Here is a 67,171-nt window from a genome sequence, read left to right as displayed (position 1 = left end):
TCCCCGGAGAATCTCCAGACCCCAGATTGCCACTGCATGAATTACTTGGCATTAGGCACTCCAGGGAGGACAGCTTACGGAATAAAGCGATCAAGGCAGCGTGGCTCACATCTGTATTCAAGCGCCTGGGAGGCAGAAACAGGAGGATCTTTGTGAGTCAGAGGCCAGCCTGGTCTACAGAGTTAAGTTCCAGGCCAGCCAGGGTGACATGGTGAGACCCTGTCAACCAAATCAGAACCAAGGTAAATACAAGCTGGAGGAGAAGAGCATGCAGTACATTTAATCTCTATCAGCTTCTTGGCTCCTATTAATATTACCTCTAAAAGTGTTTACAATAAACACATACCTATGATGTTATAAGCACAGGCACAAACGAACCCTGATTAGTAGAGGATATCAGAACTGTAGGTATCCCCTTTCTGGAAATATTGACTCTAAATAACAAAGCATATCTACTGTACTGACACAGACACGGGACAATACATAATGAGCAAACCATAAGCATGGGACCTCTTCATACTTATATGTGCAGGAATTCTTAAGTGTGTAAACACAAAATTTACTGTTGCTATGTCAATAAGGAGGTAGAGGCAGATGGATCTCTGAGTTCAAGGCCAGTCTGGGCTATAAATGGAGTTGAAGAACAGCGAGGGTAGCCCTCAAAACAAATCAACAAAATTTAAAAGTCCTCTGGCCTCGCATAATTAAAAGTTTCTCTGGCCTCGCATAAAAAGAAAAACAAATGAAACAAAAAGCGGAGAAAAACCAGGCAGGGTTTATTGGTATGCCCGTGCAGAACCACCGAGAGCACAACAGTAAGAGAAGAACAGGGCACTTCCCTCCTATCCCTCGGCAGTTAACAAAAGCACCTGGTGCTAAGGAGCTGAGGCTGTCCCCAGCCCGCCCTGTAGGGAAACTGCTGGAGCCTGAGCCACAAATAGAACAGGAAAGGAGACTGCGTTCCTCTATCTTTCCATCTTGCTTGTTTTAGGTTTTAATGTTTATTATTATTATTATTATTATTATTCTTTCGATACAGAGTCTCACTTTGTAATCAACAAGCCTGGAACTCAGCCTGTAGTCAGAGCTAGGCTCTAATTCCTGGTGACCTCCCGGCCCCAGGAATGACAGGCATGAGCCACCATGCCTGAAACTGAGGATGAGGCGCTCATGAACCTCTCTGCTTGGCTGGGTTCTGTGTAGGACGTAGCCTGAGGTGCCCGGAGGGAAGGTGCTGCCCAGTGGCAAGCCTGAGCAGTTGCTGGAATGTAAAGGAGTGGACGGCATACCAAAGGTCCCTACTAACTCCATAAACCCAGGCCCTAAACCTTGACCCAGGCTGGGTCCTAGGGTTATCCTCTCTTGTCCTCTCCCAGCCCGCGTTCCGGCCCCCATCACACAAGTGGGCCTCAAACCCGAGATACCCTAGGGCTACAGTCGAGCGCCCAAACCCACCCAGGCCACGCGGTGCCCTGCGGACAGGACCCGCGCCCGGCGGCTTCCCCAGAGTCCCCGCTCCCATCACCCCACGCGCACCGCGGGCTCTGGCCCCGCCCCCGGAGGCCCGCCCAGCCCGAAACCCCGCCCACACACGTGCGTGCGCGTGCTCCGTGGGCCTCCCGGGACTGTCGGGCCGCGCTAAGGCCCAAGCTTGGGGCTGGCGTGTGCCGGGCCGGGGAGCAGCGGGGGTCGGAGCGCTCGGGCCGGCGCTGGGCGGTCCTGGGAGCGGCTGTCGCGTGGCGTGGGCGACGTCACATCAGACGCCTGGAAGGGGGCCCGGGCCCTGGGGGAGAGTCCAGTTTCGGGCCCAGAGGCCCTCGGCGCGGCCATTGGCTCCCACGCACGCGCGGAGCCCAGCTCTGCGTCGCCCCCGTGTGGCCAGAGGAAGCAGCGCCCTCCTGACGCCCGAGGGCTCCTCCGGGCTGCACGCGACCCAGGCACGCGCGGCCACCTAGGCGACCCGCCGTTCAGGCACCGCCCCTTTTCCCGTGGATGGTCCTGAGGTTGCCATGGCGACGGATGAACAGATGCAGCGCTTTCCTCTGGCTGCCGCGAATCCTACTCTGGACAGAGAGCGGACTGGATTGTGGTTTCCCAGGCACTTGACGTCGTCCTCACTCTAACCTAAACGGATGAGGATTGGTCCCTTCCCAGAGCAGCAGGGCCTTGAACGAACGAGCCTTTCCTAAAAGCCTACATACTGTGTGGAGGCAGGGATCAATAATAATAGAAGCACTCTCGTTCCCAGTTCACGAAAATGGGTAAAATGAGTGGGCCAGCGAGATGGATGTGTGAGTAAAGCGTTTGCCGTGCAAACCTCCCTACCTGAGTTCAATCCCTAGAATCCATGGAGAGGTGGAAGGAGAAAGACAGGGGTCCACAAAATTGTCTTCTGACCCCCATATGCACGCAGCTGCACACCCCATCCTGCTAAAAATAAATAGAACAAAGAATTAAGTTGGTAAAATTCAAGGAAGGCTGATGGTGCGAGGTCCTTACTGAGTGCCTCTGTACACGGGAGTCATTCCTTACCATGATCGAGGGGTAGATACTTAGTCTCAGCTAAGAGAATAGGACAGTTAGAAATAACTTAATCCAGAGTCCTGTAATGTGCGAGAAACTGCCGTCAGCCCTTCGAACAGCAACGGCAAATCCAGTGGTAGGCTAAGTTTATTGTTTTCTTGAGACAGGGTCCTTTGTAGCCCAGGTTGGGCTTCCAGGCACAGCTGACCCTCAAGGCCCGATTCTTCTGTCTCTGTCCCTCCACCCAAGGGTTCGTTATGCTGTGTCACCATGCCCGGTTTAATTCACTGCAGGGGACGACAACCAGGGCTCCATGCATGCTGGGTAACACCCTACCAACTGCACTGCATCCCTGGTCTCCGTCCATGGCTTTTCATCCCTATGCCAGGGTCCTGAAGGGGTGAATGCTGAAGGGTGTGGACGTGGTTCAGAAAGAACATTCTAGACAAGAGAACTGCACCCATACTAAGATGTGTGAGCCACGCATGATGGCATGTATACCCGCAATCCCAGCTCTTGAGTGGCAGACACATGATGCTCGTGAGTTTGAGGCTAGCCTGGGCTACAAAAGGCAGCATTAACTACAGCATTAACTCAAAAAAAAAAAAAAAAAAATCCAAACTTAGGGAGGGGCCTGGGATCAGGCTGTCATGGCACGATCCTGAAGCCCCACTCCACTAGGATTGGCAGCAGCGAGTGGACACTTGGTTCAACTAACGGGCACGCAAGATCAGCATACCTAGAGCCTGGCAGGCGGAAGCGTGCTGCACTGTCCCCAGTCTGCGACCGGTCCCATCAGGCCCATAGTGAGGTGCCCTACAGTTAGATACCACACCAGGGGCTGAGCTGGCAGGAGCTTCAGCCTGGAAGAATTCCGGATGGTAGAGAACTTACCATGTCAATAACTACAGAAAGAAGGAAAATGGGGAGGAAGGAGAGAGAGGGGAAGGAAAAAGGAAAACATGTTTTTGAATTCAAGTTTGCTTTGAGCAGTAGATCTAAAGTTTAGTCAGTTGAGCATCGGCCTGATAAAGTTCTCCAGAAACAACCACCACCACAAAGTCATGGGTTTAACATAACAAGTTTTTACTTTTTTGATTTTGGTTTTTTTTCCAAGACGGTTTCTCTGTGTAGCCATGGCTGTCCTGGACTCGATTTGTAGACCAGGCTGGTCTCAAACTCACAGATCTGCCTGCCTCTGCCTCTCAGAGTGCTGGGATTATAAGCATGTGCCACTGCCACTGTCCCTGGCAGTGCCCAGTGCCTCCCAGGTGGCTTCTTGGGACTCCCAGCTCCCAAAATGAGGTGTAATCATTTGTCCCAACTGTCTTTACTCCCCCAGGATACTTTCCCGATAGCCTGCCAGTCATCTATCCTTATTTTTTATTAAAAGAAAATGCTATAATAAATTTTTAGTTATTTAGTTAGTTTTGGTGTTTTGTGTAGCCCTGTCTGTCCTGGACTCGCTTTGTAGAGCGGGCTGGCCTTGAACTCACAGAGATCTGCCTGTCTCTGTCTCCCATGTGCTGGGATTACAGTCATGTGCCACCGTGCCCAGCTGACCTGGCTTGTTGTTTTTATTTTTTTTGTTTGTTTGTTTTGTTTTGTTTTTTTAAAGATTTGTTTATTAAGTATATAGTGTTCTGTCTGCATGTATGCCTTCTGCCAGAAGAGGGCACCAGATCTCACTATAGATAGTTGTGAGCCACCATGTGGTTGCTGGGAATTGAACTCAGGACCTCTGGAACAGTGCTCTTAACCTCTGAGCCATCCCTCCAGCCCGACCTGGCTTGTGTTTTAAGATTTATCTTATTTTAAATTATGTGTATGGGAAGTGTACATGAGTGAAGGTACCCAAAGAGGCCAGAAACATTGGATCCCCGCCGCCTCCCTCCCCCCGCCCCAGCTGAAGTTCCAGGGACTTCTGAATTTTCCTGTGGTTGCTGGGAACAGAACTTGAGTCCTCTACAAGAATATTATTTGCTCTTAACCACTGAGCCATCTCTCCAGCCCCACATCTGGCTTTAATGTGTGTTCTGGGAAAAACAAGTACTTTACAGACGTGGCCATCTCCCTGGCCGGCCACAAGCACACAGCTGAAAGAGCTCACGCGTAGCGAGATTTCCTATGGAGAAAGGAGGCAGTTCCCATACTTTCCAAAAGGCAGTCATCTCAACTCTGGGAGCTGATTTTACACGTGTCTCCGTGTCCCTAAATAAATATGCTTGTTTTGCCAATTCTTGGTGTTTTGGTTTAGATGCCATCCTTTGAGTCTCTGCTATAAAAGAGAGTTTTAACTCTTCTCATCACCCCCCACACACACACACACAATGCCATCTCCCCAGACTGCCAAAATATTTTTGACCTACAAGTGTTAGGGTTATTTCTCTTTTCCTGTACAAGTCTCTCTCTTCCACAGAGTTCAGGGTTGTCACTTGCTTTTTGTCTGTGTGTGTGTGTGTGTGTGTGTGTGTGTGAATGTGTGTGGCTGTTGAGGAGGAACAGGTGGCCTGGGTGGGTCTCTCTGGAAGCCTGGGTGCTTGTTAAGGTTTAACCTCTGTGAAGGAAGGAGGAAACAGGATTGGACGAAACTCAAAAGGGCAACGCAGGCCTGGCAGAGCCCCTAACCATCAGACACTGTGCTCTGCCATTAGCTTTGGAAGCTGAGCTGAAGGGCCCACTCTGCACCCGTGCTGGGTGGCTCACCCTGAGTGGGTCCTCTTCTGCAAGGAGAACCTCAAGGATAAGCAAGTTGTTTAAATCTGAGGCCAACTGCGAAGGAGCTAACAGCTGAAGGCCTTTGCTTTCCGAGCCTCCCACAGCAGGGCTGCAAGCCCTTCCTTGGAAGGGAGGGTCTGGGAGGCGCATCTCCATGGCTACCACATATTTTGTCAGTTTCACCTTGAAGACACTTTTCTTGGAGTCCTCTGTTCCTATGCAGTCTGGAGCATCTGTCCTTTTTGTATATTGACCAAACAGCTATCATTCTAGGTAAGGTCCAGATTATAGAATATAGAGTCTATAACGTACATAATATTGTCTGTATAATAGACAATCTGAGGAACCTTAAAATAAACAAAACAAAAACAACCAAAAACAAACAAACATGAAATACAGCTGGGCAGTGTTCCTCGGCTCCCAGCACCTTCATCAAGCTTCTAACTGCAACTCCAGATTCAGGGATCTGCTGCCCTCTTCTGGCCCCTCAGGCTCTTGCACTCGTGTGTACATACCCTCCCCTAATCCCACATTCACATAGTGAAAGACAAGACAAAGCCTTCTTTTTAAAGTTATTATAATTTTAAAACTATGCACATGCATGTGTTTGCTTGTCTGTGTGTCTATTTTGTGGGCATGTGCATGTGTGTGCAGGTCCCTGTGGAGGCCAGAGGAGTTCTGAAGGGGTTCTAGCTGTCAAACACTGCTCTGGCAGGCCTTGCCCTACCCCCATTGCATCTGCTTGCTTAAAAACCCTTAGATTGCATTCCCAGAGCCAGCCACAAATGTCTTTTCCCTTTTTGGCCACTTCCTCCTCCTAAGGCTGACCACCAAGGTTTAGCTATCAAGGCATCGAAGTCCAGCAAACAAAATCCCCCTTTGGGCTCACCTAATTAACATGCCCAATTAAAATTAACCAACTCATCTTAATGTGGGATTTCCCCTTTTCCCTTTATAAACTGCCGTTTGCCTATGGGCCCTGTCTGTCTCCTCTCTATCCAGAGCAGGCCTCTGTCACCTCCAGGGCAAATTTCTTTCTGTCTCCTTATTCCTTTCTCCTTCCCCCTTGTCCTCTGTCTCTTGTCTTTGTGTCATTCCCTGTCCTCTGTCCCTTTGGGTCAAATAAATATTCTATGTGCTGAGAATGTGGGTTTGGAGGATCTTGTGCTGACTTTGAGGTCCCGTTATCTCCTAGAGTTGAAATTACAGGTGGTTGAGAGAGAGTGGGTGAGGATTGTGAGTTTAAGGAAAGCCTAGTCTACATAGCAAGACCTGACTAAACATTAAAGAAAAAAACATCAAGCAAATTAGAGGTCCAGGTTCAGTTCTTAGCATCACTACACCTGAAAACATCTATTTATCGATTTATTTACTTATTTTGTGAGGCAGGGTTTCTCTGTGTAGCCCTGGCTGTCCTGTAACTCACTCTGTAGACCAGGCTGGACTCTAACTCAGAGATCTGCCTGCCTCTGCCTCCCTAGGGCTGTTTGTGCCACCAGCGACAAACTCATCTTGGGCTTGAAAGCCATCTTATAATAAAGAGGAACTAGGTTTATTCCTGTTCATGGCTAAATCTCTGTCTTCAATGGTTGGGCTATGTCCCACCTATAACCTTAATTACAAATGGTCTGTACTGCCTGTTACAAGAAATGGCAACCATGCCTTTGTTTCAAAGAGTTGCTATAACCACCTTGTCATGATCACCTTATTACTTGTTACCACCACCTTGTTTTATGGCCACTTGTTACTACCTTGTTATGATCACCTTGCAATCATGTCTTTGTTTTAAGAGGTTGTTATGACCGCCTTGTTATGGCCACCTTGAAATCTGTTTGGCTGCCAAATCCCCCATTTGGAAACCCTCTGCACCTGAGATAAAGCCCTTGTCTTCCCCGTGTGCAATGCTGATCTCTCGAACCCCACCTTAGGGAGAGACATGAATAAAAAGGCTTGCTTTAATTACTTTGGCCATGGTTTGGGTCAGTGGGCTTTCTCATCCCATCTGCGGGATTAACAGGTGCCCTGTGATGGATCTATCGTCATCCATTGCACTAAGGGATGTCATCCTTCAATCTAGACACGTATGCTCTTAAGTTTGGGATATTTTCTTCTATTTATATCATGTTTATTGTTTTGAAGGGCTGGGATGGAACTAGGGTCCTTGCATAAGATGGGCAAGTACATTACCACTGAGATACACCACTATTCCATTAAGAAGCTTTTTCCTTTAAAAATTTATGTTTAACTAATAATTTATTACCTTTTGTTAACAAATGTTTTCCTCTCCAGTGCTGGAATTGTGGGAGAGTGTCACTATGACCAGCTTGTTATTTATTGTTGATGGTGTTTGGTTGTTTTTGTTTGTTGGTTGGTTTGGTTCGGTTTGGTTTTGGTTTTTTGAGACAGGTTTCTCTGTTGTAGCCTTGGCTGTCCTAGACTCACTTTGTAGATCAGGCTGGTTTTGAACTCACAAATATCTCCCTGCCTCTACCTCCCTGAGTGCTGGGATTACAGGCCGTGCTCTTTGACTGTTTTTTTGTTTGTTTTTTTTTAAAACCACTGACTGTTTTTTTTTGTTGTTGTTGTTTTGTTTTTGTTTTTTGTTTTTTTAAAATAACATCGTGTTTTGAATCACAAATGCAGCACCCTCTTTGTATTTCTGGAGCTGGTAATAGTTTGTCCTGCCGGGTCAGGTTTACTTGGAAATGTTTGCTGACCCCTTACCTCCCAGCAGTAAAGCTGTGACTCCAGGAGCTAAGCTAGGATGCAAGGTTGGTGTATCTCAGTCTTCAGTGAATTTGTTCACATTATCACCACCTGATTGGGGGAACCCTCGAACCTTCAGTTATGCCTGGGTCCCCATCCCAGAGATTCTGCTTCCTCCTTGCCAAAGAATAAAACTCCAGTTGTCTGCTGGGACCCAGAAATGGTTCAAGGACTCAATAATCTTGATTCTCAAAAGCCTCTAACTTCTCCTTGTTTTGTTTTATAAAAAAAATTTTTTTTTAGCCAGACAGGGTGATGGACCCTGTAATTACAGAGTACTGTAATCCCAGCACTCTGTGAGTTCGAGGTCAATCTGGTCTACAAATTGAGTCCAGGACAGCCAGGGCTACACAAAGAAACCCTGTCTTGAGAAAAAAAAAAAAGTTTTATTTTGAGACAAGGTCTCACAATGACTAGCCTGGAACTCACTGTGTAGAGAGGCTGACTTTGAAGTCATAGAGATCTGCTTGCCTCTGCCTTCCGAGTTCTGGGATCAAAGATATAAGATGTGTGCTATTATGCCTGGCCTTTTTTATTACTCTTGTTTATATTATTCTTTCTTTTTTCCTTCCTTCCTTCCTTCCTTCCTTCCTTCCTTCCTTCCTTCCTTCCTTTCTCTTTCTTTCTTTCTTTCTTTCTTTCTTTCTTTCTTTCTTTCTTTCATTCTTATTTCTTTCCTTCCTTCTTTTCTTTCTTTCCTTCTACCTTTCTTCTTTCCTTCCTTTCTTTCTGTTTTATTTTGTTTTTTCATAGCTGGCTGACCCGAAACTTGCTCTGTAGACCAACCTGGCCTTGAACTCAGAGATTTACCTGCCTTTGCCACCCAAGTGCTGGGATCAAAGGCATGTACCACCACCTCCCAGCTATTTTTATTATTTTTAGGGTATGCGTCTCTGTGTGGGTATGTGCATATAAGTACAGGGTCCCCGGGAGGCCATTTTCAGAGATGATTAGAAGCGCTCTGACACAGTGAATGCTTTATTCCATTGATGAATTCAAAACTTGGATGGCTCATTGGGAAGAGATGCAATAGTGCAAGGTTAGAGAAAGGTTGTAGTGGTCTGTCCCTGGGGACTTCATCTTCATTCACTCTGCTCTCCGGCTGTTGTGAGTTCAACTGTCCTCCCAACCCTGAAGGACTGAAATGTCGGATGCCATGAGCTGAAGAAGCCCTTCCCCCTTGTTCGTGTCGTTTGCCGTAGTCACTCACAAGGTGTGAATAGTACATGTTAAAATAAAAAGCTAGAAGAGTGGGGTGGGGGTGAGGGGCAGTACACACCTTTAATCCCAGCACGCAGGAGGCAGAGGCAGGTGTGTCTCTGCGAGGTTGAGTACAGCCTGGTCTACAGAGTGAGTTCCAGGACAGCCAGAGCTGCACAGAGAAGCCCTGTCTTGAAAAACAAAAAACCAACCAACCAAACAAACAAAAAGAAAAGCCAGCATGACAGCTAATGCCTAAAGGCTGTGGGATGCTGCTAGTATGGCCAGCCTGGGCTACATGAGTTCTAGGCCATCCTAGGCTAGAGAGAGACCCTACCTCAAAGCAAACAACAGAAAGAGCTGAAAATATTTTTTGCTTTGTTTGTTTTGAGGCCTGGTCTGACTGTGTAGCCTGGGCCAATCTAGAATGCACTGGCCTCTAACTCACAGCAACTTTCCTGCCTCTGCCTCCCAGGGGCTAAATCACAGGCGTGCACCACCACACCTGATTGTAACATTTTAATAATAAGCTGGGCATAGTGGAACCTTTAATCCTAGCACTGTTTAGGCAGGGCCAGACAGATCTTTGTGAACTCATGGCCAGTCTGGTCTACATGGTAAGACCCAAGTCAGCCAGGTCTATACAGTAAGATCCTGCCTCAAAAAAAATTTTTTGTCATTGTTGGTCTTTGTTGTTGTTGTTTTGTTTTGTTTTGTTCTTTTGGAGACAGGGTGTTGGTGGGTTAGTCTGGTGCTTTGTATTCTAAAGGCCCCCAAGATCTGGTTGCTGCCCAGATGAACACATTCTCACATATATCTGTCCTTGTTGTGTAAACCTTATTCCACCTAATTTAAAGCTGATTAGTTATAAAAATGCTGAAGCTTGGGATTTGGCTGAAGATAGGGAGGTGGAGTTTGAAGTTCCCAGGCTGGGGGTCAGGGGACCATGAGAGAGAGAGGGGAGGAAGAACAGGAGATAGAGAAAGAGAAGCTGGCCTCCATTGAGCAGGTCCAGAAAGGAGCACTTATTGCCAAGTAACTTGGGTTGTGTAGCTGAGAGATAGAAAAGAGTTTACAGGGTTGAAATCTGCCCAGCTCCAGTGCTTTAAACTTGTGAAATGAATCATAGTCTCCTCGTGTCAAATTTGTTGGAAGCTAGGGGGCAAAAAAAGAAACCTGTTGCCTTATTAATTAGCATCTTACATTTGTCTGTCTGTCTATCAGGGAATCTGTTTTAACTCAGTCCTTCACAAGGATACTGGGGGTCGGGGTAGGGGTGGAGACTCATACCTCCTCCTTCAAGCCTGGATGGTCTTGAACTCCTGGGCTCAGTCCATCCTCCTGCCTCAGCCTTCCTAGTAGCTGGGTCTCCAACTGTATGCCCAGTGGAATGAGTGTGTGTTTGTGTGTGTGTGTGTGTGTGTGTGTGTGTAATTTTTTGTGTTTAAGTTTTGGTTTTTTGAGACAGGGTTTCTCTGTGTAGCCTTGGCTGTCCTCGAACTCACAGAGATCTGCCCACCTCTGCCTCTCTGAGTGCTGGGATTACAGGCGTGCGCCACCGTACCTGGCTGGAATATCTATATTCTTACCAAGTACTTTGTGTTGAGTGTATAACCCACTTTAACTCACTTAAGCCTCATACAGTGATATTTTGGATGCCAGGAAACTTAAGGAACTTTCTTGCAAGAATTTGGCCAAACTTGTGATCACTGTTACATTCAGGCCTTGCCTTCAGGTACCTACAGTGTTCTTTTGTTTTGTTTTTGTTTTTTGAGATAAGGTTTCTCTTCAAAAAAATATATTATAAAAATATTCTAATAATATATTTTTAAACCACAGGTGATAGAGCATACGCCTGAGTGTGAGGCCAGCCCTGGCAATATACTGGGATTACCTCAAGACACAGAAAATGATTTTTAACTTAACATGCCAAAACTATTATCAACATAAAAATTATTAATACTTTCCATTCTTCTTCTTCTTCTACAAACTCTTTGGGATCCAGTGGCAATTTTACGCTCTTAATACTTCTCAACTGTATGATATCTTTAGATTGGTGTAATGGTTGGTGCCTGTCTTCACAGTGTTCAGGAAACTAACACTGGGCGGCTATGAGTGTCATGAGCTCAAAGCCACACACAGTGAGATGTCATCTTAAATGACAATAATGGTAATAATGGCAATAATACTAATAATCGTAGTGATGAGTTTCTTAACGGAACTAATTCCATTTCAAGGACTCAGCAAGCTAATTGAAGAATACACACAAGGTAATTCCTCAGGTGTTACAAAGGGTCAGACACAGGAGGAGTCCAAGCGAAGGAGGGCGCCAGGTCTTTGGGGGGAGGGGGTGGGTATCTACGTTCTTTTTGTTTGTTTGGTTTTTGGTTTTTTTGAGACAGGATTTTTCTGTTCTGGAACTTGCTCTGTACCGGGCTGGCCTCTAGCTCATGGAGATCTGCCTGCCCCCATCTTCTGAGTTCTGGGATTAAGCGACGGCTCTTTGTTGTTGAAGCCTGAGGATGTGAGCTGTCTTGGTCAGGGAAGAGACCTCAATCTGGTCTCCCCACTTTCCGAGGCACTGGGAATCAAAGCCATGGCATGGGGCATGCCAGGCAAGTAACCCACGGAGCCACAGTCGCAACCCTAATAGTGTGAATTTCTTGAGTCTGGGAGTAACGGGACCAGGAGGGAGGGACACAATGATGACATAATGCGATATGCCTGTCTATGACAGACGTTCGGAGGAGGCCATCACAAAGATGCTGGGGTTTTGTTTAATTTCCAGGGTCTGATGGGGTCTCCTGTGACTATTTTCAGGGAGTCCCAAACTCTCTGTATTAGTTGCTTCTCTGTTACCCTATGAAACACCATGATCAAAAGCGACTCACGGAAGTGTTCATTGGGCTTGTGGTTCCAGGGAGAGTCCACCACTGAGCGCCGCAGCGGGCGGCTAGATCAAGAGCCATGGAGGTCGCTCTAATCCCCGTGCAGGAAGCAGAGAGAGCAAAGAGGAGGCGGGCTACACCCTCTCAAAGGCTCCTGGGAAGCACTTCTTCCAGCAAAGACCACTGCTCCCAAAGGCCCCATAACCTCTCCAAACAGCACCACTCACTGGGGACCAAGCGCTCAGTTACCTGAGCCAGGGCGTGAGTCTTCTCCAGAGAACCACGCCCTCCCTAACGTCTATTTGCTTTATAGTTCAATAGATTTTACTGGCGATTTTATAGGAACAGAACAGAAGACAGACAGTATGTACTTGTATGCAGAACAACTCAGAAGAGCATGAAGGGTAAGGCTGTGCCAGACAGCTTTGCGCCGACTTGACGCAAGCCCGAGTCATCTGAGATGAGAGGACCTCAGGAAAATCCCTCCGTAAAAGCGGGCTGTGGAGCCAGGCGGTGGGAGCGCACACCTTGGATCCCAGTACTCGGGAGGCAGAGGCAGGTGGATCTCTGTGAGTCTGAGGCCAGCCTGGTCTACAGAGTGAGTCCAGAATATCCAACGGCTCCGTTACACAGAGAAACCCTGTCTCAAAAAAACAAATCCGGTGGGGCACGCATGTGACCCCAGCACTCAGGGAGGCAGAGGCAGACATCACTGTCAATTCAAGGCCAGCCTGGTCTACAAAGTGAGTTCCAGGACAACAAAGGCTACACAGAGAAACTCTGTCTTGAAAACACCAACCAACCAACCAATACCCTTAAGACAAACACAAACAAACAAACAAAAGCTCAGGTTGTGGGCAAGCCTGTGTGGCATTTTCTTAATTAGTGATTGATGGGGAGGGCCCAGCCTTGTGGGTGGAGCCATCCCTGGGCTGGTGGTCCCTGAGTTCCATAAGAAAGCAGGCTGAGCAAGCCATGGGGAGCAAGCCACGGGGAGCAAGCCGGGAAGCAGCATCTTTCAATGGCCTCTGCATCAGCTCCTGCCTCCAGGTTCCTGCCGTGTTTTGAGTCCCTGTCCTGACTTCCCTCACTGATGAAGAGTGGAAGCATAAACCAAATAAAACCTTTCCTTCCCAACATGGTGTTTTATCACAGAAAGGGTAACCCTAACCAAGACAAAGGTGGAATCTACTGTGTGGCAAAGACGCTCTCAACACCGTTTAGCTATAGTCAGTAAGAAACTTATTTTTTCAGGCATGGTGACTAATGCATTTAGAATTAATGCAGGAGAATCAGGAGTTCAAAGCCAGCCTGGGCTATATGAGTCCCTGAGAAAAGAGAAAGAAATGTACTTATTTCTTTAAAAAATAAAATAAAAAGGGCTGGGTGAGGTGCCATACAACTATACTATCAGGACTTGGGAGGCAGAGGAAGGCAGATATCTGTGAGTTCAAGGGCAGCCTGGTCTACAAAGCTCGCTGCCCAGGACGGCCAGTCAGGGCTACACAGAGAGTCCCTGTCTTGAAAAACCAAACCAAAACCAAAATACCAAATTTCCAATTTCTAAAAATTTTTACAGCTGAATTGCTATAAAGTTGATTGCTGAATCTGTTCACTGAGACACTTTTTGAAAAAAATCACCTTTTCTTTCTTTTAATTAAGTGTGGTTTTCATTTTTACGATTTATTTATTTATTATGTATACAATGTTCTGTCTGCATGTACACCTGAATGTCAGAAGAGGGCACCAGATCTCACTATAGGTGGTTGTGAGCTCAGGACCTCAGGAAGAGCAAGCAGTGCTCTTAAGCTCTGAGCCATCGCTCCAGCCCGAAATCACTTGTTTCTTTTTTTTTTTAATTAAGTGTGGTTTTTTTTTTTAAATTTATTTATTTTATTATGTATACAATGTTCTGTCTGCGTGTACACCTGAACACCAGAAGAGGGAACCAGATCTCACTATAGATGGTTGTAAGCCACCATGTGGTTGCTGGGAATTGAACTCAGGACCTCTGGAAGAGCAAGCTATGCTCTTAACCTTTGAGCCATCTCTCCAGCTCACTGAGACACCTTTGACCTTTGCTTATATTTAAATTTCACATACCAATGGAAAGCCTACCAATACCTCATTTCTAGTCCCCATTTTTCTACTTGCAGTTATCAATTTAGGTACTTTTTGACCCTATGGACTATAACAGGAACAAAAGACAAAGGAAAAAAATTAAGGATGAAATTTTAGGCTGGGGAGAGGGCTTAGTGGCCAAGAACACTTGGGGCTCCTCTCCATAAAGGTTCACAACTGCTTGCAACTCCAGAGGAATCTGGTGTCCCCTGTGGCCTCGAAGGCACGCATGCACAAACAGGACACACACACACACACACACAATTTTAAAAAATACATATGTAATAAAATTAGTGATTTTAAAAAGAATAGAATGTAAGAAAAGAAAAGCTGGGAGTGGTGGCACATACATACTTTTTATCCTAGCACTAGGGAGGCAGAGACAGGCAGATCTCTGTGAGTTCAAGGCCAGCCTGTTCTACAGCGTGAGTACCAAGACAGCCAGAAGAAGAATTAGAATTAGAAGAAGAGGGGAGGAGGAGGAGGAGGGGGAGAAGGAGGAGGAGGAGGGGGAGGAGGAGGAGGAGGAGGAGGAGGAGGAGGAGGAGGAGGAGGAGGAGGAGGAGGAGGAGGAGGAGGGGGAGGAGACGACACTTTCTCTGTAAGTGCAGTGTCCTAGCTGGGTGTTCTTTGGCACAGTTGTTACATACTTGGCATGAAAAGCAGACGGGTTGTTATCTTCAAAAGTCCTCCTGCAAAGCCCTCTGGATGCACGGATGTTTTGAGGTCCTGAACAATTCCTTTTCATACATATATAATTTATTTTTATGTTATGCTCATTGGTGTTTTGCCCGCACGCGTGTCTGTGTGGGGGTGTCAGAAGCCCTGGAACTGGAGTTACAGGTAGGCGCGAACCTCCTTGTGGGTGCTGGGAATTGAAGCCCGGTCCTGTGGAAGAGCAGCCAGTGCTGTGAGCAGCTGAGCCACCTCCTGGACAATTTCTTGCACCAGGCACAGAAAGAGTTTAATTTCAGACTCTGGCAGGCTGGCGATGATGCGGTTTCTTCCCCTCCAGTAGAGGGCGCTGTCTTGCGACTGCATTTTGCAGTCACTAAGTCCCCAGCTATAGAGACCTCCTTACTCCGCCACTTCGCCTGGGGTTAAAGGTGAGGCGGCAGCTGGCAGAACGGCTGGTTAACTCACTACGATCCTCTGTTTAGGCGGTAGGATCCAGACGTGCTGCTTTTCCTGTGGATCAGAGAGACTGAGGCCGAGAACCCAGGCTCTGCAGCTCTGCAGCTCTGCAGCGCAGGAAGCTGTGAAGTCCCTCCCGGGACTCAGCCTTCTGCAGGCAAGCAGAGACCAGACCTCATACTTGATTCTAACGGACCTCCCCTGACCCTTGTCTTCCACCCCAAAACAGTCGTGGGTTTTTGTTTGTTTTTTCCCCCCCTTGTGAGTGTGGGGACCTCAGCCAGGCCTCCTGGCAGCTGCCCCTCGGGCCTGTACATAGTGTAACCGTCCGGATCCGCATGTGGGAAAACTTATCGGTAACCAGAATGGCTCCAGGCAGTCACGATCTTTGTTCTGGAGACCTGCAAGGCACCTAGTGATTAGGAGATAGGGATCTGACTGCATCGTCGGGCCCACCCGCTGAGAGTCGGTGCCTACCAGTCTGGAAACAGCCACCAGCTCTCTAATCTCTCCTAAATCAGCGTCGCAGCAAGGCGGCTTCGCCCAGAGTCCGCCATCTTCCCTGTTTTCCCTCAGAGAGGCTTTCTCTGTCTAGTCAACCAGGTTCCCTTGCTCAGCCGGCCTGCCAGGATTAAACTGAAGGATCCAAGTGGAGTCAACAGCGTCACACATCCTTGGGACTCAAATTTAAAGGTGTGCGCTGGGGGTTCCATGGATCTAGAGAAGGTTTGAGCTGATTTCAACCTCTGTCTTACATCTCTGGAGGAAAAGCAGCCTCTGGTGATGTCTCAGTGCATCTGTAAATGAGCAGAAAAAAAAAAAAAAAAAGGCTTGAGGCAAAAACACCGGAATGCTGGTGGTTGCTGGGAGGAGCGTGGGTTAGGAAGGCAAAGGGTTTTATATGCTAGAAATTTCGTGGGTAAAGCGACTGCCTCACAAGCAGGAATCCCCCGAGTCCAATCCCAGAAACCATGCTAAGAAAATAATAAATCTGTGCATCATAGGCGTTTATAATCCTGGTACCGGAGAAGTGGAGACAGGTGGATTCCTGGGGCCTGATGGGAGCCAGCCCGCTGATTTGGCAAGTTCCAGAAGGAAGACTGACTGAAAAAAAAAAAAAAAAAAGAGGGAGAAGGTGCCAGGAAAATGACACCTCAGGATATCCTCTGGGACACACACACACTACAGAGCCTGTGAGCTCTGTGTGTACTCATCATCCTTTGTCCCAGAGGCGGGAAGATGTTGGGTACCGCTGCCCTGCCTCCCTGAGATAATCTCTCACTGAACCTGGACTCCTCAGCTTCGGCTGTGTTGGCCACAAGTCCTAGAGAGCTGCCTGTCTCTTGGTTTTCACTTGGGTGCTGGGGATCCGGGCTCAGGCTGCTGTCTTGCCTTTTATGGGCTCAATGGTGCAGTACTTGCCCAAGGCCTGTGTGAGGTTCCCAGCTCCAGAGAATCCCAGACACTTCCTTTGGGAGCAGGCAGTAGCTCCAGGTTTAGAAGGAAGAAAAAAACAGCTCACCCTCACCCCACTGAGAATGCATGGCTCCTGAGGCTCTCCAAAAATGTCCCGGGAGAAACTGGGAGTGGGAGAGAAGTCATTAGCTCACACTGTGGCAGCCGCTGCTGCCTCCAGCGACAGCTGTTGGGTTTGGGGTGATCCCTGGCCTTTGGACTGCTCAGAGTGGTGTAGGGCGGCGGAGGGAGTCCCCTACAATTTTGCTCCTCATCCTGAGTAATCAAAGGCCAGGATCACAGTGACCTTTTTTCACAGTGCCCTTTTGGCTGTCCCGGAAGTCACTTTGTAGATCAGGCCGGCCTCAAGCTCACAGAGATCTGCTTGCCTCTGCTGGGGTTAAAGGAGGGAGCCGACACACCCGGCTCCCAAGGGTCTTGTGTGCCAGAGTTGTAAGTCACCCCTGCACAATGCTGCTTGGTCTTGGGTATGTGGGAATTTAATTTAGGGGCTGTGCTGGGAACATGGAACCTGACGGAGCCCAGAGCTGAGGGCATAAGAATGCTAGAGGAAGCCTGGCAGAGGCAGGCGGATCTCTGCGAGTTCAAGGCCAGCCTGGTCTACAAAATGAGTGTAGGACAGCCGAGGCTACACAGAGAAACCCTACTTGGAAACAAAACAAAAAAAAAATCAAACAAACAAACAATCCTTAAGAAGAGACTGGGTGCTGGGCGCTGTGGGGCACATCTATCATCCCAGCACTGTGAGGGGCAGAGGCAGGCAGATCTGTGTGAGTTCCTGTCCAGCCTCATCTGCCTAGTAAACTCCCAAGCAGCCAGAGCTACACACTGAGACTCTGTCTAAACGAAAGTCACCTGACGCTGGGTTGCAGCCTGGTGCTATAGTGCAGCCTACAGTCTTAGCACTAGGGAGGTGAGCGCAGGAGGACTAGGGAGTTCGAGGCTAGCTGGGCCACGGAAAACACCACCTCCAAACAAACTCACCAGAGTGAGGCATGACACTGCACTCCCGAAGCTGAGGCAGAAGGCTCACAAATGTGAAGCCAGCAGGGGGTATGGGCTAGCCTGAGCTACAGAGCAAGTTCTTCCCCCAACCCCCCCAAGGTGAAGAGGTAAGGAAAAAAAAAAAAGCAATCACCAGGCTTGGAGGTGTCGGAGTACAACGCGGGGACAGAAGAGAAGGCCACTGAAGTGAGACTTTCTTTAGGGCGCCGGCTCCCAAATAATGACACGGAGACTTTTATTATGTATAAATGCTTGGGCTTACTCCAGCTTGTTCCCAGCCAGCTCTTATCTGAAATTAACACTGATGTTAGTCTACTTTGTGCACATGGCCCTGTTACCTCTCCTCAGTCCTGGCCCCTGTTTCTTCCTCCATGTCTGGCTGGGTTCTTTCACGCCCTGGGTTCTTTCCCAGAGTTCCTATCTGACTTCCTCTCCTGCCTTTGCTGTTCACTGTTCTGCTGAAGGATATTTGATCTCATTGTGAACCGTAAAAACTTGTGTCTGGTTAGGTGTGGCTCAGCCCTAGCACACACTTTTAACCCAAGAGCTTTCTGTACACAGGATCTAATAAAGTTAACCCTAGGCCAAGAGGCAGAGCAAGAAACCATCTGACAGGGATTAAGTAGAAAGGAGGGACTTTGAGTTGAAGTGTGTTTAAGACTGCTTGGAGAAGAAAGAGCTTTTGGCTTTTTCTTCCTGGGCTGAGCTAGCAAGCTCTTGGCCTTAGGCTTTTGGCTTTGAGCTGCTTGGCTTTTTCCTTCTGAGACATGAGCTGAGTAAGAAGGTCAGCTGGGTGCTTTCTCTGACTCTTTGACCTAGCACAGTGTCACCTTAGCATCCAGCTCTTGAGTCTTTGTTGGTAAAATCGAATGTTCAGGATTTCCTTTCTTTTTATCAACACTCTTCAGCTCTTTATTAAACCAATCAGAAGAAGGTGTTAGAGGGAGTGCTTACAAAATATGATGGAGCCAAAGAATAACAGTTCTAGAGTCTGGTCTGTAATCAGATCTCCGCGGGTACAGAATACTACAAAGACAATCTTTATAAAGTGCACAAAAACATCGCCCCAACAGGCCATCATTTTTTAGTATCTCAGACTTCTTCCAGGGCGATTTCAGATGAGTCTCTAGTCCGTGTCCAACAGGACGTCACGACACACACTTCCTGGCTCCACGACACACACTTCCTGGCTCCATGGCCCCCAAAGCAGGTGGGGGCCAGCAGGGGAACACCAGCCAGCTCAGCGGCTGCTTCGGCCACTTGCTATGACCACTTTAGCAACCATAGCTTGAAATCTCTATCCCTGAGCCTTCTCTGTTTCTAGCTTGCTTCCCCTGGTCACTGGATTCAATTTTTAGATATGGATAATCTTGAAATATTGTTTTATGCTGTCCTGCTTTATTGAAAGGCTGGCTCTGGAGTTGATTATGGCTCCCTCTTCTCTAGATACAAACATGTTTATTCAAAAGCTGTCTGTCCTATGACAGGTAAGTCATGTAATTTTGTGACAGAAAAAGAGCAAAGCAAAACAACAAAAACATATGGACTGTTGTTTTCTAAGTGCTTCTAAGATGTTGATTTTTTTTTTAAAGATTTATTTATTTATTACATATACAATGCCTGCACCCCAGAAAAGGGCACCAGATCTCATTATAGATGGTTGTGGGCCACCATGTGGTTGCTGGGAATTGAACTCAGGACCTCAGGAAGAGTAGGCAATGTTCCTAACCTCTGAGCCATCTCTCCCACCCAGATGTTGATTTTCTAGGACTTTTGCTAAAATATAAACTTTATCTCAAGATTTATAAAACTATTAATATAAATTCTATACTTCAACATTTATAAGTTTATTGGGTATGGTTAAAGATTTATAAAGTCTATAACAGAAATTTAACTTAAAACTTATAACAAGGGACTGGAGAGATGGCTCAGTGGTTAAGAACACTGTCTGCTCTTCTGGAGATCCTGAGTTCAATTCCCAGCAACCACATGGTGGCTCCCAGCCATCTAATCTATACTGGGGTCTAATGTCCTCTTCTGGAGTGCAGTTGTACACACAGAGTACTCGTATATATAAAACCAACAAATAAATAAATCTTTTAAAAAACTTATAGCAAAAAGTTTCATAATTAAGAAGCTATGTCTGGGTGACTTTAGTACAACAACATACTGCATATAACTTGGATTCTACTCTTTGGTTTTTGTTTGTTTGTTTGTTTGTTTTGTTTTGTTTTTAGTTTTTTGAGACAGGGTTTCTCTATGTAGCCCTGGCTGTTCTGGACTAGATTTGTAGACCAGGCTGGCCTTGAACTCACAGAGATCTGCCTGTCTCTGCCTCCCTGAGTGCTAGGATTGCAGGCATACATGACTGTGCCCAGCTTGTTTTGTTTTTCTGAGACAGAGTTTCTCTTTTTGTAGCGTTGGCTGTCCTGGATTTGATTTGTAGACATGGCTGGCCTTGAACTCACAAAGATCCACCTGCTCTGACTCCTGAGTACTGGGATTAAAGGCATGCACCACCACTTCCTGGCTAACTATTTGCTCTTAAAAAGAAACTAAATGACAGGTCTTCTGGATGTCAACTTTATTTCAAATGTCATGGATTGAATAAAGATGTTTATTCTTAAATGTCCTCAAATTCATTGAGTCTGTATTTTATCAAGCTAAAGACACTGTCATTTGATATATGCAAAAATTCTTCCAATAATTTTGCCAATTCAAGTATGCACTTTAAATAGAGGACTAAGACTAATAAAAACTCATTTAAAAACCGTCAAGACAAAATTGCTGCCAAAAGCAAAACCAAATAAATGAGGAGATAAAAGAAACTTTCTCGTGGAAAAAAAAATGAGCCCAGGCCACCTCCGGCTGAGGGCTGCTTACCTTTGTGATGATTTTGATGCCAAGCTGACAGTCACTGGCAGGAACTGGCATCCCTAGTTCTGTTGGTTTAGTCTTCAGATTAAATATAACTTAGAAGTGTGTCACTGTGCCTAGCAAGCTTCTCCCTCCACCTCGTGGGTTACTTCCTCTTTGTTATTTCACACACACACACACACACGGGGGCGGGGAGAGAGGGACTTTTGCTGCCAGAATGTCTCATGAAATGGTTTCTCGGTAGCCTTAGATATCTCCAAATATGCATGCGACTTTCACCACCTGAACAGCCAATATCTTAAAAGATCCACACAGAAGTAGGCTCCTAAACTAAGGGTCTAGATAAAAATGCCTAAAAAGATCCCAAAGCAAAACAGTAGAAAACTAATGGATAAAGGACAAAAAGAAAAAAACAAAAAACAAAAAACAACAAAAAAAAAACAGGGGCTGGAGAGATGGCTTGGTGGTTAAGAATACTGGCTGTTCTTCGTGAAGGACCGGGGTTCAATTCCTAGCACCCACATGGCAGCTCACAACTGTCTAACTGGTGGATCCATCCGACTCCCTCACAGTGATATATATGTATACCAAATGTACACAAAAATAAAGTTTAAAAACTTTTAAAAAAAAAAAAAAGAAAAAGAAAACAAGAGGGAAATGAGGATTGCAAAAATGCTGGTCCCACAGGGAGCTCTAGAGCAAAGACAGCATCTTAAAGTCTGCTTTGTGGGCCTGTGAGAGATGGCTCAGTGGTTAAGAGCACTGGCTGCTTTTCCAGAGGTGCAGATTTCAATTCCCAGCACCCTCAGGGCAGCTCAAGATCATCTATATGTAACTCCAGTTCCAGGGAATCTGGCACCCTCACATACAGACATACATGCTTGCAAAACACCAAAGCACATAAAATAGAAGTAAACAAATCTTTAAAAAGGAAAAAAAAAAAAAAAGTCTGTCTTGCTTTGAAACAAGGACACTGACTTGGGTGATGAGCACAAGCCTGTGGCTGGCTCTCCAGGACAGGAAAGCCTGAATATGTCTTTATGCAGGGAAGACTTAGAGGCTGCAATCCTACAAACCAGTGCTGTGAACAGAAAGTCCGAGAATCCGGGTCTCAACCCCACGAGGCTGAGTGTCTCAGCTGGTCTTCCAAGCTGCAATCCCCAAGAGGTAGGCTCCAGTGCCGGTGAAGAAACGGACACGCAAGCAGGCAGAGAACAGAACCTTCCTTCTTCCGTGTTCTTACACAGGCCTCCGGCAGCAGCAGCCCAGATGAAAGGTGTGTCTTCCCACCTCCAGATCACAGCGGTGCCTTCTCCTACACTGGTCTCCACAGAAGGGGCTTCGCCGACTTCAAGACAAGCAGACCCCCTCTCACAGGTGTGCCCTCCTTTTCTCTGGATTGCAGTTCACTCAGGATGTGGTCAAGCTGACAACTGAGAATAGCCATCACAAGATCCGCAGGGAACCCATCCCGCCTCAGTGCCTTACAGAAAATACTCCCAATAACCAAGCAGTAAGCAAACTCCGCGGCGACACACCTTTGATGTGGGGTAACGGTGACCAAGGCCACGATGTGACTGAAAAATGGCATTTAACTTTGAGAAAAAATTGTATACAGAGAATTAGAATTAAGAAATCTAACGTCAGGGCTGCAGAGATGGTTCAGAGGTTAAGAACACTGGCTGTTCTTCCAGAGAACAGCAACCACATGGTGGCTCAAACCATCTATAATCATATTTGGTGCCCTCTTCTTGCCTGTAGGTACAAATACAGGCAGAATACTGTATAAATAATAAACTTTAAAATCTTTTTTTTTTTTTTGTTTTAAATCTTAGGTCTTGAATTTGTTGTTTGTTTGTTTTTGAGGTAGGGTTTCTCTGTGTAGCCGTGGCTACTCTAGACTTGCTTTATAGAACTCACAGAGGTCTACCTGCCTCTGCCTCCAGAATGCTGGGATTATAGGCATGCGCCACCGCCCATGACCTAAGGTCTTGGATTTGAACTGAGAATCTAGCTGAGCATCTAGGTCGTCTTAAAGACTTAGACCCTAGTTCTGGCTCCAGATCTGTGATCCTCTCCTCTCTACCCCATGTCTCACAGCGTCTCACTCATCGCAATCCTCCTGCCTCAGCCTACTGGGATCACAATGTATTCCCTAACCCCCAACCTAGGGATAGCTGATTCCAAGCCAGGTGTGGAGTACACTGTGTAACCCCAGTGCTTGGAATGCTGATGCAGGGGGATTGCTGTGAATCTGAGGCCAGCCCTGGGGGTGGGTAGGACCCGAGAAAGACAACCCTTTTTCCTTTCAGTGGGGGCCTCAGTAGGATCACGATAGGAAAATCCCCAGGTCTGGAACAGCACCCGGGCTGCGCTGGGCAACCTGCAGAAGGCTGTCTTCTCCTACCATGGGGGCTCCGCAGCCTGAACTCCGGTTCTTAGTCTTGGTGGCAAGCCGTTGTGGGTGCTGAGCCACCTCCCTGTCTACTTCACTTCTTCCTCCTCCTCCTCCTTCTGGACAAGGTCTCATTGGCCCAGGCTGGCAAACTCACCGTGTAGAGATGGCCTTGAACTCCTGATCCTCCTGCCTCCCTCGACGCCCCGTGCTTGGCTTATGTGGTGCTGGCCATTGAACCCGGGGCTTCCTGGAAGTTCAGAGAGTACTCTTGCTAACTGAGAGGCGTCCTCAGCCTAAATACTTCTGGCAAATTTCATATACTATCTAAAGGCATCTCTGTTACAGCCCAGTGACTGCATCCAGGCAGCAAGCGCCAGGACTGCAACATTCCAACAATGCTAAAATCAAAGCACACAGTCGGAGGTTTTCCTGCCACTGAGTCTGCGCCCAATCATACTGTACAGGAAACAGAAGGCAGAGAATCTGTTAGAGGACCAAAGAACACATTCGGTAAAATTCACACTGTATTGGGCGCGGTAGTGCCGGCCTTTGATCCCAGCACTCGGGAGGCAGAGGCAGGCGGATCTCTGAGTCTGAGGCCAGCCTGGTCTACAGAGTGAGTTCCAGGACAGCCGGGGCTACATGATAGAGACCCTCTCTCAAACAAAACAAAACAAAACAAAACAAAAGTTAAGGCCGTCCTTGAGCTGAGCACTGCCAGAGCTGTGTGAGAGGCGGCTGCACGGGGAATTCATTACATCACTTGACTTTTATATTTCTTTGTAATTTCTGTAACAAAACCCAACTTCCCACCCCAAAGTGAGACACCATGACTTGTGGACCCACGAAATGTGCTCTGATGGGGAAGGAGCGCTCTGGGGCTGTCAGGGGTTGCAGTGTCAGTTTTGGGGTTTTCCTTTTGTATGTGAGTGTCTATAAGTGTGTGTGTACGTGTGTGTGTTTGTATGTTTGTGTGTGTGAATCAAATGTAGGGTGGTGCTGCATGATGCTTGCTGGTGTGCTTCCTCCAGATGAAGAGGGAGCAGGGAGCCGAGTCTGTGCAGTTCCATTGCGCTTGTTCAGAACTCGGCATGGCCATGCATGATCTTCCTGCATGGTCAGTGTGAAACACTGGCCTCTGGGGAGATAAGGACAAAGATAAAGAAACTGCCACTTGATAACAACAGAGGGGGAAAAAACCCGCAAGAACTACAAAGCCCCAAAAGTCTTGTTATAAGGTATTTCCAACAGCCATGGGAAAGGCCTAGAACAGTTTCAGGGAGGGAATGCTTGAACTCCTGTGCCACACAGTCTGCAAACACAGCAGCTCGGAAGTCTATATTTAAGAGCTAAAACAGTGGAAGCATCTCGTAACACCGAGGTGTAAACCCTCACGACCCTAAATGAGGCCATTGTTTCTGTGGAATACGAAAGGAATTAGCAATCAAAGGGAAATAAAGTGTATCTTCACTAGAACAATTTTTTTTTTTTTTGAGACAGGGTCTCAACTCTAGCTCCCGCTGGCTGGAACTCACAGAGATCCGTTTGCCTCTGCCTCCCTGGCATTAGAGGCGTGCTTCACCACACTCAGCCAGAACAAAAAAATTTTATGTGTGGTGCTGGGACTGAACCCAGAACCTTAAATACAGGCAAGAGTCTACCACCGAGCCACGTCTCCAGTAACAGAACTTGTTCTTCCTAGGACACTACCAGCTGGGCACAGTAGCTGACAACTGTAATCCGATACGAGGCAGACTGAGGCAGGAGGAGCAGAAGTTTGAGGATAGCCTGGCTACACAGGAGACCTCATTTCCTACCACGCCAGCTGAGCCTGGTATGCACACCTATACCCGAAACACTGCAAATGGAGGCGGCACAACTCGGAGCTCAAGGCTGTATTGAGCCATTCGGTGTCATCCTGTTTCAGAACACCTGACCAAACAATCACACGGTGCCGGCGTGGTGGCTCGAGCTGTCGGGCCACATTTGACAGGCTGAGGCAGAGCCGCTGCAAACTGAGGCCAGACTGGGCTACCTAGTGAGTTCCAGAGCCCACAGTGAGACGTCATAGCAAAAAAAACAAAAAAGCAAGAACCCGTAGGATGAGATAGTTACGAATTATATGATGATTTGAAAGTCCTGAACCTGAAGCTTTTACGTCTCCAGTGTAAAGACAAACAAATCTGGGCGAAGGGTTTGAACAGAGGTGTTTAAAAAGATCCACAGTGGGGCTGGGGATGGCAGTGTCCTCGCCATGCAGCCATGAGGACCCGAGTCTGGTCCTCTAGCACCTAACAAATGGATCAGGCCACGTGTCCCTATAATCTTGATGGGAGGTAGAGACAGGGCTCGCTGACCAGTCAGTCAGCCAGGTCTAGGTCCAGTGAGAGGCCTTGGCTCGAAAAGTAACATGGAGTGATGGAGGGAAACATGCAACCTTCTGGTGTTTACATGCATGCCTCCCCCAACATGTGTGTACACACACACACACACACACACACACACACACACACACAAAGACACAGACAGTTCGGTATCCCAGTCACCCAGTGAAATGCAAATAAAAAGCACAGATGCAGCTCACTAGGATACCAAGCCTAAAAATGGGCATCGTGTTGAGGAGGATGTGAAGACGTGGGACCATCAAGGCGCGCACGGTGAAGGCGTCACCACCTGGCTGGTTTTCGGGGTCTCCGGCGCACCACAGAGGCTTCATTCCCGGGAGTAAGCCCGAAAAGATTGTTAGCATTTCCACAGGGAGCTGACACAACACTTCCCAGAGCCCAGAGTGGAAACCCAAGCGTCCATTAACTAACCAGTCTACACCACAGAACGTCCTCAGGGGCATCGATAGAGTAATTCTGTAAGATGAATGGCCTTGAAAACTGTTGGGGTAATCCCGTGCACTGTGTAAAGGTGTTTCTGTTACTCAAATGCTGATTTCTGTACGGGCAGAGGGTGGCGTACAGGCCCGACTTTGGTATTGTTAGTTTTTTGCAGCATCAAAGTCTCATTTTTGTAAGCTCCCCTCACCTCCTGTTTGGTTTAATAAAGAGCTGGTGTGTCCATAGGGAGGCAGAAGAGGAAAGGCAGAACTTCCGGGCGGGGAGAGGAACTCTGGGAAAAATCAGGCACGGGGATTTGCCCACCAGACACGGAGGAAGTCAGACTTACAAGGGCATGGTGAGAAGTAACGGGGCCACTTGGCAAATGTGGACTAGAATAAACGGGATTAGTTAAGTTATACGAGCCAGTTGGGCATGAGCCAGCTAAGGCCTAGGCTATTATAAATAATAATGTCTCTATAACATTATTGGGAGCTGTCGGATTGAGACTGTCTAGCCATAATTGGCGCCCATCATGGTAGGCAGAAATCCAACCTTAGAGCCCAAGAAAAGTTCTGGATGGAAGGCATGTCATGGAAGTTTAGGTTTCTTTAAAAAAACAATTATGTTATGTAATTCCGTTTTTGTATAAATCCTTTTAGTTTGGGCTTTAGTTTGCCCACAGCTGATAACTGCCTCCTGCAGGGCGTGGTCTTTGCCAGCTGGTAAAGGCCTGCCTCTTTAAGGAGAGATTTAAAAGAGATTCTTCGAGGCTCAGTGGCTTGGAGGAAACTGCTTGCTGCCTTTGCTGTTGACAGAGACTGGTATAGCTAGCTCGAAAGAACCCCACAGACCCCAAACAGCAGGGAGAAGTAAAGGGGTCTGTGCCCCCTCTCCCCACTAACCCTCTCCCTCTTACCTAGGGTTAAAGGGTTGGTGGAAAGGAGATGGAGGCTTAAATACCCCAAATAAAATGAACTCAACAAAGTGGGGAACAAACACTTGCCAGAGCCCCGGATGCAATTTCCCAGGCAGGCGGGAGGCTTGGTCCCTTTAAGAGTGGGTACAGGGAACAGACTCCAAGTTGTCCCAGAGGCCAAGTGCAGAGGCCTAGGTCGGGTGAGAGCCGCTGCCAGGCAGCCAGGCAGCCCCGGCAACTTCCCGGAGCCCCAGCGACTGCAGGTGAAATGAAGCAGGTGAAATGAAGTGCGACCCGGGGGCGGAGGCAGGGCTCCTGCGCGGTACCCGCGGGTATAAGTCTCGGCTCTCATGGAAGGGCAAACAGGGGTCCAGCCCCCAAACTGGCAGGGGCCGCCTCCTAGACTGTGCCAAGCGGTCAGAGCCAGTCAGCACAGACACGTGCTGGCCGGAGGAACCTGCAGATGCACAGAAAGGCAGGCGGAACATTTTCCCAGCCACACAGCGCCACCAAGAAGCTCCAGAACCGGGAATGTAGTAAGTTCGAAAACAGTAACAGAGAAAAGAAACTGGGTATAAAAATCATAAAAAGGAGCCGAGCGCAGTGGTGGCACACACCTGTAATCCCAGCACTCTGGGAGGCAGAGGCTGGAGGATCTCTGTGAGTTCGAGGCCAGTCTGGTCTACAAAGCAAGTCCAGGACAGCCAGAACTACACAGAGAAACCTTGTCTCGAAAAACAAACAAACAAACAAACAAACAAAAATCATAAAAATAAATAGTTTAAAAATAATAACATGAAGTCTCTGAGGAAGGAGAAAGTTTGAGAGATTAAAGAGAAAGTGTTTTCTGTGTTAAAAAAATAGAAAATACAATGCAGAGGGCACTCGGATCCCATATAATTTTGTTTTGATTATCATCATAAAAATAAGTATATTTTTGGTAATGATTACAATTTTATTTATCCTCTTTAAGAAAAGTCATAATAGGGGCTGGAGAGACAGCTCGGCGGTTAAGAGCACTGTCTGCTCTTCCAGAGGTCCGCGCTCAATTCCCAGCACCCACATGGTGGCTCACAACCATCTATAGTGAGATCTGATGCCCTCTTCCCGCGCGGAGGTGTACATGCAGATGGAGCACTCATATTTTGAAATGTGGATGGCCGTTCACAGAGGTGCTAGACTTAAAAGAGATTGAATGCAGCAATAATGTCTTAAGGCACATATTTAGCTTATATAGAGCAGATATTTAATAATTGGCAGTGCAAAACTGAGTAATCGCAACACATTAGAGAGATCTGATAGCAACCATATTAAAACCTGGCCCTCAACCACAATGGCTAACATGGTAGAAAGATGAGGCTTCAGTTGTAGTGCAACCAAATAGGACCGGATGCATTCATATTGTCAAGAATCAGTTACCAAATGAAGCTCGGTATTCTGAATTAAGGGTACAGATTCCGCTCGATGATACCCCCTTAGGAAAATGTCAGACAATAGGTTATCTGTTTCGTTTTTTTAGAGTTTGAAAATTTAAAGTATGTACATGTATGAATACATCATACAGTTGATTCCTATTCAGGATTTCAATGGGCTTTAGCTTGCATATTAAAAGGAATAATTCGGAAATTGCACAGTTATTGGAGAGGTGGCTATCTTGGAGATGCCTTTGCAGATTGGAGCTGACGATGCTCTGCCATACGTATCCAGTAAAATGCAACATTTCTTTAGACCTTCTGACATAGAGCCCGTTACAGGTATATCTTACAATCCTGCAGGTCAGGCGATTGTGAAAGGATCTAGCTACACTTTATAGGAGATGCTCATAGAACAAAAAGAGGGAGACCTCCCAGAGATAGATTAAATAATGCTTTCTTGACATTAAATGTTCTAAATGTTCATGAGACAGATAGCACAGCTATAAAAACCAACCAACCAACCAACCAAACCAACAAACCAACAAACCACTGCATTTTAGAAAGGACTGCTGAATTAATCCGGCCCGTATATTATAAAGCTGTGTTCAGAATAGAAGTCAGGAAACGTGTTGTGTTGGGGGAGAGATTATGTCTTTAATTTCAACAGGAAGCAAAAAGCTGTGGATTCCTTCAAGATTAATAAAGATCAGATTTGACCAGGGAGGACGTCCTGAAAATCTTGGCTGCAGCCATGAAGAAAGAAACCAAAAAGAACAGCAAAACAGGCGACTTGAATGCTGATCCCTCTACATGGCTGAGACATGAATGTCTCTGTAGGAGCCCAGTAAATCTTGTTGGCCACAGATTCCCAGGACATACTATTACATGCTCTCCTCTCCTATGGCACGGAGGGAGGGTTAAACTACAGTTTGGTTATACAGTCCAAAGGAACTGATGAAGTCTGCTCAGACATAGAGCAGAGAATCGTCTTTAGCTGATGTGTACACACTGAATATTACTTTTAAAAGTTTGTGTTTTCAGAACAAAAGGACCAGACACCAACGAAGAGAAGTATCTCAGATGATCCAGCCTATCAGACTGCCTTAGTTACAGTTTCCCCCAAAATCTGCATAGAGGACAACTTCAAAACAGCTCACTAAATGGTCCAGCCCCAGACTGGTCTAGCCAGGACTTCAGTTAAGCCCTGCATTTCCTGTCACAGAGACTGGACAGCAAATGATACAGCTAGCTTTCCCACTACCTGGCCAATATCCCAGTTTTCTTAGGGTCCCCCAAAGAGACGTTGCCCCCAGACAGCAGGAAGCAATCTTGAGGACATAATGCCCCTGATCCCAAGAAGTGGGATAGATAGTTTTTGGCTGTTCTATGGTTGATGGATAATTTTTGGCCATTCTATGGGTGATGGATGTTTTTCGTCATAGGGGAGTCAGCCACAAGTTGTTAATGGTCTTGGTCAGGGAGGAAACAAAGTAAAGGAGGCTAGATTCATGGATCTTTTTCTCTCTCTTTCTTTTTCATTATTCTTTCTCTCCTATCGAGTGTTAGGGAAAAGGAAGGGAGATGGGACGAAAGGATATAGAAATGACAGGATAAAAGGGCAGATTATTGAATCTCTTTTCAAACTAAAGAGCATCAAGAAGTCAAATATTTTACATTACTATAGATTTTTGTATATTGATACAATTTTAAGGTTATTTTTGTTACAACATACTCTATATTTTAATTCTTGTTTAAGGTATTGTTCCTATGTAACTCATTTAAAAATGTAATGTTCTAGTCCTTGAAAGCTACTATTACAAGCTGTTTTGGATAGTTAAGAAAAGCATGTTGTTAGTCAACTATAACAATCAAACTTGTAGTCCTGTTAGATACTAGTTTAGTGAATTAAATAAGTAAGGACTGGAGAGATGGCTCAGCGGTTAAGAGCTCTGTGTGCTCCTCCAGAGGTCCTGAGTTCAATTCCCAGCAACCACATGGTGGTTCACAGCCATCTATAATGGGATCTCATGTTCTCTTGGGTCATGGAGGTCCTGAGTTCAATCGACAGAAACCACGTGGTGGCCCACAGCCATCTATAATGGGGTCTGATGTTCTCTTCTGCCATGCGGGTGTACATGCAAACAGTGTTCATATGTATGAATAAATAACTCTTAAAAAATTATACATTCCAAAAGGCCACAGATTCTTTGATTATATTTAAAGAAATGTTCAGAGAGGGACTGGGAGGAGATGAGGGAGGGGCCTACAACTGGGATACAAAGTGAATAATTGTAAATAATAATAATTTAAAAATGTTCGGAATAGGTAAATAGGTAAATCTTTATAAGTGTTTGGTGATTACCTAAGGTTTGGGGAGGTGGGAAAGGGGCATTAACCGCAATGAACACGTGACTTTTGGGTGTGGGAAAGGAATGGTGGAAACACTCTGGCATCAGACTAGATGGAAGTTACCACCACACAGCTGCACAGAGCGCACACCGAACCTCCCGTGGGCCCACAACTCAGATGTGGACAGGTCTAGAGGTCACAGGATATGAAGCTGTACATGAGCAGGACGTCTGTCTTGTGATCATCTATGTCAGCGGTCCTCGACCTTCCCAAGGCTCGGACCCTTTAATACCATTCTCCATGGTGTGGTGACCCCGGCCATCAAACTATTTTGATTGCTACTTCGTAATTGCAATTCTGCTACTTTCATGAATTATACCATGTTTACTGATATTCTCAGGCAACCCCTGTGACCCACAGGCTGAGAACTGTTGCTTCAGCTCTAATGAAACACAGGCTGCTGAAGACCTTTCTAAAAAGGTTCTTCCCCCGCTCCCCCGGGGAAAAAAACTTGAGATCCTGCCTCTGGGTGTTGGGGAGTATGGTGTATTTCCAGAAGACTCAGGCCAGTTGGTTAGTATGAGTTCTGTGCACGACTTGGTTCATAGGCTTCCTCTCTTTAAGAGCGGAGACTGGGTGGCATGGTGGCGTGGCTTGCCATCAGTCTCAGCACTGGCAGTAGAGGCAGCGAAGATCCGAGTTCCAGGCCAACCCGGTCGGTGTAAAGCAAGTTCGTGGGCATCAGGCCTGCATAAAGAAACCGTCTCCAGGAAAATAAACAAAATGCTGGTTACAGTGGGCTTTGAGTTGGGAAGGGTCCACCTTTAAAGTTAATTTTTATTTTTTATGCACAGGTGCTTTGCCTGCCTTTTTCTATGTGATTATTTTATTATTTGATTATGTTGGGGTCTGGTCTGGTGCTCTTATGTATTCAGACACTAAATTCTGGTCGCCAAGATCTCGTGCTATCTGGACTAGTACATTCTCACGTACACCGAAGTCAGGTTGTATAAACTTTGATCCCCAATATTTTCTATTTATAAAAAAAGCCTGGAGCTTGTAGCTGGGCAGAACAGAGGTAGGCGGGGCTTCAACGCCTGGGCTGGGGGTCTCGGGAGGTACCATGGAGAGGGGAAGAGAAGGAGAAAAAAGATGGAGAGAGGATGTGGCCTGGTGGAGCAGATGCTGCCCAGACAGGACGACTTATTGCCAAGTAACTCGGGAAAGCAGCTGGGAGATATCCAGACTAGCTCAGGAAATTAGTTTAAATCGTACCTGCCCAGTCACTGCACAAATGCTCCTTAAATAAACCGACAGGCCTCCGTAGCTTCACATTTGCTCAAACACCAACCATCTAACCGTAAGCACCAAGCCAGCCCACAGGTTCCTGTCTGGAACTGTCTCACCAGTCAAAATGAGCAAAGCCTAAGATTCTTGACAAATGTACTTACACCCACTGGCTCAGAACACCAAAGCTTCAGGCACTCCTGTCATCTTGACCTTTTGATGGGAAGAGAACGAGGCAACTTTTGTATTCTCCCCATGTTTCGTTAAATATGAGCCACATGGTCTGTGAGACAAGTCCGAGCTGCAGCCACAAATCTTCCAGAAGCCCCGGAATTTACTATAACTTAGTGTTATTTTATTTTTTGGCTTTACAAGACATGGTTTCTCTGCATAGCCATATCCTGCCTCTACTTCCCTGAGTGCTGGATTAAAGGCGTATGTCACCATGTCCGGCTAGAAGCCTGGTGTTCTTAAACTTTGCCAAGAATTTCTAATGTTGATGAAGTCAGTACAGCAGTAGACTGTCAAACCCTGGAGCACTACCCCAAGAGCAGACTCTAGTCTGTTAATGTTAATCAGAGAGATGTCCAGCAGTGCAAACCTAACCTTCACATGTAATACACTTCAGGGATTGCCACACCCACTTCTGGGAAGCATACCCACCCCAACTCTGACTAGATCCAAGACCAACCCATTAAACCAAGAAACCTGGAAGCCAGGTCCCCCAGGGCTGCAAAGAGATCAGAGGCAGCATTCCAAGCCTAATGTATCCAGCTTTATTAAAGATACTTTCCATAAACAATCATGGTATTTCAGGCAGGACATGGGCAGACAATCATTAACAGTATACAAGAACTTCCAACTCCCTTCTTGTATAGACTACCAAAATCAGAAAGCCACTATAAAACCCAATGAAATCTTCATTCAATGCTTTGAAAAGGGGGAAGTAGCTTAGAGTGAGGGTTGACATTTCACATTAAGGATGTTGTTTAACAACTTTTCACAAGCCGACCCTGACTTTCAGGAAAGGAAACGAAAATTGATATGCAATCTGAAGATCCACAATTTTTTTTATAAAAGGAACCACCGTTCTTCTGAGGACACTCGATGATGTCACTGCAAAGTCCAGATCGCCCAATAGACCGGAAAACCAATTTGGGGGGTCAGGTTCCAACAGGTCTCTTGTTTTAAGGGAGTTAAGTCAATGTTGATGGTACAGGGGGAGGAGAATACAAAAATGAATTTAGTTTTCCCATACCACAAGGCATTTTGTGCCATGGTGACCACATATGTCAACACCGCGACGTCCCTTCTGGGAGCCAACAGAATCTTTCAGAATTATCAGGGAAAAATGTTTTCCATCATCCATCCAGCTTGGGAGACATTTTGTTAGTGACACGTATGTTCTTTTCCCCCAAACAATGAAGTGTTCTGTGTGCTAACACCATAGCTTAAAAAAAAAAAAGTAAAACAAAATTCTGCATTTTTATAAAACTTGATAAAAAATAGTATTTCAAACTGTACAGTCACCAGAAGTACACAGTTATCAAAAATGCACACACGTCACTTGGCATCTCCAGCACCTTCAGCTTTCTGTGCCTAAACGAAAAACAGAGAAAGTCAACATGTAGGCTAAAATTTACCTGCTCAGAGTCCAAACATGCACAGTAGCCTCTTGTTTCCAGGTGTCTTCTCATGAGACACCATGACTGCACCTTCAACAACAGCCCACACCGCCACCCCACCCAGACTGTGACTTGGGAAGACCCAATGTCACTTCCAGCTTTAAAACTCTCTGGTACCAACACTTCAGGACAAGCCAACACAGTGCTTTTATATTATAAGAGATTTATGGAAATAAGAATTTCAAATAGAAGGAAAATCACATCAAACCCAGAATGATACAGATATAAGGCACAATAAAAACCCAATCGCCAATCGGCAACCATACCTGGTCTGTTTTGGCGTCTCCATTTTCCGCAGGATTATTTGCATCCTTACCGGCGTCAGCCTTCCCTTTCTTCCCCTTGGGTACCTTCTCTCCCTTCTAAAGCCAAGGAAAGATGGACACAACAGTCTCTCAGCTTGCACAGAGTGCCGTTAACCCAGGATACAACCTACAAGGTTCTGCAACGTAGGCCTGACTTCGGAAGAGACAACCCCTCCACTAAGCTAAATTAAATCATAACCTGTGGTCCCCAGGACACAAAGGGTCATTTAAGTTACAGGTAAAAATACTCATTTTAACAGTCAAGTAGTTTTCTTTGTGCCCAGGAAACTAACACGACAACTATCAGGAATAAGGAGTAACTTTACAATCCCCACCGATGGAGTCACCATTGTGTTGAAGTCGGTGGTAAGGTGGTGAAGACAGTCCTCTCTCTGAAAATCATCAATCTAGTATCCGCACCAACAGTGTCTCGGTACTGCTTACCTTTGCAGGGGCCTTTTTAGGCTTGGGCTCTGGCTTCGGAGGAGCAGGTTTCTTATTTTGGTGGTGGTGGGGGGGGAGAGGAAACCATTAGCACCATGGACCAAAGAACAACCCACCAAAGCACAACCCGGGCAACTGTTATCAAGGTTCTTGGGACCGCTTTCCTATACCCTGCCCCCAGGATCCAGGACAACGGGAAACTGCAGGTGAGCAGCACCGCAGGGGAGTGCACTCACAATCGGCCCCAAACTGTAACTCAACGGAATTAAAGGGGTCCCCAAACAGCCCCCAGCCTCCGGGTGAGCGTGAGGAGCTCAAAGCATACACTTACAGCAGATAACCTTGCAGATCTTCTCTGTGGCTATTGAGAGAGAAACGAAAAGTAAAAAAATAAGCACGTTTCACCCGACGTTTGTTTCACTCTAAAGAAAGCGAATGAAGCAATTCTTGGTCAACTTCCAGTCCATGGCTGTGGTCAGTCCCTACCACGAGACCCAAGCGGTCTTTACTGACCGGGGCTCCATGACACACGCCTTAGGAGGGTAAGACTCACCTCGTCCTTCACCTTGGCTTTATCTCCTTTAGCATCCCCTTCGGCCTAGAAAAGGAGAGAAGGTCAAATCTGTCACCTCGGAGGCAAATCTCCGCCAGCCCAAACTTTTGCAGGAAGCAGCCGACACCGTGTTCCTAAGACACGGTCGGTCGGCGTCTCCACTAAAGCGGCTTCAGTGGAGACGGAGGCCGGCGAGGCGCGCGAGGGGGACCCCGCAGGTTGCGCGCTGAGCGCGGGAGACGCTGGCGCGGGGACCCGGCGGCGCTCGGCGCCACCAGCCAGGCAGGCGCAACAGCTGCAGGCGGCGCAAACAAACCCCTCCGGAGGCGGAGCCCCGCGCCGTCGCCATGGCAGCCGTCGAGGGCGGGGGCTCGGGGAGCCGGTGGGCGGCGGCGCGCGCCCGGTGCGCGGGGAGCGGGGGCGGCCGGGGGGCGGGGCTCGGCCGCGGCCCCGCCCCCCGCGGCGGCAGTTTTGGCGGCAGAGCGCTCCCCCGCCCGCGCGGGCGAGCGCCGCCTTCCCGCCCTTTCGGGTTTGAATCGCCCGCTCGCTCGCCCGCGGGGAGGAGGGGAGGGGGCCGCCGTGGGGGAGGGGGCGCGGGCGGCCGGAGGGAGCCGGGGAGACGGCTGCCAACATGGCTCCTCCGGCCGCCGAGCCTCCAATATGGCTCCTGTCGCCCGCGGGCGGCGCGCCGCGCGCCGTCCGCCCGCCCGCAGCCCGCCTCGGGCTGGAGCCCCGCGCCGCGCCCGTCCTCCCGCCGAGTCCCGCGCTCGGGGCGAGCGGCGGCGCCCGGGCGCCCGCGCCACGTACCTTTCTTTTGGGCATGGCGACGGTGGGGGACGTCGGCGCTGGACGCAGGGGGGAGAGAGACGGCGGCGCGCGGGGTCGGTCTGTCCGGGGGTCGCTCGCGCTGCTTCTTCACACTGCTCGGGCTCCGGGGGGTTTATAAAGTTTTTATAGCGCTGGGAGCCCCGGACCGGTTAGAACCGGATTTCACCTCCCGCCGCCGCTCATTGGCCCAGCCGGGGTCACGTGGGCGGGGTTTAAACTCACCTCCTCTGGAGTGAGGAGGGGGTGCAGGGGGAGGGCGCGCGGGGCGGCGGCGCGCCTTGGGGGAGGGGAGGCGGTGGGGGAGGCGCGCGTCGCGGAGGCGGCGGTCGGCGAGGGGCGCACGGGGCTCCGCTCCCGCCCCGGGCTGGCTTTTGCAAACTACCAAGTTCCTTCCACCTTACGCAACCCTGCTACCCACTTCTCCGAGCCGGGCGACACGGGGCGCACCTCGGCCCCTGGCCTTCCTGCCCCCGCCGGGGGCCCCGGGCGAGGGGCGCGCGAGGCCTGGCCGCGCCGCGCGCCCAGCTCCCCCGGCGGCGGGCTCCGGGGGGCCGAGGGCCCGGAGGCCGGCCTGGCGCCGCCGGACGTGCACCCTCCGGAGCTGCCACCCCGGGGACTCCCTCCGTGCGCCTCACCTGGAGAGCAGCCCGCCGGAGGCGGGGGTGTGGGCTGCCGGCGGAGACTTTCCCACACGGGGGTGCCTCTCGGGCACTGCGGGGCAGGTAGGAGCTGTCCTTTCAGCACCTACGGCCGAACCGCCTCCCCACACGCCCAACAACCCCCAACATGCTCGAGTCCCTGCACGTCTGGCCCTCTGGACCCCATCACAGAGCGGAGGAGAAAAGCCGCCAACACAGTCCGCGGGCACTCCCCTCCCCCTAAGCCCTCTGGGCCTGGGAGACGGCTAGCCCGGCTGCCCCCACTCGCTAGAGGCCACCAAACCTGGGCTTTGCGGATGCCACAGCTGGCGAAATCCCTCCTCAGACACCAGCAGGCTGGCTTGCTCTCGGTTGCGTGAAAAAAGGCGGTTGAAGGAAAGCGCCGGCGGAAGATTAGGAAACAAGTAGACGAACAGGTGTGATGGCCAAGGGGCCCTTCCAGCGCACCCCAGCCCAAAGCCCAGCGTCCTAGGGCTAGCCAAGCACACTCGAGGGAGGGTGCCAATCGCAGAAGCAAAGCATAGCGTTCTTTCGTTGCGGTTACCAAACAAACCTTACGTGTAAAAATTAAAGGAAAAAAAATTCTATTTGATACCCATAACACAACCGGCTAACATCTGCATCAGGGCGCTCGGTGCTCAGGTGGAAGACACAGAAATAGGTGCCACCTTATTTTTTTGAGGCAAGGGTTGAAGCTGGTTTGCATTAACCATACCAGCAGAAAGCAAACGTCCACAAGTTCAAATCAAGCATTTTGCAGCCGTTGCTTTTGGGCAGCAGTGGATCTGCCGCTCCTTTCCACTCCACAGTGCTTCCCGAGGCAGCCACCCCCGCCCCGCCCCACCCAGCGCACCTTTCCCAGAATACAGGTCCCCAGGCTGGAAGATACCAGCCCCATTAATCACCTGTACTGTACTCCAGTCGAAAGAGAAAGTCAGCCAGGACTCAACAGCCATGCTTGCTGGGCAGACTCCCTTTGCTGCCTCTCATTCCCGCCTTAATTGTAGGGCTCTGCATTATAGCCACATAATTCATGCCTCCCTAATTAAAGCTGTCAACAGCCTCATTGTAAAGCTGGAAAATGTACAGCACCTGCTTTCAGGGACCTCTGTGCCAGGGACTGGTTTTGGGGAGTGCCAGGTGTATAGGCAGCCTTGCCAGAGGGTTCACTGATTGGTTTTTGGTTGTAGTGTCGGCCCTTTATCCTTGATTCTGGGAGGAATGATGGCCAAGAGGTCACCAGTGCCCGGCATCTAGGCATGAAATGGGTGAAAGGTGGCAAAGTCATGAATCTAAAGAGCACGTTTAACATGGCGTGTAACAGCTCACCTCTTGGGGGGCAGAGGGAGGAGCTGGGGAAAGTGCTTACAAACAGCATGAGAAGACCAGAGCGGCATTTGGTCTCCGTGTCTGGCTAGTGTTACTGCTCCAGGACACCTGAGGCAGAAGACCTCAGCAGACAAACTTTTCTTCAAAGGCAGTCATCTCTCCACAGCCCTATGGGGGAGGCTGGAATAGATACAACCTTGCCTCTTGCCTGCTGGTCAGCAATGGCTCTCAGGCGGAGAGGCCTGGGGTAAGAGCTGCCACGCTGAGAGTAAATTGTCTCGGGGCTACTTAAGCAGTCAGGTCAAAGAGCTGTGAGGGGCCCTGAAGACTGCGAGTGGGAAGCAGTCAGAGATGGTGAGGGAAGCAGACAGTCAATGGGCAGAGGCTGGCTCCTCTCCAGTCCAGATGTGTGGCACACAAGGTGGCCCGTGTTGCATTAGGCTCTAGGACCTCTACAGGCCCTTCTGCTCCCCTTTCTGTAGCCGTGGAGGGGGCTGGGTCTCCCTGGGGAGTGGAGCCTGGCCCCATGCCCTGCAAGGGGGAGTAAAGCTTGTGTGGGCTGAGTCAACAATAGGTAATTGGATTGTAATCACCCGCCTGGCTTCCATGAGCCATTGGGGGCGCTGAGCCTTTCAGTGAGCAATCAGTGCTGGTGGTGGGAGGGGGTGGATATTCAATAGCAAATCCCAGGTGGAGAGCCAAGGGGAGGGGCAGCAGATGGGCAAATTTTCTTCCTGTCCTTCCCATCCCTTTCTTCCCTGCCCAATAATGCTGGCTGCCTATCAGTAAAAATTTACCAGTAGATCCAAATCTTCTGTGAAAGTCACATGGGGAGGGCTAAGGCAGGATGGGTAAAGGCGTAGGCTCTGGGAAGACATCTTCTGCATGTTGAAGGATATGCTGGTGGAAAAAGAACATGCATCCAAAACCAGGGACAGAACATATAACTGATGAGCTAGGGTCCCTGCTCTCAAACTGTATTAGTGACTGGACCGGACTCTGTACACATGGGAGACTCTCCCAAAAAACTCCGGGGGGTCACTGTCTTGGGTAGCCCAAAGGTGGCTATAGGAAGCAAAACTTGCCTTTGGGGTTCCCTGCAAAGCAGAGAGAGTACAAGTCATCAAAAAAAAGGGGAGGTGCCTTTCATAAAGAAAAGGGAGTTGGGGTCCCAGAGGCAGAGGGCAGGGCCAAGTGACCGCTGGCCAGCCTCAGTCAGATGCAGTGCCCAAAAGTGCCAGGCAGTCAGCCCGCTTAAGTTCCAAGGCTTGCAGGAAGCCTTGGACTCGCTCTTCCCGTCTGGTGGAGAGTTTGTGCAAGAGTGTCCGTCGGAGTTGGGCATCCCCACTGGCCTGGAGCCCTTCTCGAAGCAGCTGCTCTGTCACTGAAGCCTGGTCCCTCTCCAACTGGTGCCTTTTCCGCTCCTCAGCATACATGTCTCGGGCCTTCTGTTAGAGAAAAGTAGGGTTTGGGGAAGGGAAATCATTTTAGGCATAGGTGGCTGGGAATGGAGAAGGTGGGGGCAGGATAGAGAGTGGCCAAGTACACAAACTCTGGAGATTCTGGGAGAGCTGACAGCGGGTGGCCGCTACACAGGCAAGACAAGGAGCAGTTCAACTGTGTGGAAATGTCTATGTTTCTTAAAATTCTTTTCAAACTTAATACTTAGAGACAGGTAAATAGTCTATTTCTGATTCTCTCACCAACTAGCTTTGTGGCTTTGGGAAGATCCCCTCCTATTCCTGTTTTCATTCATTTGTAAAGTGGGGGTTGTGCCTATCTTGAAGTGAGGTTTAAAGGATTAGGGATAATAAATGCAAAATCCACTCTAACATTAGCAGGCAGAGAGCAGAAATTTTATGTATTGTTATTGTCTATCGTCCAAGACAAAATACTCACTGGGTCTTTTTAAGGTCCCTAGGTCAATGTGAGGTGCCACACTCCAATTCTGTAATCTATTTTCCGGGTCCAGAACTAGACTTCCCTTCTATAATGAAGACAGGCTTGACTCTGAGAAAATGGCCCTCCTAGGAATGCTGAGAAGCAAATCCAACTCTCTTAAGCCACTTATGGCTGTGTAGACCAGGCATTACTCTAGTCTGCTCTTTCTGTTAGAAAAGAATCCCTTGAAGGCCCCACGGAATCAGCTCTGACAACTGGCGGCAATCAGTCTTCGGCAGCATCTCCTAGACCTTGCATATGTCTTCAGACTAACAATAAACCCTTGAAAAGGGAAAAGATCCCTTTTTCCTCTCTGGCACCCGGAGTACTCTGCACATGAAACATTTAATCATTTGATCATATGATCACAAAAGAGCAGGAAGGATACTTGTGGCAAGAGAGGGGGACATCCCTTGGATCATCTCATGGATTCTCCGCTCTTGCTGATCTGTCTGGCCTGCAGAGTCTGAGCAGCGGAGCTCCTCCTGCTGAACGAAGCCCGTGATGAGCAAGCCGGTGGTGTTGTTTTGGGACAGACTTGCACAATGTTGTCCAGACTTCTGTCTTCCAAGTAGCTGGGACGACAAGCATGTACTACACCCACCAGTGAGCGATGGGCTTTTCCTATAAAACGACTGTAGGTATCTCAGATCCTGACGTCCTTTACCATATCCAACCTTGTGTTATGGTACTTTGTGTTTAAGTCTTGTCCTAGCCAGCCTGTAAGCTCTGAGTGCCTTGTCTTCACTCTTTTTTGCTGTTGTTAAGGGTTTACCTGCGTAGCCCTGGCTGTTTTGGAACTCAGAGGTCTGCCTGCTACTGCCTCCCAAGTGCTGGGATTAAAGCTGTGTGCCACAATGGGCCGGATCTTGTCTTCACACTTTAGGAGCACCCTACATGTTTACAAACACTTCATCTGTTCTCTCACTGACTCTCAAAATGGAGCTGTGAGCAACTGGGCATGGTGGCGCTCGGGAGGCAGAGGCAGGAGGATCTCTGAGTTCGAGGCCATCCTAGTCTACAGAGTTAAGTTCCAGGGTAAACAGGGTTACATAATAGAGACCCTGTCTCAAAAAACAAAAATAGACCTTCAAAACAAACAAAAACATTACCTCTGTGTGTTTGTGTGTGGTGTATGTGTGTGTGTTTGGGGCTGGGGTGGGGCTCAAGCTGGGTCCCAGAAACCAAAGGTGGCAGTAAGTGCTTATAATCCCAGCACTGGCAGGGCGATATGGGCATTTCTGAAACTCAGCTGGCCTGCCAGCCTAGCAAAGTAGGTAACCTCACCTCTGGTAAGAGATCCTGCCTCAAACCATACAGGTGGAGGCTGAGGGGCGGCAGTGGCAAAGCCTGCCGATGTGAACTCAGTCCCAGGGAGCCGTGCAAGGCTGGGAAGGAGCTGCTTATAGTGGTCTATGCTATCAGCCCCAGCACCAGCATTGAGGAGGTAGTGAACAGAGTCCGCAGAGGCAGGGGGATCCTCTGAGTTTGAGGCTACAGAGGGAGCGGCGGACTAGCCTGAGACTGTCTCAGAGAGAAAAATAAAACAAAACAATAAAGAATGTAGAAGGGGGAAAAAATCAACTCAGGGCTGTCCTATGACCTCTACACACACATTGTGGTACACTGTGTCTATCCACAATACACTTAGACACACACACACCAATAACAAAGTAAGAGTGGAGAAAGATCAAGGAGAGACACCAGACGTACATACACACACATGCATACACAAACAGTACATATAATACACAATGACCACACCACACACATACTCACACAGAAAGCTGCATGACTTTTTTTTCAGGTCAGAATGAATTTACTTGAAGCCCTGAAACTGAGAAATTCCTGTCCCAAAGACTCTGACCTTTCCAATGCTATATTTCTTCTATTTCTTTTTTTTTAAAGATTAGCCAGCACTGGTGGTGCACACCTTTAATCCCAGCACTTAGGAGGCAGAGGCAGAGGCAGGTAGATCTCTGAGTTTGAGGTCAGGCCAGCCTAGTCTACAAGAGTGAGTTCCAGGACAGCCAAGGCTACACAGAGAAACTCTGTGGAAGTGCCCCCCCAAACTAAAGGATTTATTTTGATTATTTTTAATTGTGTGCCTGTGGGTGTGAACACGAGTAAAAGTGCCCAGCGAGAGCAGAAACATGATTCCCTTTGGAGCAGGCATTATAGGTGGCTGCAAGAGTGTTGGAAACTGAACTTCATCCCTTGGAAGCGCAGGATTTCCTCTTAACAGCGGAGTTATTTCTCCTTTCTTTTTTTTTTTAAAGATCTATTTTATTTATTTATTTACCTATTTATTTATTATGTATACAAACTTCAGCCTGTATGTACGCCTGCAGGCCAGAAGAGGGCACCATATCTCATTATAGATGGTTGTGAGCCACCATATGGTTGCTGGGAATTGAACTCAGAATCTCTCCAGTGCTTTTAACCTCTAAGCCATCTCTCCAGCCCTTCTCCTTACTTTTTTAAAGAAACTTTTTATTTCTAGGAAAAACCATAAATTACCCATATCACACACACACACAATTTTACTTACTTTAAGGATAATTCCGAGAGACTCATTCTATCCTGCAGAGCGGACACTGAGGTTTGCTAGCACAACATGTATGTCTGGTTAAACATCCGCAGTAGATATTGCACACCTTACACGAACTGCCAGCTATAGCTTTAGTTTATTTTTGATTTACAGCACAATTTAAAAACTTATTCCTTTATTTGAAGACAGTATCTTACTTTGTGGCCCTGCTTGCCCTCAACTTTCTATACAACCAGGCTGACCTCAACCCTTTGGTGATCCTCCTACCTCTGGAGCCTGTGTGGGATTACAGCCATGGGTCACTAGGCCAGGCTCCAAGGCTCACTCCTCCTAATTTTTTTCATTTAGATTTATTAGTTTTATGAGTATGAATGTTTTGCCTACATGTTTATAGCCATGAACCTGGGGCGGGGGGGGGGGGGAAGGTCAGAAGAGGGCACTGAACTCCTGGAACTAGTTAGGGCTGGCAGTGAGCCAAGGAGATGCCTGAAGCTGAACCCAAGTCCTCTGCAAGAGCAAGAAGTGTTTTTAACCAGTCTCCAGGCACCCAAGGCTTTTTCTTAATCTGTGAAATGGGAGTATCTACACCTACCTCCCTGGGCTGATAGAAAAATTAGGTAAGAATCCCTTACTTAGAACTGTTTGATGTTCTGTCACCAGTGTTGGTGACCAGGAGGTTATGTAGGCAGAGTCCTGGCAAAACCACAAGGACAAGACAGAGCTCCACAGAGGGAAGAAAGGGAGAGCTGCCTGAAGGCCCTCTGTGAGGCTCAGGATGCCTCTAAATGGTAGACCCAATTCAGCGCCGGAAATGAAACAGTCAAGGCAGAGCCTGACCACTACTTGTATGAACCGCTGGTTCACTGTGAGGCTGACAAAGGGCAGCTGATCTAGCTAGCCACCTTATTTTACAGACAGGACACTAATGCAAAGACACAACGGGACTCAGTTTATGTCCCACAGCTGGTTAAAATTCTGTTGGTTTCTCCAAAGTGGCTTTTAAATTTTCCAACAAAAATGTTTTTGTTTTTTGTTTTTGTTGTTGTTGTTTTGTTTTGTTTTGTTTTTTGAGACAGGGTCTCTCTCTATAATCTGGGCTTTCCTAGCATTCTCTACTCCGTAGATCAAGATGGCCTCAAACTCACAAAGATTTACCTGCCTCTGCCCCCAGTGCTGGGACTAAAGGTATGTGCCACCACACCTGGCCCAATCTGGCTTCTTGAGAGGATGGGGAGTAGATCCTGTATGGATATCTGGGGGAGGCAGGAGGAATGGAAAAGACAAGCATCTTCTTGATCCCTTCTGCCACATCCATGTGTCTGCATCTACTCTCGCCATCTCAGAGGTGTTCTAGGTTCTTTTACGTAACTAACCTCAGAAAACCCAAGGGAGTGGGACACAGAGGTGTGCACTGCCGATTCCAGCACACACCTGTAATCACTTCACAGAGGAGGCTCAAAGAGGACCGCTGTGAGTCCAAGACCACCCTGTGGGTACTATGGTAACTAGAGCTATAGATCTTATTTCAAAGAAAAAGGGAGGGAAAAAGAAAGAAAACCCACTCTCCCTGCAAAGGAACTCAAATTAACCCAAAGTCCTTATTTTCCCTTCTCTTCCTTTCTGTCTGTGCACATGTGTGTTCACTTGTGTGCAGGTACATGTTACTGTGCAGATGAACATGCCATATGCAAACCAGAGGTCAGCCTCAGGCACTGTTCACCTTTTTCTATTTTTGGAGGAAGAGTCTGAGCAGTCCTGGAGTGTCAGGATTAAAGGCTTACACCACTGTACCTCCTCTGCCTGGTTTTTAGACAGGGTCTCACCTGCTAATTAAGGCTACAACGGCTGACCAGATGATCCCACGGTTCTGCCCGTCTCCACCTCCCCAGGACCGAAATTACAAACATGGGTCGGTATCCCCAGATGATTTTCAAGGGTTGTTTTTAAATTATGTCTATTGTGTCTGTGTGTGAGTATGGGCACGCCGAGTGCAGGTGTCCCTGGAGGCCAGCGGCAGCAGGCCTCCCCGCCGCTGGAGATACAGCTGTCAGTCTCCCAGTGTGGGTGCTGGGAGCGCCACTCAGGTGCCCTGGAAGAGGGTGTGTGCTCTTAATCACCGAGCCACCTCTCCGTCCTATACCTGGATTTGTACACGGTCCTGGATCACAGTCCCACAGCTTTACCAGCTCATTGCCACCACTGTGCACAGACCCTAACCTTTTTTTCAAAGAAGCAAGTACAGATGAGAAGGAAATGTTTTGAAGACTTACTTATTTTATGTGTGGCCATGTATGTATGTGCACCTTGTGCACGCCTGGTGCCCCTGGAGGTTAGGAGGGCACTGCACTCCCTGGAAGCGGGTGTGTGTGTGTGTGTGTGTGTGTGTGTGTGTCCAGGATGACCTCGAGCCGCCACGTGGGTGCTCCCCAACGACAGGTTCCCTAAGCCACCGAACCATTTCTCCAGACACAACTTCTAAAGCAGAAAGGAGAGGGATGGCTGGGTGGTTAAGGCCACGCCTCTCCAGTCTGATCCTCGCACTCCTGGGGCAGCGCACAGCCACTGGAACGCAGCTCCGGAGGTTGGCACCTCTGGCCTCCCTGGGTAACTGCACTCTGTGTACACAACCCTCCACAGTATTAAAAATAATACAAATGAATTACGACACACAGCAGGTTACGGCTGGGGAGCGCTCAGCTGGCCCAGCCTCTCCAGCACACGCACGTGCTGTCCAGCACTGGAGCTGCTTAGTCTCTCAGCTCTGCCTCCGGCCCTTAACGTCTCAAGGGATTGATTTTTTTTTTTAACCAAATGCCTCCTCAGATTCTGCCAGTTCCAAGTCCTCTGGGTGTGTTACTTCCACTAGCTTTGCATCCGCAAGAGGCCTAGCTCCCCACAGCCTGTCTCCGCCTTCCCTCTCAGTGTTCTCCAGACCTAACCCATGTCAGCTCCGTCCTCAATGCTCTCCCACACACTCTGTCATACAGCTGTGCATTCCTTACAGCCTTGCTTACATCTGTTGGCTTGCTTACTCTCTGTTAGTCAACTAAAAATATAAGCTCTATGAGGGCAGACATTTGTCTGGCAGGGTAACTGCTGACTCTCCTGTGTCAGACAACATGCCTGATTCATAGTAGGGACTTAATAAACATTTATGGAGAAGATAGAGCCTGAGGCAACTCTATAAACCGCGTGCAAAGCACTGGAAAACTTGAGATAATAAGAGGCTTCTGGGCATTCAAATTCTAGGTTGACACACAAGAATGTCCATATGCAAAGGCTCACACACCAGGCTCTCGGGGCTTCATGGAGAGCCAATTTACTTTCACTTCACACACACACAACTCTACTGTGCTTAATTGCCCGCTTTCTCTGCCTATAGTGATTTAAAATGGTAAACAGGAAGGAAGGGGGGGAATGCTGTCAAAACTAGCCACTGACACAGCAGGAGAAAGAGGAAGGCCTTAGGAAATTACAAGAGGAGTCTCACAGCCAGGTGTGTTAGGCCACCTAGCTTGAGGACAGGTCTGCCGTCAAAGGCCTCACTGTGCAGCAGTGCGCGTGGGGTCGCCGCTGTCACCCGTTGTTAAACGGTGATTCTCACTACTCGCATCTGCCAGGCGCACTGTAGGCATCAATAAGCTACAAGCTGTGTTTCAGAAAGCTTCATAAGAATTAAATCGTTTTAGTTTCACAGGCAGCTCTAGCCACATGGAAAAATCTGATGCTCACGGCTCCCTGGCTTTCTTATTTTGCTTTTCACTTGTTCTAAGCAGCCTTCGTCAAATTACTCATATTTTGAGAGTAAATGATGAAAGCCTCATAATTCAAGTGACTGATGCCAGCAGTTCAGAACGGGGGTTTGTGGATCCCATGAACCCTGAAAGTGTATGTAGCTGACTGAAAGTACAGTCTCACGGAAGACAGACCTTTTCCACTGGACATGTTCTATGGCTTTCATTAGGTTCCCAAAAAGAGCTCTAAGGCCAGTGAGACTCTTGACTTTCATCACCCCTCCTTCCTGGCCATTTTCTGCAGACTTAAGAAACATCTATGATTTCAAAATTCAGGTTCCTGGTTCAGTGGCCTTGGCACAGTTAGTTCCTGTCCCCTGTTTCTGTATCTGAAAAAATAAGGACACCAAATCTGTTACATTTAGAGAGGTTAAGTGGATTAATATACACAGGACCACCACGGCAGCTCAGGGCTAGCACCGCTGCCCACATGGGAGCAGTTTTCAGTGAAGGGAGACTGAGAGCAGGGAGGCAGCGCTGCTGCTCATGAGTGCTTCCGAAGCTCTAGACTCGCAGACTTCTGCTGACACACAAGTCTTTACTTCAGACATGGTTTCAAATTCACTGGCCTTCAATCTGAAATCTTCCTGCCTCAGCCCCTCACTAGCTAGGCAGGTGTCACCAGCTGCGACTCTGACTAGGCCAACGTCTCCAGGGGACGTCAGACAGCCTCTGTGAGCTGTGTGCCTTCAGGACACCCTTTACTTATATCATATTGGTCCCTAACAATGTCTCTTTTTCCTTTTTTTTTTTTTTTAGACCAGGTCCTGCTTGGCCTGGAATTCAGTATGTAGACCAGATTGGCCTTGAACTCATAAGATCCATCTGCTTCTGCCTCTTGAGTGCTGAAATTAAAAGTGTACACACCATGTCCCAGACATTTTTCCTCTATTTACTAATTGATAAATGGTCAGTGGGTGGTAGTATTGCTGTAATGACCATCACTGTTTGTCAAGAAATGTTTGGTGGGCTGGAAAGATGGTTTGGTGGGTAAAGGCCCTTGTCACCAAGCCTGCCCATCGAGTTTAACTCCCAAGACCCAAAGGAAGGAGAGAACCAATTCCCAGAGGCTGTCCTCCACACATGCACTTGGGCACGCACACGTGCGCGGAAACACACAAATAAAATTTTTCAGAAAGAAGTACACAGCAAGGCATGGCACAAGGCAGGCCCGCCGGTGCCAGCCTTCCTTTCCATCCCACCTCGCCCGACTTGTACCTGAAGTGCACTATGGTTCATCTGGAACTGCAGAATTGCCTCACAGAGGTTCCAGAACGTGTACTCTGGCCACAGGACAGGCTGGAACACTAGGCAGGAGTGGGAGGTCTGGGAAAAGCAAGCAACAGAGCATGAGTTAGTCATGCCAGGGAGCTCCACTGCTGGTCAGCGCTCCGATGGAAGAGCAGGCTGGATGGGAAAAAGCCTAGAAACACGGAGGCACAGGTTTCTGCGGCCAGCCCAGTCTCCCCAGCTGTTGAAGAAGGGCCACAGGGCAGCCAGATCCCCGGCTGTGGCAGAGCAGAGTCAAGCTAATAAATGTTTCCACCAGGTCTTTCCTCCCCACCTCTTCCCTTTTGGTTTGAGAGAAAGCCTCACAGTTTAGTGTTGGCTGGCATGGACTATGTAGACCAGGCTGCCCTGAGGCTCACATGGATCGGCCTTGCCTCCTGAGATCTTGGATCAAAGGCATGCACCACCACACCCAGCTCCACCATGTTTCTAAAAGCCAATTTTAGGACTATGAAATAACATTTGGATTATGTTATTGGCTCCTGGCCCTTGGAGGTCATCTGAGACACACACAGTCTAATAAAGTCAGCCAGAACAAATGGTAGCTGCTCTTGTTATTTTAAGTAGCAACAGTGTGACACCACGTCTTAAGGCCAGGGTTCTGGAGCCAAACTGCCTGGATCCACCCTTACCACTGAACTGGCTGAGTTATTTAACCTCTCTGAGCCTTGGGTTCTGTAAGCGTAAAGGCAGATAACATTGCGAGTCTTTGCGGAACCATGGTTAAATGCGCATGAAGGAAAGCGTAGAACAGGGTGACCGTGAGCACACTGCTACAACTACAACTGAGCCACCCCCCAGCCCCAAACTTCCTGATTGGCGCTGCTTACTGTCTGCTGCACTGAACCACCAAATGCCTCATAGGGAAAACTTGTTTGCCATTATTGACCAGTGTCACCTCCATCCCCCCGCCGCCGCCCGTTTCTACCAAGATACTCAAGTTCATGCCACCAGCCTGCCTCTGCCTCAGAGTGCTGGGATTAAGACAGAGGTGCCATGCCGGGTGAAAGGGGCATGTGCAGGGGCTAGCTGCGGAGCTGCCATCTCTCCCTCCTATGGCTACAATGGCTTTCTTGGAGTCTGGACTCACAACAGCTTCACATCTGCAGACAGCACGAGGTACAAGTCATTTCTCCGTTGGTCAGTGTCACATTTCCAGCACAAAGGAGGAAGTAAGTGTTTTTCTGAGGGACAGTCAGCTTTTTCTAGACCACTGTCCTCTGCTAAGTTTCTTTTTACAGACACGGGATTCCTGCATCTGTAGGGTGACCCTGTGGGTAAGTCCTCTATTTTACCAGTATGTTTCGTCTTTAGCGTTCTTTCCCCCTCCCTTTTTGTCCTCCTTGTAAAGTGCCAGGGATCAAATCAGGGCCTTGTGTAACACATAGAGCCTGTCACCACTGCGGTTTCCTTAAACCTCAGCTCAGTGTAAACTTTTAAATGTGCTATGAGCAGTAGGATCCTTGGGTATACACTAGATTTCCTTCCAAATACCCAAAGCCTAAGTAAAAGCATTTCAGTAGCCAGCTGTCAGTTTACTTGCGTGTGTCTGTGAGTGTTTGTGGAGGTCAGAGGTCACCCTTAGGTACTGTTCCTCAGGAGACAGGCTCTTGTAGGTCAGGCAAGGCTAGCTGGCCAGAGCGCTAGGTATCCTTCTGTCCTCACCTTCTGAGCAGAGATGCTAAGTGTGTGCCATCACAGCAGGCTCTTATATGGAGGCCGGGGTCAAACTGAGGTTGCCATGCTTATGAACCCATCCTCACCAACTGCACAGTCTTCCCACATCCCCAATTTTAGGCCTGATCCATTAAAATTTCTGGACCTTGATACATGAGATGTTCCCAAGCTGAGTCTCCCTCAACTTCTCCTTTCTCTTTTCTTTCCTTTCTCTCTCTCTCTCTTTTTTTTTTTTTTTTTTTTTTTTTTGAGACAGGGTTTCTCTGTATAGCCTTGGCTTTTCTGAACTGTAGATCAGGCTGGCCTCAAACTCACAGAAATCTGCCTGCCTCTACCTCCTGAATGCTGGGATTAAGGATGTACATAACCACCACCTGGCTAAGAGCAGAGATTTTAAACAATAAACTCTAGCAATTGGACGTGAGCTTTTAGGGACTACCTATGCTGGGAAAACTGGGCAAAAAGGCAACAGTAAGCCTGAGAGTTTGGATGGAGGTGAAATGTCTCATGAGATATGCCTGCACAGATGTGGCTGTGTACTCTGATGCAGAGACGACTAACTGAAAAGTAAGGTTCTCGTGGAACTAGTGCGAGTCCCAGGTCATCCAGGGTCTCAAGGGTCCATTCCTTGAAAAGGGGCACATGTAAGTTTTCATTAGGGTAGGATGGCTTTGGTTTCTCTGTAGGGTGAAAGCTCCTTGCTGTAGAGAGTGAGAACCACAGTACACATCGAGTCAGGTGAAGGAAGGAAAGCAAATGTTGCCAGGTGCGGCCTGGAGGCACTGCTCCAGATGCCAGCCCTCTGCCCTCTCATACAGTGCTGGTGAGTGGGAGTCCAGTCAGTTCCAGGGTTCAGCCCAACCCAAAATAACATGCCCCCACGAGACCTACCTGCCAGAGCAAGAAGTCGCTCAGCCGCACTTCTCCAGAGGTCCGGATCAGGATGTCGGGATGAGGAGAGTGGTTGCTATAGAGGCACTTCTCGAGCAGGGTCTCAGACACATCACTGGCGAGCGGGAGACAGAGGCAGTTTCTCCATGTGGCGCCCTCTCGGTGAGCCTCCACGCTCAGCCTCCCACTTACCGGCCACCATCAAACAAACTGGCCAGTATACCCCCAACCCAAGAATGACTAAATCTGCAAACCACACACAATGCTTCTTTCTCATCCAGGACCTGTACAGGCCAGGCAAGGGCTCTAATGCCACACACATCATCCTAAGCCCTGCTGACATAGGTACAGAAAAGTGACACCAAACTCATTCGCCTATAGGCCTAAAATCACATGTGTCCACTAGGCCATTTCTCTTCGTTTGACTTGTTTTGCTTTTAAAAGACGCCCTATGGCCTAGGAGTGTGATGAAACACTATGCAACTGGGTTTCTTTCTTCTTCTTCTTTTCAAGATTCATTTATTTATTATGTATACATTTGCATGTACACCTGCAGGCCAGAAGAGGGCACCAGATCTCATTATAGATAGTTGTGAGCCACTATGTGGTTGCTAGGAATTGAACTCAGGACTTCTGGAAGAGCAGCCAGTGCTCTTAGCCTCTAAGCCATCTCCCCAGCCCCATTCTTTCTTTTTTCAAAGAAAATTTAAAGATGGGGATGTGGCTTTGTGGTACTGTACCTGCCTAAAATACATAAGGCCCTGAGTTTAATCCCCAGCACTGCAAAAACAAACAACTCTGAAAACAACAAACACAAAACAAAAAAGTAAATCAAAGGACCCTGATTTGGAAAGACTTCCAGACCCACTGGTGCATGATAAGCACTATATTATGAAAACTTACCATATATGCATAGATTTATGCTCAAAAAGGATGAGATGGAGAAAGCCATACAGTATTTTACCAACAGTGGTGAAGTGGTTTGTGGGTTTATGCTGGAATTCGAACTCCAGGTCTTTCACACACAACGTCCAGTGAGTCTCCCCCTGACTCCCAGGATTTAAAAAACAGCAGGGACTGTCAAGCAACATGGCCCACTTGGTAAAGGTGTTTGCCATATCACCCAGGAGACCTGAGCTTCTTTCCGAGAACCCGTGTAAAGGAAGGAGAAAAGCAACTCCGCATGGCTGTCCCTGACTTCACACGTGCACGATGGCAGACCCATTCCCCACCAAAGCAAAACACAGGAAAATGATGACTTGTCTTATGCTGGGTAAGAAATCCACTCCCAAAGAGGCAGGCACTCAGAAACAACTGAGAGAGCTTGGGAGTGGCAGCGTTTTCTGTAAGAAGGCTTTCCCACTGACAGGAAGAGGGCCTTCAAGGCTGGCATCTGCCGGCCCCAGGAAGGGTTTGCTTACCCTAACAAGTATACAGGAACAAGACTGGAAATCTCCAGTTTCTGAGTTGAATCTTAATAAGAGTAAAACAGGGATGGCTCAGTGGTTAAGAGCACTGTCTGCTCTTCCAAAGGTCATGAGTTCAATTCCCGGCAACCACATGGTGGCTCACAACCATCTATAATGTGAACTGATTCCCTCTTCTGGCAGGCGCAAATGCAGCTAGAACACTCATATATATAAAATAAACAAAATTAAAAAAAAAAAAAAAAAAAGAAAAGAGTAAAACAGAAAAACTTTCCTGGGAGAACATGACTCTGGTTACAGGGTCAAGAAAGGAGAAAGAGGGGGCTGGAGAGGTGTTTGAGTGGGTAAGAGTACTGGCTCAATTCCCAGCACCCACACGGTGGCTCACTCTAACTCCAGTCCCTGGGACTCCATATTCCTCTTCTGGCCTCCAAAGACACTGCACACATATTGTGCACAGACACACATGTAGGCAGAACATCCATATACATAAGATTAAAAAAAAAAGAAAAAATATAAAGAGAGAGAAAAAGGACGGAAGGAAGAGGAGGGAAGGAAGGAAGGAGGGAGGGAAGGAGGGAAGGAAGGGGGAAAGAAAGGGAGGAAGGAAAGAAAGGAGGAAGGAGAGTGGGAAGCAAGCAAGCATAAGTATCTGGTATGAGTGTTCAAACCCAGACTCTAAGCTCTATGAAGTGGCACATGCCTGTGGCCCTAGAGTCTGGAGGCTGAGGCAGGAGGATCAAGTGTTCAAGGACAGTCTGGGCTATAGAAGGAGACTCTATTTCAACAACAACAACAACAACAAAAATAAATAAACAAATAGATAGATAAATAAATAAATAGATAAATAAATAAATTAATTACAGGTGAGATTTAAACACAAAGCAAAGCAAAATAATACTTAGTAGCTGGTGGTGCTTTGGGCATATTCCTTGGTTTTTCAACTGCCATTTTTCAAACCATAGGAGATGTACATCTCACATCAACAATATTTACTTATGACTAGACAAAAGAAGGGTTCTGGGTTCAGACTGCCCTGGCCACCACACACGCTTGTCTTGACTACATGGTTCTCATTCCCTAATGAGTTTTCCTGCATGTGTGGATGTGGGCCACATGCCTGGCTCGTGCTCCGGGGCCAGAGGATGAGGTCAGATGCACTAGAACTGGAGTTACAGATGGCTGTGAGCCCTCGCACTGGTGTTGGGAACCAGATCCATGTTCTCTGCAAGAGCAGCGAGTGCTCTCAGCCCCCGAGCCGTCTCTCCAGCCCTCCACACCCTATTTTTGGACAGGGCCTTGTTATGTAGCTCACAGTGGCATCACACTCAGAGCAGTCGTCTTGACCTGTCCTCTAACTATTTTTAAATTACATGTGTGTTGTGTGTTTTGGGCTTTGTTTGCATGCATGTATGCGCGCCATGTTCACACCTGGTACTGAGGAAGCCACGAGAGGGAGCCGGATCCCCTGGAACGAGAGCTGCGGACTGTGAGCCACTACGGGGGCGCTCAGTTAAACCCAGGTCCTCTGCAAGAACAGCCAGTGTTCTTAACTGCAGCGCCGTCTCTCCAGCCCTGCCAGTTGCTTTTACTGTTAGATTCTGATGTCCAGTTGAGCTTTCCTGTGAGGTGGTCAAAATACCAAACTGAAAGAACACAGGGAGGCTGGCCAGCAATGTAAATTTAGATAAATTACTTTTTCTTGCTTTCTGTATTCTGATTTTTAAAATAAAGAGAAGGGCTAGGCACCCCCCAAGGGAGGAGCAGTCCTGCTAGGCCACAGAGGAGGGCTTTGCAGCCAGTCCTGAAGATACCTGATACAACAGGATTGGATGAATGGGGAGGAGGTCCCCCCCATCAGTGGACTTGGAAAGGGGCACAGTGGAGACGAGGGAGGGAGGGTGGGATTGGGAGGGAATGAGAGATCGGGACACGGCTGGGATACAGAGTTAATAAAATGTAACTGATAAGAAAAAAATAAAATTAAAAACAAACAAACAAACAAAAAAAAAAAAAAAAAAAAGAGAAGGGCTAGGAAGATGCCTCAGGATGTGAAAGTGCTTGCTGATGACTGGAGGCCGGATTTCCAGAAGCCGGTAAAAAACAGATGCAGTGAGTCAAGAGTTTGTAATCCCAAGTGCCTGTATGGGAAAGGCAGATGCAGGAGGCCCTCCAGGAGTCTGCGGGCCAGGCACCTTGGCTTACATAGCAGCAGAGACTCTGTCTCAAATCAGGTGGAAAGGTTAGGCCCCAGACCTGAAGGCTATCCTCTGACCTTCACTGGCGCAGGAGTAAAAGTCTCTAAGAGCCGAGTGTGGTGGCAGATGCCGGTAACTGCACTTTCAGTAGGCTGGAGGAGGATCGAGAATTGAGGGTCGGTGCTCATCTCAAGAGCACATATGTTAAAAGCGGTGCAGTACAGAAAATCCGCATGGCCCTAGTGCTTACTCAGTAAATGGTCACAATGATTATTTACCACAGAGAAGACAGGGGACTGCAGGAGGCCAAACAGCCGTCTCAGAGTAACTCACTAACCATTTTCTAATCATCCTTGAGGGTCAACCTTACTTCTTCTCTAATTCCATCCTTGCCAACAACCTGTTGATTTTATCTCCAAAAAGTGAAGGAATGAACAGAAAGCCCGTGCCCTGAAGAAAGAGAAAAGGGGTCGGATGGTAGCGCCAAGAGGACAGGGGCTCCAGCTACGACTGGACTCTCAGAGTCCTGCTCCGCATGCAGACTTGCCTCAATTTGGAATACAAAGTATAGCGCGGGCCCTAATGACCTCAGTGTGCGCCGAGAAGCAAGCTACAAGGGGTGCTGGGTTGGGACACCAACCTCTTGACTGCGGTGACCCTACCCATCCTGCTGACATGAGCGGTCCATGGAGGGACATTACAAAATAACAGAGTCAGGAAGATAGAGGAAGCACTTCCTGGGAGTAAGATTTAAGTCAGTAGACACTGAGGTCAAAGCATGCTATACCAGGAGTCAGGTCAGAGTTCCCAGGAGCAAATCCCCCACCCACCCTGAGACAGGGTCTGTCTGTGTAGCCTTGGCTGACCTGGACTCACTTTGTAGATCAGGCTGGCCTCGGACTTACAGAGATTCCCTGCCTCTACCTCCCAGAGTGCTGGGATTACAGGCATGCACCACCATACCCAGCTAAAGATTTAGTTACTTTCTTTTATATGCATTGATGCTTTGCCTGCATGTATGTCTATGTGAAGTTGGCAGAACTAGAGTTATAGATGGCCATGTGGGTGTTGGGAATTGAACCCTGGCCCTCTGTAAGAACAGCCAGTGCTCTTAACCACTGAGCCATCTCTCTAGCCCCTAAAGCCTTCTTCCTAGCATAAATATTTTCCATCATTAGTTCAATTATTATTTCATCCATATAAGACTACACAAAACATTAAAAAGCATATTATAATGAACAACTAGGAAATTACTCCCGAGCTGATTACCAATAGCTTGCATGTACATACATATGTTCCTGTGTTATCTGTTTCTGTCTCTCTCTGTAGGTCTCCCAAGGCTGGAAATTAAACCCAGGTCCCTGCTCATGCTAGGCTCAAACATATCCCCACCTCATGCATTCCCCTTCCGCCTTAACCACTTGCCTGCCTCTGACCCCGTCCACTTAGCCAGCATCTTAATTTTCCCCTAACAGCCAGTTTACAATCTATAACTTAATTCGCCCTCTGGAGCATTAGCACCATTGTGCCAACCCCTGCCCACCTCTTTCTCGATCTGTTCCAACAAATTCCCTCTTTTGTGTTCTGTAACACAGCTTGTCTGTTTTCTGTCCAATGCTCATGAAGATAGTTTTGCAGAACCTCACCCTTGGCCCTCTCTTCACGGGAAGCTCTCTCGCCTTCCTCACTGTCACAGTACAAGTGATCTTCCTACTAGAACCACCAGTCCTGACCCCCTAGGCCACTGATCCAACATCTCTGTTCAGTGACAAGGCCAGAAACAAACTTCTGACTCTGCTCCTTACACCAACGTCCACTGTTAAAAGCCACGTGTCGGACATCCTGGGCAACACAGCCTTTCTTCACAATCCGTCCACTGGCTCTCCCAATGCTTCCCTTCACAGCTCAGGGCAGGTTGCTTTGTCCATCCCAGCACCTCTACAGTCCAGGCTCCCTTCCAACAGTACCCTGCTACTCAGGAGTCGCTGTAACCAAGGTTCACGTCATAGTCTCGCCTTGTCCCCTGCCACTTCTTTCTTCTCTGGTCACCTGTCACTTCCAGGTGGGAGGCCATCTCTACCAAGTCTATTCCTCTTATCATAAATCCTTGCACCGATGCCCGTATGATACGCATCACTACCGTGAGCTTATTTTAATCTGTATTTTGATTAATGTCTGTTTTCTTTACCAGAGCTCCAAAACACAGAAAAAAAGTAGATCTTTATTCTCCCCACTCTATCTCCTATATAGAGCAATGTGCTTACCTAGAACTGGTATACAAAATAAACAAATAAAAGGGTGAGCCAGGCATAGCGGCAGCCATCCTTAATCCTGGCACATGGTGGACAGAGGTAGGTAGAGCTCTGTGAGTTCGAGGCTAGCCTGGGTTGTATAGAGAGACCTTGTTGGTTGAGGCCCTAGGTTTAATCCTTAGTACCTGCCCCCAAAACTACTGAGTATGTGAGTCAATGAATGGAGCAGAGAAAGGTCACCCTGGAGATGGGAAAGAGGTGTTCATAAGATAGCTTCAAGTAGTCTTTAGAGGGTCAATGCTATGACTCAGCAGGTAGAGGTGTAGTCCATCAAGGCTGAAGACCTGAGTTCCATTCGTAGGATCGCAGGGTGGAAGGAGAAAACCAATTTCTAAATTGTCCCTGGACTTCCATAAGCACTCTATGCCACATGTATACCCATCTTTCCCACTAAATAAATATATAAATAAAATAAATTTAAACGAGAAGGGAGATAAAAACATTTAAAAAAGCATTTTCCTTCTGTCTGTGGTGGGGTACGCATCTTTAATCCCAGCACAAGGAAGGCAGAGTCACGCAGCCTGGGTGGGTTCATGGTCTAAACAGCAAGTTCCAACCAACCAGTCATGCAGATGAGCTCCTGCATCAAAATATGAAGAAAGAAAACAGTGCTTTCTAGGGCTGGGAGATGGCTCCGTGGGTAAGAGTGACTGCTGTTCCTCTAGAGGGCTGAGTTCACTTTGCAGCACCCACAGGCAGCTTGAGGGCCAAGGGATAGGATGCCCTCTTCTGGCCTCTGAGAGCACCTGCATGCATGTGTACACACCCCACACAGATATACACATGCATATATTTTAAAAAAATCTTAAAAAACAGAACAGTACTTTCTAGCTTTCTGGGTGTTATTTAAAATTAAGGGCAAACGTCTTCATGTTCCTTTGTCTGCTTTTCATGCAGACCAAGCTCAAGGTCTTACACTTACAAGTGTAAGCAAGTACGCCACAACTGAGCTACACCTTTACTGTAAGTCTGGATATTTTGTTGTTGTTTTGAGACAGGGGTGTTCCCAAACTGCCAAGTATTCTAAGTAGGTGGATTCTAGGCTTGTGCCACTACACCCAGTTCAATTTCTTGATTTTTAGTTTCCAGCCAATCATATACTAGAAAAAGAAATCAGAAACGTTCCTACACCCCCAGCTGTCATATAATAAGGATACAAGACAAGGATTCTGGAATTGGCCTTAGATAAGAGTCCTACTTCTATCTTACTAGAAGACTGGTATCAGCTACGTTATTCTTGGTGTCCACATTTATAAAAAGAAAAGAAGACTTGACTCTTGCACGAGGTTAATAGCAGTAAAACAAGAACATACCACATTGTTGCACCTATTTCTGCTACCATTATTTTACTATTACTATTATTAATTTACTAATATTAACAAAGACTATATTAGCAACAAATTAGAAGGGCCAAACACACAGATGGCTTCAAAAATTCCTCCATTCCTCCAAGCCTGAAAAATTAGGATTCTACTACACTGCTAATGATTAAAAATTTCCCTTTTCTTCCCTCCACCCATCCCTTACAATACCTTAATCCTGTGTCGTGCAACTGTAATATGAGAAACCTAAAAATTCTCCACTACAACAAAGCATTAAAATAATTACTGGGAAATTACTGAAGAAAGGGGTGAGGAGAGTGTCAACTCAAATGGCTCAGAAAAGGTTTTAGCACTAGGGCACCCTGTCTTCCTGCCAGTTCCCAGGAGAGACAGCCCCGATACCTGGGTTCCAGCAGCCCTTGCTCCACTCCCCAGGCCATCTCTCTCACAGCGTTGGTGATCTCATGACGGGACGTGTAGGCAAAGCAGACATTGAGAAAACACCTGAGGACAGCAGAGCAGAGTAATTCACCAAAGAAAGACAGGGCCTGAGGGTCAGAGCCTGCATCTGGAGCAGCCATTCCCGGGAAGGACAAAGGCACTTTACTCTTGAAGGGTGAGATTGTAGGTTGTCTTACAGTTTCTAAGAGTTCTTGAAATGAACATGTTTTCTTTAATTAGTAAATGACCTTTATTGCTTTCCTCCTCTACTGCCAATCAGCTCACAGAAGACAGAAATCCACTGTGACATTAGCTTAAGGTTAGAAGGAAGGAGACCTGATGTAAAATAAAATCACTGCCAAACTGTACTATCTCAAAACTACACACAATGGAGTGTTGGGTACTGAACCCTGTCCTCTAAATATATCCAGAGACCAAAGAGTGGGATAGAAAAGATTCTTTTTTTCTTAAAAGGATTTATTTATATATTTATTTAGCGTGGGTGAGTGCTCTATCTGCATATACATCTGCATGCCTGCAGAAGGCATCAGATCCCTGTAGAGATGGTTGTGTAAGTGCTGAGCCATCTCTCCAGCCCTAGAAGATTCTTCAAGGCATACAGACAGGCAGAAGGCCTGCTGGGTTTGTTGTTGTTTGCTTGTTTGTTTTAAGAGAGGGTCTCTCATGTAGCCGAGGCTGGCCTCAAACTCACCGAAATATGCCTGTTCTTGCCTACCTAGCAGTGGGATTAAGGGTATGTACCACCACACCTGCCCTAAGACTAATGGAGATCTATCCTAACTCTTGTGACAGTCTTTTAGCATCACTAACTACTCCCTCCTGTACCTTGCAGGGAGTACAGACCACAAAAGCTCTGGGACAACCTGGGAACTTACTTGTTGTAGTTCTTAGTAGCCTGGACAGCATGTGCAATCTTCTGTTGGAGGTCCACGGGCAACAGATGCAGATCCCCCAAGACCCGGATACACACCCCATGCTTCTGGAGCTTCTCCCTGATTGAGGAAAAGGAGGCGGCACTGTGACAGAGTGCCTGCTGCACAGGAACGGCAGGCAGCGCTGTGCATGCGACTTCAGAACGGTGTCACACTCTGAAAGGCGGCAGTGCAGCACTGAGGCCCAGGTAGGCTGCCCAAGTCATGTCTGGCTTGAACCACACCTGTCCGCCTAGAGAACATAAACCCTTGGCCCCACTATACTACCTTGGAAGTCCTTCTGGAGCGTGCTCCAGAGCAGAAGCTGTAACTGTTGACACTTTATATTCTAGCGAAATAACGTAACAATGTCATCTCAGTACATACATTGTAGGGTCAGATAGTGGCCGAAATACACAAATTCCCTTACTGCTCCATCCTCTGAGGTACGTACTGTACATTCCCCTATAGAGAGCAGGAGACTGGGACACAGGAAGATTAAAATGTTCAGAAATCTGGATGAATAAGTGGCCAGGTGTAAGCCTGGGGTCTAGTTACACATCATTGTCCACACGCTGTCATACAGCAGCTCTCAAGTGCGTGCAGAGAGTAGTCACCATTTTGACCCAGCCTCCCTCACTGGGAATGGCGCAGGAAACTGGTGCTTCATACTGTCTGGCAGGAGTCTCTGGCAGGTCACGAAGGACATGACCCAGAATTTAAGGCCACATTCACAGTCCATTCGCCCTATGTTTCTCTGTGTAGCCTTGGCTGTCCTGGACTCACTTTGTAGTCCAGGCTGGCCTTGAACTCTCAAGAGATCTGCCTCACAGAATGCTGGGATTATAGATGCGCACTATTGCAACCGGCTCCATTTGCTTATTTCTTAAGATCTACTAGAGTATAAAAGATCAGTGTATAGTCTAATCAAAGCAAAATTTGAATAAGACCTAAATTTCAATTCAAGTGCTCCCACTATTTGCTAATCCTGCATATCCTGGCTTCTTTGAGCTCATCCTCTTCTTGTCTCTCAGTGTCCTCCTACCTGTAAAAATGATATTATAGCCGGGCAGGCCTGCTATAATACCCTGATAGGCTGGTGAGGTGGAAAAAGGTGCATAGGAATGCTCATTCTCAGACAGCACAGGCCAGAGGTCCTTGGGGTTCACGGAGGAACTACAAAGTCCCTGGAGGAGGCAGGGTTGGAACTGTGGCACCTACAAAGCCTTTTCTTCTCTACGCAAGGATTTAAGGTCCCGACCAATGAAATAAATACAAGTAGAGCAGTTCTGTGTCCTCCTGTGTGATGAGGAGGCCAGTGGACAACCACGGATGTCACCCTCCTTGCCAAATGTCAGATAAAAGAGCTCAGGGCTGGGGTCAGGGAAGGTTAGACGTGAGGGGACAAGATGTTCTCACTCTGGACTGCATCTTACTGTTCTTCCATCAAGCAGCTGAATTTCTGTCGGGCTAGATCCAGCAGCCCGTCAACCTCACTCTTAGAACGTTTGAAGTTCTCAATGCTGAACGCGTAGACAGTCACTTCTAGGATGCCCAGGTTCAAGCACCAGCGAAGCGTCTGAGGGGTAGAAGGTAAAGAGTTAGGACACAGGAAGAAGGGGAGAGGCAAGCGATGCTTCTGCTCGAAGTTGGAGGAAGGACTTTCCTCTCCCCAAACTTGAGTGAAGTAATTAGGACAAGAGTCAATATCCAGAAACTGAAAAACCTGAGGCCAAGTGCAGTGGCTGAGGGCTATCCTTTGAGAAGCTGAGACAAAGGGATCAAGATGAGCCTAGACTACATACTAAGACCCTCTCTCAAAAAACCGTAAAAATAATCAAAAGAAACTGACCCAGGCAAGCTGGTGAACACTAATAATCTGAACTTCTGGGAGGCAGAGGGCAGGAAGATCATGAGTTTAACGTCAGCCTGGGCTGCACATATGCAGGCAGAATACTGTGTATGTAATAAATAAAATAAGTCTTAAAAAAAAAAAAAAGAAAGAAAAACCAAACCAAACAACAACAGAGAAAACACCTCCCTCTGTATCCAAGCTGAACTTAAACTCAGGATTTTTGTGCTTCAGCCTCTCGAGTGCTGGAGGGGTGTGTGTGTGTGTTTTAGCTTTCAGAGTTGACCAGTATGTCATGGATAATGCAGCATGAAAGCAACAGTTTACTTCTGAATAGTTGTCTGGGAAATGAAACACAGGAAAACCTTGTGCAAACTATGAAGTGCTGCCCAGTGGTGTAGTTGCTTCTGTTCTGACTTCCAGCCTCTCGGTCTGACATTATGAAGATGTGCCGAGCATTAATGCCTCACATACATATTCATCTTAGCCATCCTCTGAGGATGGATGTGTAATCCCTTCCTGCAGATGAAGGAGTGTAGTCCCAGAGAGACTGATGATTGCCTACAGCCCATTACAAGTCCACGATGTAGTAACTTACTAGAAACCTAGGACCATATGTTCTCCCTGAGGAGGGATAAAATACAGATCACAGTCTTTAGTTTTTCCTTTTTTTTTTTTTTTTGTTTCCTGTAGCCCAGGCTGTCCTCAAGTTCAATGTGTAGCCCAGGCTGACGTTAAACTCATGATCTTCCTGCCCTCTGCCTCCCAGAAGTTCAGATTATTAGTATTCACCAGCTTGCCTCGGTCAGAAGAGGGCACCAGATCTTATTACAGAGAGTTAGGAGCCTTCATGTGGGTGCTGGGAATTGAACTCAGAACCTCTGGAAAAGCAACCAGTGCTCTTAACCTCTGAGCCATCTCTCCAGCCCACTGGTTTGGTTTTTCAAGACAGGATTTCCATGTGGAGCCCTGGCTGTCCTCGAACTCCCTCTGTAGATCAGGCTGGCCTTTAACCTGGAAGATCCACCTGCCTCTGACACCCCAGTGTTGAAAATAAAGGCGTGTGCCACCCTCACCTAGCCCAGGCCAATTTCTTAAAAGTCAAAATAAATAAACCACTGCTGGGAAGGTAGTTCAGTTGGCAAAGTATTAGCCTCACATGAATAAAGCCCTGGGTTCGGTGTCAGTGCAGTATTAAAACCATGCACAATGGCATCACGCCTGTAATCACAGCACTCTCAAGCAGAGGCAAGAAGATCAGGGAGTCGAGGTTATTTTTGGTTACATGGAGTTTGAGGACAGCCTGGCTATATAAGATGCTGTCTCAAAAATAAATATAGCCACTTGTGGCATCTCATGTCTTTTAATGCCAGCACTAAGATGCAGGGAAAGGCAGAGATCTCTAATTTTGGGCCAGCCTGGTCAACATCGTGAGTTACTGGCCAGCCAGGGTTACACAGTGAAACCCTCTCTCAAAAACAAATAGACAAGACAGGTGGTGGTGATGCACACCTTTATCTCAGGACTCAGGTGGCAGAGGCAGACGGATCTCTGAGAGTTCATGGCCAGCCTGGTCTACTGAGTGAGCTTCAGGACAGCCAGGGCTACAGAGAGACCATGTCTCCAAAAAAAAAAAAAAAAAAAAAAAGAGCTTGACAAGCATAAAGTCATTAGAATGACATATGCAATTAAAAAAGTTGATTTTGACATTTGTGTACATGTGTACATACAGAGCACAGAATGTGTATGAAGATGAGAATAAGCAGTTGGAGCTGGCTCTTTCCTTTCCCTACACGTGTTCCAGCTACTGAACTTGGTTACCACCCTTACCTGTTGACCCAGCGATTTTATAAATGTTGAGACTTTTACTAGTGCTGGGCAGTAGTGGTGCACACCTTTAATCCCTGAGCTTTGGAGGCAGAAGCAGGTGGATTTCTAGAGTTCGATGCCAGCCTGGTCTACAGAGGGAGTTCCAGGACAGCCTGTGAGTACACAGGAAACCCAAACAAGCCAGCAAACCAACAAAAGACATTGAGTCGCAGCCCAGATGATATAGACAATTTAAAAAAAACAACCAATGATAGCAAAAGATAAAAGTTTATCCTAATCTCTGTTATGACCACAGTTTTGTTAATGCTAGGATGAGACCCTTGGGTAGTAAACAAAAAACAAAACAAGAATGAAAAGCTCTCGAACCACAGGGAACTCAAAGCTTCATTTTCTGGCTATCATCTAGGCCTTCCAATCATCCAGTCTAGGTTCCGCCACCCACACTCACCTCGGCAAGCTTGTTGAAACCCTGCGAGTGGCCCTCCTGCCGCTCCACTTGGCACTTCTTGGCATAGCGACGGTTTCCATCCATTATGAATGCAACATGTTTGGGCACTGGGCCAGCCTGTAGAGTTAGACAAATGATGAAACAATTTCATTCTCTTTGGGATAAATGGAGGACATTACATCCTTACCTAATGGGTTTGAACAATCAGATACAATCCCTGGGCTGGCAAGAGGACTCCATGAAAGTGAAAAAGTCCTTCTTGACAAGTCCAACAGCCCAAGTTTGATCCCTAGGACCTGTGCCCACACTAGAGAAATCACTGTTGTACGCTGTTCTCTGACCTCCACATGTGTGCTCTGGCATGTATGTATCTCCATATAACACACATACACGGACAGACAGACAGACTGGCATGTGCATACACACACAAAATAAATGTCATTAAAATATTTTACATCTCTGAGAAAGTTATCAAAGTTAATAAAATCTGAGAAAGAGAACCTGGTAGATTTCTGTCTTCTGGTTGTAGAAGTGAAACAGTTCACTATCTCTTTTCCATCCATGCACATTACGCTTTGATCATATCCATCTCCATCCCCTCTATTACCATTCCTCTCCCCTCCTTTTCCTTTCACATCAATAGTGGTCACCTTCCACTTTAACTTCAGGACCATTTCCACAGGTGAGAGAAAACACATGAAAGACATTTTTATGAGATGGGCTTATGGCACCTAACAGGATGGTCTCTAATTCCATCTGTTTTCCTATAAACCACGACTGCATTCTTCTTTACGGCTAAATAAAATGCCCCTGTGTATGTATGCCACATTTTAAAAAGTTCACTTATTCACTGCGAAGCACCTAGCCTGCTGGGGCAGCCTGGCTACTGTGAAGACTGTGCGGCAAACCGAGCTGGCAGGCATCTGAGAGGGGCTGATTTTGGTGTTTTAGGGTATACTGGGTTGACACAGCTGAATCATGAATTCTACTTCACTTTCTGAGGAGCTTCAGAGAGAAATCTCCAGTGACTAACCGACATCCCCAGGGGCAGGGTGGAAGGGTCCTTTCCTTCAAATGTCCTTGCCAAAGCCTGGTGCGGTTTTTTTGTTTGTTATGTTTTCTTGAAGATTATCATTCTGACTAGGTGAGACAAAAATCCTTTTTTTTTTTTTTTTAATTTTATAACTGTACATGTATGGCTCTTTTGCCTGCAGGCATCTCTGTGTACCACGTGTGAGCTTGCTCAGAAGAGGGTGTCAATTCCCTAAAACTGGAGTTACAGTGAGCTGCCCTGTGAATGCTGGGAATTGTGAGTCCTCTGCAAGAACAGCAAGTGCTCTTTGCCACTGAACCATCTCTCTAGTTCTAAAGTAATCTTAATGAGTTTTGATTTTTATTAGCTTGTAGCTACAGCTACTAAGCATTTTTCTCAGGCACTAACTGACCATTTGTATTTCTATATTTTAAATCTGTTCAACTGATTTAACTCTTTTATTGACTCATTATTTCTTCTTTTGGCTTTAACTTTTTGAAATTACATTTATTTTGTTGTGTGTATGGAGGTCACAGGACAACTTAGAAGAGGCAGTTTGTTCTTTCCGCCATGTAGGTGATAGGGGTGGGATTCAGATTATCACACTTGGTGACAAGAGCCTTTATTCACTGCGCCATCTTTCCTTATCACCCATCTACCACCTTCTGCTTTTGTCTCCTACATAATGCCTTGTCAAAAATCTAACCTCGTCAAGCAGCTTGTTTTTGCCAACAGAAGGCTGTCATTCATAGCATCCTGAGGAAAGAGTTTCCACATTCTGGCCTACTTGTGAAGACACGGCATTTGTATGTGAGTATGTGGAGACACGAAGCTTACTGATTCAAATGAATCATTACATGCTGCTTGACAGTCTGTATCTAAAAAAAAGAAAAAAAAGTCAGGCTGACTGCCTCATCAAAAACATCTCTCAGGCACAGAATATGGCATTGTTGTGATTCCTGAGACGGCTCAGCTGGTAAAGCCAACTGCCCCAAAGCCTGATCCGGAAAGTTGTTCTCCAACCTCTATATGTACAGTATTATATCGCCATCCCAGGATAGCCGAGTGTCACTAGACACTGTGCTAAATTCTTTGTGTCTATTCTTCTTTTAAGCCCCATGAAGACATGTGTGTTAAGCCACATGGTTGATAAATAACAAGAGTTTCTCTCATGGTTGTCTGCCTCTAGAGCCCAAAGTCTTAACCACCGGAAAATGATTAACTCAGAAGATAGTACAAGGAAGAGCGGATGGAAGCCCCAGTGCTGTCGTTCATCTTCCCGACACTCCTCATGTGGTGGCGACCTCAACCAAAACATTATTCTTGTTGATACTTCATAACTGTGATTTTGTTACTGTTATGACTCATAATGTAAATGTCTGATAGCGACCCCTGTGAATGGTTGTTCAACCCCCGGAAAGGGTCAAGACCCACAGGTTAAGAACCACCACTCTAGGGAGACAAATTTCAATTCCCTGCCATTCACAGCCACATTCTCTCTTCCTTTTTCAAACTCAGGGTCTTGTGATTACTAAGTAAGCATCCCACCAATGAGCTCTCTGGACACTCTTAAGGCCAAAATTTCAGTGTTCCAGAAGGAAAATCTAACATTCTGTCCAATTATATTAAGAGACCCCAGTTTGCCTTAAAAAAATAAAAATAAAAAAGTCACTTGTGCTGGGTGGTGGTGGTGCACGTTCTTACTCCCAGCAACCAGGAGGCAGAGACAGGCAGATCTTTGTGAGTTCGAGTCCAGCCTCAAACTACAGAACGAGTTTCAGGACAGCCAGGGTTGTTACACAGAGAAACCCTGCCTCAAAAACAAACAAATAAACAAATAAATAGATGGATAAAGTGTCACTCAGTACAACAAATACTAGAAACGCAGCCCGGTAAGCTACATTACAATTTTAAGATTCTTATTCCGTTATTTAATTCCATTTAACACTACGAACTGACGGACTGCTGAAAATTTAATGATTAGCCGCTCACCTTTATGATTTTGGCACAGAACCGTTCCCAAAGTGACAGCTCTCCTTCTTTGATCCAAGACATAGTTCTTGCTATGTCAGAAATCACCCCAGAACAAAGTATCGGCCAGAGAACCCTGAATAAATGAAGAGAGAGAGAGAGAGAGAGAGAGAGAGAGAGAGAGAGAGAGAAGTAATCTGTGCTTGCAAATAAACAAAACCGCCTGAAGAGACTGCAGGACTGTGGCAAGCAGCGAGCACCTAAATCCAGCGACTCCGGTCTAACTTCACGGCTCAGGCCTGTAAAAGGCAACGGGAGACCTTTGGGACAGAGTGTCTCCCATTTGATTTTCCTTACGTGCACTGATTTCTCCCAAACCTCCTGCCACATCGTGGTGCTTACATCTCGGGCGCTCCCCGCAACTTCCTTCAGTCTCCCTGCAATCCATCTCTCACTCGGGCTAACTGATCACCAACCCCACCGGCTGCCGCACCCGTGACCTCGGTGGCCTTAAAAGCACGCTCCCGGCTGGACCTTAGTGCCTCCCGCGGCTCACTCCGTACCCGGCTCGCCCTCCTCCGGGTCTCTCCGCTCACTCACTGCACCTGAGGCGCCGCAGCCAGCGTCTCTCCACCGCTCCCGGGCGACTCGCGACGTGGCGCTGGAAGAACACGTCACCTCTGCGCGCTAGGACACGCCTCCTCGGTGGGCGGGGCCTCGCCTTGAGCAGGCAAACTCCGGAGCCGAGCGGTCCGAGTGCTCTGGAGCTGACTGTTGGTGGGCGTGGAAACAGCGGCCTGGGAGGCCGAGATCACGTGACTTGGGGGGGGGGCGCCGGGGTCGAGCCCAGCGGCCCTGGAAGAGGTCAGCCCCACGCAGCGCGGGCTTGCGTGCTGTGGCGACTTGCTGCGGGGCGAAGCCGGGAGAGCTCCACCTCAGAAATGAGCTTCTGTAGGGAGGGTCGTAGTGCTTACATTTTGGGAGACTCGGCCACTCCCTTCCGGAATCCTCGTGCTTCAATCGCCTGCTGCACGATTGAACTGAGTTTCTGCAAAAGCTCTGCTGCGATTTTGTCTTAAGTTTGCTTTTAGCCGAAAATGGAGGCGCGTTGTCACTCAGCTCAGCACTCAAGGCGGCTGAGGCCGGGAGTACTTCTCTGTTAAGTAGTTAGAGGTCAGCCTCTTCTAGGGGAGACTGTCTTTAAAAAAAATAAAATAAAATAGCGTATTTTACCGCCTTTTAGTGCTAACATTAATTGATCGGGAAGAGGTTCCTTGCTCTGGTCACTGTTTGGGGTGTATCCAGAGTTTATAATTTGCAGATTTCCCAAGATCCACGTAAATTCACTTAAAAGGAAAAGCCAGGAAGAACTTTATTCTTACGACTTCCAAAATAGCAGTCCATGGCGCTGGGGAACATAGCCCAGTGGTAAAATGTTTGGCTAGCATGCAAGAAGGCCTGGGTTCACTTTTCAGCCCAGTGTAAAAAGGGCATGGTGGCAGTGAGGGCAGGGCAGTCAGCAGTTTTGTTCACCTAGAGTTTGAGGCTAGCATGGGC

The 67,171-nt window shown here is 47.6% G+C and overlaps 2 protein-coding genes and 1 long non-coding RNA gene across 6 annotated transcripts; 1 reads left to right on the top strand and 2 right to left on the bottom strand.

The window, feature by feature from the left end:
- Positions 1-32,654: 32,654 nt before the first annotated feature.
- Hmgn2 (high mobility group nucleosomal binding domain 2) lies at positions 32,655-36,490 on the bottom strand. 2 transcript variants are annotated; one of them, XM_060379355.1, is made up of 7 exons: positions 36,352-36,490; positions 35,696-35,817; positions 34,889-34,933; positions 34,667-34,696; positions 34,336-34,386; positions 33,853-33,948; positions 32,655-33,500 (listed from the first exon to the last, which is right to left on the bottom strand). In XM_060379355.1, exons 2-7 carry the CDS (start codon positions 35,708-35,710, stop codon positions 33,465-33,467), a joined length of 273 nt encoding a protein of 90 aa, XP_060235338.1. In that variant the 5' UTR covers positions 35,711-35,817; positions 36,352-36,490; the 3' UTR covers positions 32,655-33,464. The 2 variants fall into 2 exon arrangements, with proteins under 2 accessions (XP_060235338.1, XP_021499239.1); XM_021643564.2 differs by lacking the exon at positions 36,352-36,490 and having other exon boundaries at positions 35,696-35,922.
- Positions 36,491-38,648: 2,158 nt separating this feature from the next.
- On the bottom strand, positions 38,649-66,037 carry Dhdds (dehydrodolichyl diphosphate synthase subunit). Of its 2 annotated transcripts, XM_021643524.2 has the most exons (9): positions 66,017-66,037; positions 65,636-65,750; positions 62,611-62,727; positions 59,917-60,059; positions 58,445-58,561; positions 57,510-57,611; positions 49,849-49,963; positions 47,209-47,316; positions 38,649-39,152 (listed from the first exon to the last, which is right to left on the bottom strand). In XM_021643524.2, coding segments are annotated over exons 1-9 (1,056 nt in total). In that variant the 5' UTR covers positions 66,019-66,037; the 3' UTR covers positions 38,649-38,915. The 2 variants fall into 2 exon arrangements, with proteins under 2 accessions (XP_021499199.1, XP_060235337.1); XM_060379354.1 differs by lacking the exons at positions 65,636-65,750; positions 66,017-66,037 and adding an exon at positions 64,350-64,487.
- Positions 48,459-66,851, top strand: LOC132652980 (uncharacterized). 2 transcript variants are annotated; one of them, XR_009590568.1, is made up of 4 exons: positions 48,459-48,557; positions 58,402-58,689; positions 63,825-64,453; positions 64,833-66,851. It is a non-coding gene; the product is annotated as an uncharacterized LOC132652980 (long non-coding RNA). The 2 variants fall into 2 exon arrangements; XR_009590567.1 differs by having other exon boundaries at positions 63,825-66,851.
- The last annotated feature ends 320 nt before the right edge of the window (positions 66,852-67,171 follow it).

Source organism: Meriones unguiculatus, chromosome 3 (genome assembly GCF_030254825.1).
Source record: "Meriones unguiculatus strain TT.TT164.6M chromosome 3, Bangor_MerUng_6.1, whole genome shotgun sequence".
In the NCBI taxonomy this organism is placed as follows: domain Eukaryota; kingdom Metazoa; phylum Chordata; class Mammalia; order Rodentia; family Muridae; genus Meriones; species Meriones unguiculatus.
This window is presented reverse-complemented; position numbering and strand designations above follow the sequence as displayed.

What these genes read in the sequence shown, in the direction of transcription:
- Hmgn2 (XM_060379355.1), bottom strand. An exon ending in AAGCCAAGGTGAAGGACGAG is followed by an intron (nt 34,697 to 34,888) that starts GTGAGTCTTACC and finishes CTCTCTCAATAG; the next exon opens with CCACAGAGAAGATCTGCAAG. An exon ending in GAGACGCCAAAACAGACCAG is followed by an intron (nt 33,501 to 33,852) that starts GTATGGTTGCCG and finishes TTTTTCGTTTAG; the next exon opens with GCACAGAAAGCTGAAGGTGC.
- Dhdds (XM_021643524.2), bottom strand. An exon ending in AGCTGCTTGATGGAAGAACA is followed by an intron (nt 58,562 to 59,916) that starts GTAAGATGCAGT and finishes TTCCTCAATCAG; the next exon opens with GGAGAAGCTCCAGAAGCATG. An exon ending in GCTACTAAGAACTACAACAA is followed by an intron (nt 57,612 to 58,444) that starts GTAAGTTCCCAG and finishes TGCTGTCCTCAG; the next exon opens with GTGTTTTCTCAATGTCTGCT.